This window comes from Vanellus vanellus (genome assembly GCF_965231255.1).
Source record: "Vanellus vanellus genome assembly, chromosome: 19".
Taxonomy (NCBI): domain Eukaryota; kingdom Metazoa; phylum Chordata; class Aves; order Charadriiformes; family Charadriidae; genus Vanellus; species Vanellus vanellus.
Window position 1 is genome coordinate 615015 of NC_138924.1, and position 66606 is coordinate 681620.

Genomic DNA, 66606 nt, shown 5'->3' on the forward strand with positions numbered 1-66606 from the left:
GCACTTTTTCCATTGTGTCATGTCTTTCACCAATGTTTCCGGTGTGCTTCCGTCCTCACTCACTGTCTCCCTCTATAAAGCGGGCCGAACCCAGGGATCCCACATCAGGCACAGTGAGGGACACTCCGCAGCAGACCAGCCAGTCTCCTACAATTTATCTCCGCCCAAAAGAAGCATGAAGACCTCCATAGCTGCCCTTGCTGTACTTTTCGTGGCTGTCCTCTGCTACCAGGTCTCCTCTTCTCCAGGTGAGTCCAAGCTCTTCTCTCCAAGGAGCTCTCTTCTCTTTCTTTCTGTTGTATAAGGTCTAGTAATGCTTGGCAACTCATCCTTCCAAGCATCTGCTGCAGGAAAGGAGAGGCGCATCTTGCTACTCCTTGGCTTCCTGAGGGAAGGATGGCTGTGGTGGGAGCCCGTGGTGGGAGCAGCACCTCCCTCAGTGGGGACCTTCTCATCTTCTGACCCTGCTTCTCCCCACTGACGCTTTTCCCGGTCTTGTTTAATCAGAAAACTTAACTTCTCTTCCAGCTTCTGTCAACTTTTCTGGTCCCTGCTGCATCCGATACAGGACCAAAGCGTTTCCCTTGAGCCACGTGATGATGTATGAGCACACGGGCAGCCACTGCTTCCAGCCAGCCGTGATGTGAGTAGATCTCTTGCCCAAATCCTGGGAGGGGGTGTGGGGTGTGGGAGGTGTGTGCTCCACTGAAGGGTGGCAGAACCAGGAAACCCCACATCACACCCCATCCTGGCAAGGCAAGACAATCGGCTGGGCTCTCCTGTGATAGGAGAAGAGCCTGGAAACCTCTCAGAGGCCAATCCCACATCCCAGGCAGCCAGTTTCTGGAACTCCATAGTAGATTTGAGGCAAAAGAGCTTCTGTGGGTCATTCCCCTCATCCCCAGATAGCAGGACCCAGGCAGGATGGTGTCCCAGCTGAGTAGGCATGCTGGGGCTGAAGTGGCTTAAGCAGCAGAGAGCAGGACACCTGTAACGGTATTAAGCCAACTGCGCACCCCGTATTTCCCTGGGGCTGTTTTGCAGCTATAGAGGTGTCTGGTTTGGTGGGGTTCACCAGTGGCAAGGAGCGGGTGGTCCCTCTCCTCTCCTCTCCTCTCCTCTCCTCTCCTCTCCTCTCCTCTCCTCTCCTCTCCTCTCCTCTCCTCTCCTCTCCTCTCCTCTCCTCTCCTCTCCTCTCCTCTCCTCTCCTCTCCTCTCCTCTCCTCTCCTCTCCTCTCCTCTCCTCTCCTCTCCTCTCCTCTCCTCTCCTCTCCTCTCCTCTCCTCTCCTCTCCTCAACTGAATTTCCTTCTGCAGATTTACCACAGTCAAAAGCAAGATGGTCTGTGGGAAACCTGACGATAAGTGGGTCCAGGACATCTTGAATCACTGGAAGGACAAGGCAGGCAGTGCATGAGCAATGCCCTGCTCCCTCCAAGCATCACCTCGGCAAGGACCTGCTCTCATGGGCACCTCCAAGACACGTCCCTGTTTTCTTATCGACTGTGAATTTGGCAGACTATTTAATATGGTGTTTAACTCTTTTATTTAAGTTTATGCAAAAGCAATTTTAATTTATTTGGCATTTTCAGTGAAACTTTTCATTGTAATTTGTACTGATTTTGTTGATGTTATTTTGTGTAATAAAAAGGAACAAAACCTGCAGCTTCTCCCGCTGGCTCTCAGAGACTGTGGTGGGCAGTGGTGGCTGCCAGGGGCTCTGGCTGACCCCCAGCCCCTGCGTGCTTCCCGTTCCCAGCACAGCAGAGCGTTGCTGGTCCTGCCCGCTGCTGGTGGCTGCCGGTGCCTCCCTCCCCTCTCCTGCGCCCGAGCTCTGCCCCAGTCGATGTCTGAGCTGGCGGCTCTCTGCAGTCGGTGGGTGGGTGGGAGTCACCGGGGACATCTCGGGGTGTGCGGTGGTGTGGCGAGGCGCGGGGATCACCGAGCTCACCCAGCACCTTCAGGCAGTGGGTGGGAAACACCGGGGCTGCCGCCGCAACCGGGGGGTTGCTGGGCTCAGCACACGCCGGAGGCGGCCCCGTCTCCTCTGCCATCCCAGTGCCCGGGGTTGTCTACGGGCCCATGTTGTTTCTGGCACTTCCTAATTTGTCCCGCTCTCCCCGCAGGGTTTTTCTTTCGCTTCTCCCTGCCGGGATGGCGGAAGGCCCAGCCTTCAGGGCTGGCGGCAGCTGTGCTGACTGGTGCCACGCTCCTCCCCCAGCCGGCACGGAGGCTCCCACAGCCGGTGCGGCATGGCGGCGAGGCCGGCTTCTCCTCCGGGCTCTCGTGGGGCTGCCTGCGCTGCCTCGCCGTGAGACCACTTGCGGCTGTGCCTGCCTGCGAGCCCGCCTGTGCTGGTTGACCCCGGGTGGAGGGAAGCGCCCGGCAAAGCTGGCTGGCGGCAGGGGCCACCATGGCGCTGGCGGGTGCCCTGGAGCGGCTGCAGGAGGAGGCCATCTGCCCCATCTGCCTGGAGTACATGAGTGAGCCCGTCAGCATCGACTGCGGGCACAACTTCTGCCGGGGCTGCATCGCCAAGCACTGCCAGGAGAAGGGTCTCTGGGCTGACGGGCCCTTCTCCTGCCCACAGTGCCGGGCCTCCTGCCACCGCAGCAGCTTCCGACCCAACAGGCAGCTGGCCAACATCGTGGAGAGCATCCGGCTGCTGGGGCTGCGGGCCGGCCCGGGGCCGGAGCCGGGGCCGGGCACCCCGCTCTGCCCCCAGCACGACGAGCGCCTCAAGCTCTTCTGCGAGGAGGAGGAGGAGGCCATCTGCGTGGTGTGCCGGGAGTCCCTGCACCACCGCTCGCACACCGTCTACCCCATCGAGGAGGCCGCGCAGGTGTACAAGGTAGGGGAGGTTGGGGTGACAGGGGGTCTCCGTCCTGCCCCGATGGACCCTGGGCACGCCGGTGCTGGGGGAACCGGCCACCAGGACCCCACCGCCCCTCTCCCAACAGCACCGCGGCACCGCCAGGAGTGCAGAGGAGGGGTGGCAGAGACGGTGGTACCCACCCAGCCGCTCTCATCTCAGGGACAAGGCTGGACCCGCTGGCTCCCAGGTTGCAGAGGCACCCAGGCTCAGCCCTGCTGGTCAGGGTCCACGGACCCAGACGGGTCCCTGCCCCTCCGCGACACCCCTGGAGAAGGGGGGTGGGGGAGGTGGGTCCTGCCCTGGGGACATGTCACCTCGGTGGAGGGGTGAGCCCAAACCCCATGTCCCAGCGATGCTCCTAGCAGCAAGCCACCAGCCGCCCCATGCCCCGGCACTGCGGGGAGCAGTCACTTGGTTCTCCAAAACCTAAATAGTGAGAAAAATATGGGGAAAACCCAAGGAGGGCGGAGAGGGTTAACGCTGCGAGCAGAGTGAAGAGCACAGCTGCTGGGTCCGGGTGCCAGGGCTGGCACCGCCTGGCGCGGGGTCACCGTACCCTGGCTGCCGGTGGCAGAGCGGACCCGGACGAACTGCAGCACCGCTGTGGTGAGCTGAGCCCGTTTCTTCTCTTTTCAGGTCAAACTCCAGAAATCCCTGGAGCATCTTTCGAAGGAAGTGGAGGAGGTGAAGAAGCGTGAGTCAGCGGAAAGGATGAAAACCCAGGAATGCAAGGCAGGTGCCTGGCTTAATTCTTAAAGAATGAGCTTCAGAGATATCAGCAATGATGAATTTGTCACAGCCCTCAGAATGGGACATGTCCTCATGTCCTGCTGTTGTGTGGAGGGCTGGTGCTGGAAACCAGCTCTGCCTCTGTGTGTGGCTCTATAAAAAAGATCAAAAAGGTTTGCAAAGAAATGCTTTGCAAAGAGCAACACGCCAGCTCCGCCGAAACCACAGGGGCTTGTGCGCCGGTTAAACGAATAGACACTGGATATTTTTTATTTGCTTTTTGTTTTACAACGTGTGCTTGAGTTACGAGCCAGGCACGAGCCGTGTGGTGAGCTCTGCTTCACAGCAATAGGAACGAGAAGTGTTGTCATTAACAAAAAGAAAAGCTGAATTATTCCACCTCTGCCTGACTCCCGGCAGTCCCGGGGAGATACGACGCCAGCAAAACAGCCCCATTTCATGTCCCTCCAGAGTCGAAGCTGGAAAGTAAAAGTAACTGCAGAAAAGGAAACGAAACTGCTGGACTGAATTACCCAGCCCTGAGCTGGAGTTGATGATTAATCAGCTTTGGCAGGGAAAACAGGTTTCTCCGCACTCCCCTAGTTACTTTTCACCTCCCCTGCCTGCCCACTGCAGCCCGGCCAAGCGGGTGGTGGGTTTTTGGGGTGTCCCTGCGTGCCCGCTGTCCCCCTCGGGCTGGGATGGGGCCGGGGAATGGAGGCTGTGAAAGAGCTGTGTCACTCTCCCCCTCTGCTCGCCTGAGTCAGGGCTCCGGGACCACAGCTCGGCTGCCACCGGCTTCCTCCCGGCCCAGCGGCTGGTTGCGCTTATTCAGTAAAAAGGAAAAAATGTCTCTTCTGAGTGGTGAGGGGGAAGTGGCCATGACCATCCCGGCTTATCAAGCCTTCGTGACTCAGGTCCAAGAAATCATGTGCTTGGACAGAAAAATAAATGCAGTTCAGTTTCCTTTCATTTATCTTCTGCATTTTGAGGTTTCATGGTCCGAGCAAACCGCAGCATGTTTTCCTGGCGCTTCAGGTTTCCAGCAAAGTGCCAATTTTTAGGGGTCAGGCAAAAAACTCTAAAACATTGGCAGACCCTGCCTGTTGCTGGCTGTAGTGAGATCCCTCAGACACCTGGAGAATCCTCCCTGGCTCTCCCTCTCCATCCCTCCCCAGCCCTGGGGTTTCTCCCACCTCTTTCCCATTGCTGTGGGTTTTTCCAAACACGGAGCATTTCCTCTGGGCTGCGTGAGGAAATTCAGGTTGCCCTGAATCTAGCTGGAGGGATGAGTTGTACCACATCTAATAAAAACCTACCCCGACCGACACCTGGTGGCATCTCCTTGCAGCCCAGCAGCCCCCCCCAGTCTATCTATGCACTGAGGCATCATTAGACATCTGAGGTCCAGCTGAGCAGAAATGCCTCGAGCAAAGTCCTACTGCTGGTAAACCGGGGATGTTGAGCGGGAACTCAGGCGGAAGCACATCAGTTAGCCTCTGGCTATTTTTTAAATAAATATGCTTACCAAAAAAATGTAGTGGTTTCCGAGGGCCTGATGCCGGGCGTGGATGCCGGAGCATCCAGCTCCATCTCAGTGGCCTGGCTAACATTGCCTCTCTTCACCCCGTGTATCTTCTTATCGCAAGGAGACGGTGAAGAAAAAGCGGGAGAGGATTGTAAGCGAGTTTGGGAAGCTACATCGGCTGCTGGCCGATGAGGAGAAGCTGTTGCTCCAGAAGCTGGAGGAGGAGGAGAAGCAGATTCTGCTGATGATCAGTGAAAACCTGGCCAAGCTGGTGGAGCAGAAGTCCCTGCTGGAGGAGCTGATCCTGGAGATAAAGGAGAAGACCCAGCAGCCAGCCGACAGGCTGCTCAAGGTCAGGCTACACCACCAGCCCCACTAACTCAGCCCCGATGCCTTTGCTGTCTGGGCGGGTGGCCAGGGCCAGGCTGGCTGGTGGGCACGAGGCTCTGGAGCCCCACACCCAGAATGTTTTTTCTCCTTTCCTTCTAGGACATGAAAAGCATCCTGAGCAGGTAGGTACCCATGCTTGTTCTTCCTACCATCCTGGCTATCTCCAGGCTCCGAGATGTTTATTTCTGTTTGGGGCTGAAACGGAGGGACTGAGACCAGCAGGGGTTAGAGAAGAGACTCCATCCTCTTCTTCCAGGCCCTCAGAGCCAATGTCTTGCCTGGCCTTGTGGTGTGGGAGATGCGTCCCCTCCGAAGGGACATGCTGCCCAGCTGGCCTTGCTCCTTCCTTCCCAGGGAATGGCACTTGCCACTCTCGGCATCGTTTAGCTCTGGTCCCATCAGGCTTGCTGGTAAGCAAGCAGTTATCCCTAGTGCTCTTCACAGCTGAAGAGCTCAAGGGAGGAGATGCATCTGTGCAGCCAACAGGAAGGCATTAAACTCCCCACCACCACCCCCAGCAGGAGACTGGTTGTGACGTGGGCTCCGAATACAGCTCATGGGCATCGCTCTCCTTTCAGGTGCGAGGGGGTAAAGCTCCAGTCCCCCAAGGCTGTGTCTGTGACCCTGAAGGAAAACTACAGTATCCCCGAGCGCTGCCTGGGCATGAGGGACATGCTGAAGAAGTTCAAAGGTAAGGGGGCTGCTTTTGTGCCAGCTCCTGGCACGTTTGGGCTTTGGTCTGCCCCTCCATATCCTGGGGCACGGGGACATTTTTTCAATAAGCTTTGTCCAGCTGGTCCCAGTTTGTGTACTGAGTTCAGGCTGGTTTCAGGGTGGGGAGACTTTCCTCATTCTGGTCTTAGGTGGGTTGTGAGCTGACCTTGAAGCCTAGGAACTCACTCAGGGGTTTCAGGCTCCCTGTTGCCCATGAACCCTTGCTTTTGGTGTTGGCTGTTTCTGAAGCTGTGCCAGGAGCTGTGGAGCCGCCCTCGGTTGGTTCATGCTCTGCAGCCATATGCCAAAGATTTTGATGTGGTTTATGGTTAGCATCATTTTCTCTATTGCACTTCCCCACTGCTGGGCAGGGCTGGGAGCTGTGCAAAACCACGGGCACAAGCATATAAATGTGGGAGGGAGGAAGATCTGGAAGAGCCCAGCATCCAGGTCGCAGGTGCCCACTCATGTCCACGCGTGCAGACCCTTGAAGCCTTGTCTGTCCTCCTACCCTTCTCTCGCTCCAGTGGATGTGACTCTGGACCCCGAGACGGCGCACCCTGAGCTCACCCTGTCTGAGGACCGCAAGAGCGTGTGGCGCGGGAGCAAGAAGCTGATTCTGTCCCTCTTCGACAACCCCAAGAGGTTCGGCACCACTCCGGTGGTGCTGGGCAGTCAGGTCTTCTTCTCTGGCCGCTCCTACTGGGAGGTGCAGGTGGGAGACAAGCCTGAGTGGGGCTTGGGGCTGTGCAGGGAATCTGCCAGCCGGAAGGGCAACGTCCTCTTCTCCCCAAACAATGGCTACTGGGTGCTGCGGCTGCAAAACGGGGGCAACTATGAGGCCCTCACCTCGCCTGCCACCCCTCTGACCCTGAGCGTGAGACCCCGGCGCATTGGGATCTTCCTGGACTACGAGGCAGGAGAAATCTCCTTTTACAACATGAGCGATCGCACCCACATTTACACCTTCACCGACAAGTTTTTGGGGAACCTCCGTCCTCTCTTCTTCCTGGGTGCCTTTTTGGGAGGCAGAAATGCAGATCCCTTGGTGATCTCCTGGGTCAGGGACACGCAGGGGACTGGGTGCATTGTCCTGTGACAGCGGCTGCCCTGGCTTCTCACCGGTGGGCAGAGACCTGAGAGCCCGACCGGCTCCTCCCATGAGCGGGGCAGCACTGGGGAAATAGCTGTGTACCTTGATGAGTGTCGTGGCAGGGTCTCCGCATGCTCCTGGCTGCTGGTGGTGACCCACCAAGTATGACATCCACCCCATGCCGTGCCCATGCTGGGAAGGGCGCTTTGCAGTGGGGACATGCCATAACCCGCTGTACTGCCAATGGGGACAGGGGAGCCCGCTGCCCACCGCTGCCCTGCTGCCCATCTCACAGGCTGCTGGAGAAGGGTGAGCGCCCAGCTTGCTGCGTAGTGCTGATTTTGGTGTGATTCGTACTGGAACAAGGCAATAAAGGGTCTATTTGGGGAGCCTTGTGCGGTTAGCAGTGTGGTTTTGTGGTGCGTCCATCCCTGCTCGTTAGCCCAAGCTAATCCACAACATCTCAGAGGGCAAAGGGTGCTGCGGGACCTGGTCCTCTCTGGCCCAGAGATGTTGCTGTGGCATCAGGGGAACACTGCAGCAAGCTGGGTACATGCCAGGCAGGGACTCGGTAGTTGGCCACGCTTCAGCTTCGCGGTGCTGGGGCCTGGGGACAAGGGGACGTCCGTGTGGGTGTGGGTGCTGCACTGCCTGGTGGCTCCTGGGCTGCTCTCACTGGTCCCCTGGAAGGGAGATCACCTCCAGCTGGGTAGGTCCAGCCCCTCCGCCTCCCCTCACAAGCCCTGTGGGTGGGAAATCTCCAAGCGTGGGAAGCCATGTGTTGCACACCCCAGGACAGGGGCACTTCGGGGGCTGCAAAAGCCAGGGAAAGAAAAATAAGCCAGCCTCTGCTGATGTCTCCAGAGGTCACCTTTGGTGTCTCCATCCCCTGGGACATCTTTTCTCCTCCAGGCTGCACTGCTGCCCCAACCTCTTGCCTCAAGCGGTCTGCCCCTGTGTTGCCAGAGGAAAGGCTCTCCAGTCCTTAAGCTCAGCTGTGGCATCAGTCAGTCCTACCCATCTAAACCAAAGCGCCCTCGGCTCACAGGGCCAGGAGGCAGGAGACACTGCCCTGGGGGTAGATGGGGCGGAGGCGATGCCAGCAGCCATGGACTGCCAGCTGGAGCAGCTGCGGAGCGTGCCCTTCAGACAAAGACAATGAAGGTGCTTAATTTAAAGACCGATTCATTTGAGATTTGATAAAGCATGGTCTTCAGTGCTCAGCACAGTTTCTCTGGGGATGTCCTGAAAGGTGCTTTAGGAGTCTCCTAGTGAAAAACATGCTGGACCTGAGCAGATGTTCCTCAATTCCTCTCGGCTGAGTTTCGTTGCATTTTGGGAAGTCCCACCCTCCTTCCTTCATCCTCCTCCTCTTTTGAAGGCTGTGTGGCAGAGAGAAGAGACCACTAGAAGAGCCCAGTCTCAGCCTTGCCATATCCCAGGAAGGAGAAGGGCAATAGGTCTTGGTGGGCTCTGCAGCTCGTTGACCTCCATGGAGATCTTACAGGAATTTACAGAGACTGAGAAGATAAGAAAGGACATAAACTTTGAGGTATTGACAGAGGGCTGGAAGCAGAGGCAGTTGGGGGGGGGCAGTGATGAAGACAGCCAGGGAAACCTGTTGTGCAGGACAGCATTTGGGAAGGGACCAAGTTAAATGTCACTGAACCAGGGGTGGGAGGAGGTGGTGGGATGGAAACTGTCCAGAGAGCAAGAGCGATCCTACCATGGCAAGGTGACAGCTGAGCGGCACTTGCTGCTGCGCCAGAGGGATGAAGACCGTTTCCAGAAGAGGCAGGAGGAAGTGCAACAGTTCAGAGATCTTGCAAAGAGGGGGAAGAAATGAATGAGCAGGAAGGATGTGAACTCACCCCGATGCAGGATCCAAAGTGTTCCTAGAAATCATTAATCTGCCTCAGCCAGGAAGGAGAGTAAAGGTTTAATGGCATGAGATAGGTCTGAATATGCCATAAAATTTTCCATCTGGTGGACCCACCACCTCACCTGCAACTAAGAAACTGCACAGAGCAGATACCATTCTGCCCTGAGATACCCAGACTGGTTGGCAATGGGCAGCCAGAGAAAAGCCAGGAGCACCGGGACCTGGCTTTTAGAGCTCCCTGCTGACCTAAAGCTAAAGCTGCTCCTAAAGCTATTTGCAACCAGTTTTTCTGTTTAAGTCGTGACAAGTCCAGCTTGCCCCTGTCCTCGGTGGAAATGCATTTATTGCCTGGCTCTAGCCTCCATGCAGATCCTGCCCAGCAAGAACCAGGTCCTCCTCACGCTACCAGCCCCAACCACGAGGGACGCCTGCATGGCACAGCGCAGTCCGGCCTGAGTATCTTCCTGCAAGCATTCCTGCTCCCCAGCTCCAAGAAAGCTGGTGGCCCTCTCACGGCATTATAAGGTTATTTATTACCAAAAAGTTTGACCTGTATGTGCCAGGCTAGTCACAGTCACACCATTTCCATTTGATTTCCATATGCTGAAGGGAGATGGACATATACATATACATATATTTTGCAGAAACATTTTGGGTTGAGACAGTCTCTTGCTGTGGTGGGTCCCAGGACTGATCTGCTCAAGCTGTCTGGTTTTACTGAAAGCAGTAATCCCTCGGGATACCATGTCTGGGAGAACAGCCACGGGTTGGGATTGGGTGACCAGGGAGCTGTTTTTCTGAGCAATCAGTAGGTTAATGTCAAATTTTTTAGGTTTTAGCTTCTGGGGCAGTTTGGTCACCCAGATGCACCGACTGTGTCCCCTGTTAAGATCCTCCACAGCAAAAATTACAGATCTGCAGTTTTAGAAATGTGTTTTCTCAACCAATGTTAACATCTTGCTTTCTCCTCTAGTATAGTGGAAAATGTTTCGTCATCTTACGGGAATGTAAGTAGTCATCTGCATCTTTCTAAGAAGTGAGCAGACATGTTCATTGCTACTTCTGCCTTCTGTTTGCCCTTACAGGGAAGGCGATACCCAGGCACTGTTTCTAGCGGAATACTTCTGTGTCTTCCTCAGCCCTGGAAGCTCTGGGATATATCGCTATTTTAAGCAAGCAATACTTCTGTATGCAGCATGCAAAACCATCCACTTTTTTGGGTGCTGGCCCCCCAGAAGAGACACGCTCCCCCGTCTTGTTGTCTCTGGGAAGAGTGGTTTTGGGTGGAGGACTGAGTGTCCCCTCTCTGTGGCGAGCTGGGCCCTGGGATGGTATAGAAGGCACAGAGTTGGCACTTTGGAGCACACGGGCATTTTGCATTAAGAATGTCTTAATTCCTCTCTGAAAAAGTGGAGATTGTAAAAGCCGCCAGACCATAAACCTTGATGGCCATCAATGCGTGTCACCACCAGCACAGCCCAGCTCCTCCTTCCGTGCAGCGCCAGACTGCAACCTCCAGCTCCCCTGGCAGTCGTTATACCTTAAAATGCCTATGGACACAGCAGGGCGATACACACAACAAATTTATAGAGATGTGCATCTATATTATGATGTTGTTCCTATCACAGTAATGGTTTCGCTTTTGTTCACAGCTAGGCTTTCCCAGGGTTGTCATTAAAAATATTTACATTTATATACATTGCACAAAACATTCAGTAAAGACCACACTCTGGTTTCAGGATGAATCTCTCTTTTAAGTAGTTTACAAATTCTGAAACCCTTGACGCCGTTGCTCTTGTCTTGGTCTGAATCCAGAGGAAACCCCCTGCAAGCCACCCTCCTCTTGGGTCCCAGCCTCCCCTTTCTCTTCATCTGCTGCCTCCAGCTTCGTGCCCTCTGCTTCTTGCCTTCACCTGCCCCGTCTCCACTGCGAGGCTGTTTCTGGGAGGGATGAGTATCATGATTTGCCCCTGAGACCCACGCATGAGCACCAGGGCATCCCAGGGCTCCTCCAAGATCTGCATGGAGTGAGGGTTTTCTAGCATTGCTCAGCTCTAGCAGCAAGGTCAGCTTCAAATAGCTGCATCAATGTTTATCACTGACTCAAAGAAACACAGAATCACAGACTGGCGGGCCTTGGAAGGGACCTTTGGAGATCATCTAGTCCACCCCCCTGCCAGAGCAGGGTCATCTAAGAGCAGGTTGCACAGGAACCCATCCAGGCAGGTTTTGAATCCCTCCAGAGTGGGAGACTCTCCCACCTCTCTGGGCAGCCTGTGCCAGTGCTCGGCCACCCTCACAGGAGAGAATTTTTTCCTCATGTTCAGACAGAATTTCCTGTGTTCCAGATTGTGCCCGTTGCCCCTTGTCCTGTCGCTGGGCGCCACTGGAAAGAGTCTGGCCCCATCCTCTTGCCACCCACCCTGTAGATATTAATCAGCATTGATGAGATCCCCTCTCAGCCTTCTCTTCTCCAGACTGAACAGCCCCGGGGCTCTCAGCCTTTCCTCAGCAGAGAGATGCTCCAGTCCCTTGATCACCTTCGTAGCCTCTGCTGGAAAGGACCCTCTCCAGCAGTTCCCTCTCCTTCTTGACCCGGGGAGCCCAGAACTGGACACAGTGCTCCAGATGTGGCCTCACCAGGGCAGAGCAGAGGGGGAGGATGACCCCCCTCGACCTGCTGGCCACACTGTTCTTAACACACCCCAGGATGCCGTTGGACTTCTTGGCCACCAGGGCACATTGCTGGCTCATGGGCATCCTGTTGTCCACCAGGACTCCCAGGTACCTCTCTGCAGAGCTGCTCTGCAGCAGGTCAACCCCCAACCTGTGCTGGTGCGTGGGGTTATTCCTCCGCAGGTACAGTACCCCACACTTGCCCTTGGTGAACTTCATCAGTTCCTCTCCACCCAACTCTCCAGCCTGTCCAGGTCACGGTGTATGGCGGCACAGTCCTCCGGTGTGTCAGCCACCCCTCCTGGTTTTGTGTCATATGGCAAATATATCCCCTGCTCTGGGCAGGGTATCCCTGGGTGTGGGTTTGTGCTGATGGTGGCACGGGTACTGCTGTCCCTGCTCTGGGCCACCTTCCTGCGCTCCTCCTTTGCAAAACACAGCGGCTTTGAAGATCACCAGGGATGCTTTCTCCATGCACACACTGCTGCTCACGGGCTTTGGAGGCAGCTGTGAGCTGGCTGAAAGCTGCTGGCTGCCTTTGCCTTGCTCGTGCGGGCTTCGTTCACACCTCTGTGCCCGGGGGTGTGGATTAACGAGCGTGCTGTATCCTTCGCATGCACTTTGAGGGCTCCTCTGAGCTGTCACGCGTAGGTGGGTGTAAGATCAAGAAAGACACGAGCAATTCAGGACTCCCCGCAGGCTCCCGGAATAGCGGTGAGGAGTTAGCTGAGGTACCCAGGGTGGGTGTCTGCTGTGGGTGGCATGAATGTGACCCGGGTTGTTAAGGACGTTGGTGCATGGGGTTGTTTGAAATGGGCTAAAACGGTGCATGGGCTGGAAGGTGCTCCCCATATCACCCTGTGCTTTGTGTCCTTTGACAAGAAACCTGCGGGACTGCTCCCAGTGCCACAGGGACAGGCGGGGCGTGTATCCAAGAGGGATTGTGGAGGCTCAAGCCGTTTTGGGATGACCCCGCTGCAGGTGTCCTCCCTCCTGTCCCCTGCTCCTGCTCTTCCCTGGAGTGAGGGCAGCTCTGGGCACTCGGCTTTGTGCCAACCTCAGTCCCCAGGGTGAAGCTACCGGGCTCCAGCACTCCGATACCGGCCTGGCTGGTGCCCAACGGCCAGGGTGTCCTCACCTCCACCTTGGCCACGATGAGCCCTGCTCCCGGAGCTGGCCCTGGGGCACACAGTGCCCAGGGAGTCAGGGCTGTGACCAAAGCCACTGCCCTCACGTGCAGGAGCAGCTCCTTGTCACCAAGGCACAGCCGCCTTCCTGGTGATGTCCACCCGAACCACCCAGCCGTGGGTCCTGCTGGCTGGCACAGCTCTCCGTTTCACTCCCTCTCCTCCTCAGATGCTATTTTAATCTGGGTGCAGTCAGCGCTGTAGCGGGATGACTGATGGGGTGCACGCCGCCCCGTGGGCTGAGGAGCTGGGGGCTGCAATTCCTGAAGTGACGAGGCTCCTGACATACCCCATACGCTTCTTCCTCCCCCAAACACACCCATGTCCCCCTGGTCCCTTCCAGCCCCACCTGAGGCTCTGCTCACTGTGGGGCTGTCACGGTTTGAGAAACCCACAACAATTTTTATCATTTAGACAATTATTCTCTCACCTGATGACCCCTCCCCACTCAGGAAGGGGAATCAGGGAAAAACTAGGAAACACGAAAGTTGAAATAAAAAGATTTAATAGAATAAGACTAAATAATTAACATTAACCATACTGAAGAACCAGTATTGATCCCAATACGAGTATAAAATATACAAGGATTATACTCAGCCCGTTCTATCAGTAGGAAGCTGTGCACTCCCAGCTATGGCTTTGGGAGGAAGGGAAGGGCTCAGGGCTCCGGCACGGGGGCAAGAAGTTCCCAGGACCACAGCTATCACAGAAGGGAGAAAAACTCCTCAGCAAACTTTCTAATTTATATTGAATGTGATGTTCATGGTATGAGATAATCCTGTTGGCCAACTTGGGTCAATGCCCAGATCTCACTCCGCCTCATCCTGCACCTGGTGAGCTCGAAAACATGGAGACCTTGAAACCCACATCCTATAGCTGACTATAAAGTAAATATTTTCACAAAGTCAGACTCTAGAGTCTTCTAAAAATGCAGTCTCCCCAGGCATTAGAAGAGAAATTATTCCTGTGCCGCTCAAACCATGACAGTGGCTCCCACTCAGCCTCTGCTCTCTGTCTTCTCATCTTCACCCCCTCCCCAGGATCACCCTTCCTGCCCTGTGTCTCACTGACATTCGTGTCAGTGCTCCCAGAGTCAGTAAGTAAATGCTGTGTGGGGAGCCGAGTTCCTTACCGGAGCCTTTTCCCGTGGGCTGCCCTATGGGCACCAGAGGTCCAGTCAGGAGGAGCCCAAACCCTTGTTGTTCATCCAACAATGCACGTCCAGAGCTGATCAGAGCAATCTAAATGCCATCAGTGGTGTGGGGCTCCATCTCCTTCAGCTGCGGCAGGAGACCAGCCCCAGGGTTGGGATGGGAGATGTCTCCTTTCAGGGGCAGATCCTGCCTCCGGGCTGGGGTCCGGCAGGGCTATTGTTGGGGGACACTGTGTCTCTGCACAGGCATCTCCAGAGGTGGGCAGGTTTTGGAGGCATAGAGAAAAAACACCTTTTCTCGTAAGAGGGGCACATCTGCTAAGCCTCGTGTCCCAGCTAAATTAGAGTTTAATGATACAGTTCTAAAAATCTCGTAGTGATACATATTTTTTTCCATTCTCAGCTCTGGGAATAGCTGATCCATTTTAGCTGTAGCTCTCAGAAAACCTTCTCCAAAGCAGCCAGCATGTTAAATTCCAACCCCTAAAGGTAACATTTTAATTGACAATAATGGGGCCAGCGATGGAATTTAAGTAGCTGCCAGTAGTCATAATGAGTAGTGATTAAATACTTTATAAAAAGAGTGAGCCAAGCTACTTGAATGTAATCTGTGCCCTTCTCACACCTCCTCTTTCATGGCTTTTCTCTTATTTTGCAAAACAGCACATTCAGATTGGGGAAGCTTGTGGGGGTTTTGACAGTGCAGAAAAGGGAATAAAGAACACGTTACCGCTATTATAATTTCAGCTATTGTCATCGCAAGGAGTAGTAATAGGGGCAAAGTCAGAAAGTTCTTACAAAAATATTTATTTCTCAAAATTTGAATTAAATATTACATCAAAAATACAATTAATTAAATATAGAAAAAAATAACCTAAGCATCAGTCTTCATTTAAAAAAATATATCTATTATGTAACATTCTTATTTGTCTGGAGTGGAGTTATTGCACCTGATCCCTCCCCTATAAAAAATTAAATAGCAAAACACTAAAGTCATATTCTGGAACATTTCGATTTCCTAACTAGCTTTAAATGAGGTTGAAGCCTTTCCAGCAGATCCCACAGCTGGCCGTGGCTCGCTCATCCCGGCAGACGGGGGATGCAGGGCGGGCAGGGTCTGTCCTGGGACCTCAGTTCAGCTCCAGCTCATTCACGTACTGCTGGACCCAGTCCTGCTCGGGGTTGGCGCAGACTTCGCGGCCTTTCTTCGTGATAAACCTGTGGGGTGCAAAGAGGTAAGTTTTCGGTGCAACGCACGGAGGGGAACCTTGCCCCAAACCCAGCCTCTCCCGAGGATCAGCAGAATTTGGGCATGCAGCACATCACACCCATCACATTGGCAGTGGTGGAGCAGGACCGGTGTGAGCCCCGTGTGCGCTGAGCCCGTGAAACATCACCCTGCACCTCTTGGCCCCCCATCCCTCCTGTCCACGGGGCCAGACTCCATGCCCTGTCTTTTCTAAAGGTTTTTTTCCCTCTCTGGACCCTCAGCCCAAAGGGAGAGCCCACCACCGCGTCGGAGGAGAGGACTTACACGACGGCTGGCTGGGAGCACAGGCTGTTGGTCTCATAGTACTCCACCACGAAGCTGCGGGGCAGCTGCCGGGAGGTGTAGGTGAAGCAGCAGGAGGTCGGCGGGTCTGAGCCAACTGTAAAGGGCAAAGATGGTCATCAGCAGGGGTAAGGGGTGGGGACCAGGGGCAGGGAGCTGGGACCGCAGAGCCCCGGATCTGGAAAGTGGGGAGGACATGGAGAAGGAAAAGACAAGGTCTTTCTTCTTCTTCCTTTGATTCTTTCTCTTTTGGATTCACCCTGAGCTGGTGCTGACACAGCCCATGCCGTGCTTTGAGCTGTGTGTGGCAGGAGAGCTCCAATGGTCTTGGAGCACTCACCAGAGGGTGGTCTGACACAGGAAGGGACCCCGGGTGGAAGGGCTGGCAGTAGGGACCCTGCTGCCCAGCAGCAACATCTTTCCTGTCCCCATTTAGAAAGGAAGGAGAGAGCCCAGACTTACTCGGTGCAGCGGAGGTCTGGTAGCAGAAGACGGCGATAAGAATGGCGAGGGCAGCCACAGAAACCTTCATGTCAGCTGAGAAGTGGTGGCTGAAGCTGAAGCAGGCAAGTGGAGCTTGAAAGCCTCTTTTCAGTCTGGTGCTGAGACAGTCATCAACTCCCCAATTTATGGGGTGAGGACATCCGTGCAGTGGCTTGCGTAGGCATGGTGGAATTTCCCCTAGAGAAGAGGCTGCTCATGGTGCAGTCTTGTGGTGGAACAGAGCAGCAGCCCCAGCCCCGGAAGGGCGATGCTCCCCCCTCCATTCAGAGCCTCTCCAGTGATACAGGATATGAAACAGTCACCATTGCTATTTCTGCTTCTTTCATGCATGTCCCTTAGTAAGAAGTTCCCCTGTGGAGGTTCCTGCATTTGTCAACAGGCCCCTCTTACCCAACCTGCCCAAGCAGCTTGGAGGCGAGAGTGCATCCTTCCAAGACCTGTGCAAATGGGCTGAAGACCATGGATGGGATGAAACCAGTTAGGGACAAAGGAGCTGAGGTCTCCTCTACCCTGGGCTGTCTCCCTCCCACATCTGCACAGCCCATGTTGCCCCAGTAGCGGGAGATGGGAACCGTCACCAGTGGGCTCCATGTCCTGTACATGCTTCACTTAGTCTGAAGGGACTGAGGGCATGTCCTGCAGCTGTGAGGGTACTGCAGGCTCCAGCACAGGTAGTGGTGGGTGTGAAATAAGAGTCCCAGAAGCTGAAGCACTTGAGTTTCCTCCTCAGTTTAAGGGAAGGAAGAGCTGAGATGTGGCATTATGCCCTGGAGGTGCCTGCCCCACTCTAGGTCCTATAAGGAGACTCTAAATGACCGATCTAGGTTAGACACTTAAATTTCAGTGGCTACTGATAAGTGAGGACTATCATTGCTGGGTATGGAGATGAAGAGAGACAAAAGAAGTATGGAGACGTTGACTCTGACCCTGAAGATGAGGCAGGAGGGGCTCCAGGAGCAGGGCGAGGAAGAAGACGCTATAGCTGAAGACCAGGAGCAGGATAACTGGAGGACGAGGGCAGAAACTGGGATTTCTGGCAAGAAAAGAGTATCTTGTCTCAGCAGAAAAGATAAAATTGTAATGACCACAGACAATGAGGAATGACTATTTTGTATGGAGAGAGTAAGAGCTCACAGCTCTCTGAGGGCTGGGCAAGGACTGTGACCAGGGATGGCTCACGGGGAAGAAGTCACTAGCCTACATATGGACTGCCACAGAGGTCTACCAAACACAGGAAGTCCTGGCAGGGAGGTGATGGATGCCCTGGGAAGAGCTGAGGGCTGTCCATCCATGACAAGGTGTTCCTAGAAGGACATCTCTTCTCAACAGAGGCGCAGATGCATTTTTGGGAAATGTCTCCATTTCGTTATTTTCAAGCTATCACCAAGTGGTGATGTCTTGGTAGATGCTGCCTGAAAGTCAGTGGAAGGACTATAACATAAAGCGGAGCAACCCAACCGCACCACCAGCACCCCTACCACAGCGCTGAGCACTGACTCACCGTGTTTCTATTAAAGGTTCCCAGATATCGACCCAGGCGCTTTCTGTAAATAACATGGTGTTTTCCAAATATCACTCCGACGCCGCATGGTGTGCATAGCCCTCCACCAGCCGCGGCTGGCAGAAGGGGAGGCAGGGCAGCCCATGGCTGGGCTGGCAGGGCTCTGGGTTGCCCTGCCTCCCCTTCTACCACCCACAGCAGGTTAGCTCCATACAGGTTAACTGCTCTGCTCCGTGCGGGTAGAGAGGGGTCTGGAGGACAACATGGACCTGGACTTGCACAGGAGAAGTCCCAGAGGTGGCCCACTCTCAAGGAGGCTTCTTCTTGGAGCCGTGGTTGTGTTCCTGCCCTATGCCATGGCTGGGGAGGGCAGATCTACCCCATGGAGCAAAGGTGGCACTTGCCAAGCCGAGCATCGCCTCCTTCCTGGCCACACCACAGCCAAGCTGGTCCCCTCACCATCTTTTCCTTTTCCATCTGCGGAGTGGGGCACCCATCAGTTCAGACCCCACTCCCCCCTCCACTTCTCAGCTTGCCTGTCCCCAGATATCCTGGGAGGGTGAGGGGAGAGCCTGCCTCTGCAGGCAGCGCGCCCAGCCAGGCTGGAGGTGGGAACCCAGCATTCAGCCAGACGCCAGCTGGACCAGAAATCATCTCTGAGCTAGCGTCAGCTTCCTTGGCTCCTCTGTCTTGTTGCTCAGGGAATATAACTTGTAGATGTACGTAAGAGCGTGGTTTGCCTCTGAGCTGTTCCCTCTGATTGTACCTTCAAGCATTCATGGGTCATGTCTTGAGATCTGCCACCTACAGCCATCTGGTCCTGTCCTAGTCCCAAGGCACACGATGTGGGTAGGGCAGGCCAGAGAAATGCCATTTATGGTGGAGAAATGTTCTGATAAAAAACAAGTTTCATTAAAACAGAAGAATTAATTGGAAATCCACATCGATTATTCAAATGTTTTCAATGAGACACTTTTCTGTTTCAGGCAGCTGCAAACCTCCCTGCCTTTATACATTTGTTGGCGAGCAGATACCATATTATTTTGGACTGTCGGCGACCATTTTTCAATTAATTAAAAAAAAAAATTCTTTAGTTTAGCTGAGTCAGCTTAAGGTCAGTTTAGCCTAGATAGTGTGTGTTACTGGTGCCAGGCAAAGGCTGAAACTTTTCTACTGCTGAAAGCCCAAAATAACCCCAAAGTCAGGGTGTTTGCTCCCTTGCGGTTCTGTTTTTTTCCTCAGAAATCTGATAAGCTGTAACTCTGCCAGCTCTTTGCAGGCCGGCTAGAGATGGGAGGCTATAGTCATATCAGTGATGCCCTGGGATGTTGCAACATGGTTCTAAAAAACGTTTCCTTACCCACTCGCCCTGCATTCCAGTCATGATGAAATGAGAAAGTAATTTCTTCTAGCTCTTCCCCCTTTTAGAAAGAGAGCATGCTGCATGTCTCAGATGAAGGACCACCTAGCCCGGGAGGTGCTCTGAGATGGAGAGATGGCCACGCAAGAGTGGCCAAAGTGGGCTGGAGCATCTCAGGGGGAATTAGGTCCATAGAACAGCAAAATGGTGGTGTAAGATGGAAGTTTTCCCACTGTGGCTCCAGGTGGTTTCAGGATTCATGACCCAGCCTGTGGTCTACCCTTGCCCCCACCGCCAGCAGGCAGTGCTTGGAGTCAGCAGGACAGGCCGTCTGAGGCAGTCTGGCCAATTTTGTAACAATTTACATAGAGGGATACGATAAAGCTTTTCTGGAAGCCCCCAAAAAATCCCAGGAGAAAGTGCTAAGTAAAACAAATGCCCAAAATAAATTTGGTGATAGCAGAAATATGGAAATTCTCGATTTTGAATGAAAGGGGAACCCTGAAAAGAAACGGTGAGACTGGATGATGTAAGTTGCTATTTATAGGGGGTTCAATGCTGAGGAGTCAGGATTCGCTCAGAAAAGGAAGTACTTAAAAATGTCCTGAGTTCAGAAACTGCCTCTAGGACAAGCTCCGCTTCCACCTACAAGTCTCCATCCTGCCCTGCTCAGAGCTCGAGCACTGGTGACTTCCCATCAGTGTCCAGAAATTTCACCCCCACCATTCTTGACATATCTGGAGAAATGTTGGAATTTTTCAGATGACATCATGTCCTGGAACTGGCTCCAATGGGAACCTGTGTGCGTGGGAGTGACTGGGAACCATCTGTCTCCACCGCTCTGGGTGAAGGGGAGAGCGCGGCCATCCCGGCCGGGCAGCAGGAGCAAGTGCCGGCCACCGCCGGCCGCGCTGCACAAGAGACCCCTTCGTGTTTCCCCAAAATTGTGTCACACCAGAAAGATGTTCATAGCTGATGAAAAAAAAATGTATCTCATTAAAGGTTTAACCTTACTCCGGCAAGGGCATTTTCTGAAAAAAAAATCCCCTGGGGAATACTGTCACTTTCTAATGGCTGATGCCTCAATTTTTTCCTCACGTTTCTTTTGATACAAAACAAAACGAAGAGGATTAAGTGTATGGTATTTCAAAACAAATTAAAGGGGAAAAAAAAGCGCCTCCTTGTTCCACACCCCTCTCCATCCTTGGCATGAAAGGAAGAGAAAGAAACAAGGAAAACTTGAGTTTTACCAACTTTTTGAGCCTTAGGGAAGCAGCTGTGGGGCCATGCAGTTGTGGCAGTCTGAGTGCTCACCCCAACTGCCGGCTCCGGGGGCTGCGGCACCCTCAGCATCCCTCAAGCTCTGCAAATGCCTGGGAGGAGGAGACAAAGTGTCTCCGCTGGGCTGCATCTTCTGCTCTGGAGGACAGCCCACCTCACTCAGATCTTTGGTGAGTCCGGAAAGAGCAAGGAAGAACCCAATGAAAATTCAGAGCCCTGCTAGGATGGAAAACAAAACCAGTTTATGAATGAACCCACTGGGCCTTGTGTGCTCATCATAATCAAGCAAAAAGGAAAGGAAGCAAGCCACACATGGATTGTTTTCATTTTCATTCCTGCCCCTGGAGCCCAGCTCTCCAGGAGGTCTGGGTGGGCTGGCTGCGGGTGGGCTGGCTGCGGGTGGCCTGCGGGACGCCGAGCGGGATGCCGAGCGGCCGGCTGCACCCCGCGGGTGCTCTGGGGACGGCCGAGCACCACGACCCTCCCCTGCCCACCCAGGGGGCTGAGGCCAGGGTTAACCTGCAGACTTGTGTCAGGGCCGTTGCCACAGCTGGGGGACTTCCCTATCGTATGGCCCTCGGACCTCCTGAAGCCCCCGTATCCACCAGCGCTGGTTTTGCGGCGTGCTGGCGGGGATGTGCCTGGTGTCGGTCCCCCTCCCCAGCACTGAGGGGGTAGGAAGCCCCAGGGGAGGTGTGAGCCCCCTCTGCCACAGCGAGGTGTGAGCTTTCCAGCTGCGGCGGTCACGCACGGAGACGGGCAACGGAGCTCGGATGTTTACTACCCTCACGGTTTATTCTGGGCTCGCTGCAAAGCTGCAAACCACTTCCCATGTGTGGGGGCTGTTTGGAGGTTAGGGTGCTCTGCATTGTCTCTCTGAAGCGCAGGGTCCCATCCTGCTCCCCGTCACGCTGAGGCTTTTGCCACCCCAGATGGGCTTGTGCCCTTCAAAAAGGCCATTGTCCGGCTGCCCTGGCCGGCACGGGCTCTGCCTGGCACCCGCATACCCTGGGGGGATGGGGGGGGCTCGGGGAGCTCCAGCACCGCTTGCCGGCGTGCCACGTCCCTGCAGCCTCCCCGTGAGGCCTCTGACATCCTTCGGGGACTGTGCAGAGAGGTGCAGCCACAGGAGGGACTTGCTGAGGACGGTTTGGGAGTGGGAGCAGAGGGGAGCTGGACTTGGTCAAGGATCGCCTTCGCCCCAGGCTGCGAGTGGAGGGACAAGCACCTCCCAGACAGAGCACCCCACACCCAGAGCTCGCCTCCGCTTGTGGGCTTGTGGGCAAGAGGACCACATGGTTAGCAGGAGTGATTGGGACGGGATGTTCAGAGAAGGCTCCGGGGAGACCTTAGAGCCCCTTCCAGTGCCTAAAGGGGCTATAGGAAAACTGGGGAGGGACTCTCGATCAGGGAGGGGTACAATAGGACAAGGGGGAATGGCTTTAAACTGGAAGATTCAGATGAGATATAAGGAAGAAATTTTTCCCTGTGCGGGTGGTGATCCCCTGGCTTGGGTTGCCCAGAGAAGCTGTGGCTGCCCCATCCCTGGAGGTGTTCAAGGCCAGGTTGGACAGGGCTTGGAGCAACCTGGGCTGGTGGGAGGTGTCCCTGCCCAGGGCAGGGGGGTTGGAACTCGATGATCTTCAAGGTCCCTTCCAACCCAAACCGTTCTATGATTCTATGAATACCCCTTTACCTGCTCCAAGGTCCTTCTGGTGGTGCTAAGGTGCCAGGGCTGGGATGGTGCAGCCCCCATGGGTGACCTGTTCCCCCAAGGGAAGGCAGACAAGGCTTCCCCATCACCCTGGGGACAGCCCTCACCACCACCTGCATCGCTATGTCCTGGGGGTACGTGCTTTGTGACCTGTGGCTCTTGGCAAAGGCAGGAGTTTGGGGGGGGGGGGGGCTTGAAGGAGTCCCAAAGCCTCTGGGCTAATCCTTGTTGCCACCCGTACCAGCGGATGAAGACTCAGCACCCACTATAACATCCTTCCCTACAGTCTTCCCCTTTGAATAATTTCAGCTTTCTTTTTCTTCCTGCGCCCAAACAAATCTCATGCCCCAGTCTGGGTGAGGTTAAAATGATAAAAAATGGCTCGTTTCCAGGAATAATAAAGGAAGCTTGAGAGAAGTCAGCTTATAAACACTTGAACTGCAGGAACTGTGAGAGCAGAGGGCTCTGGGATTTGACAGAGAAGCGAAAACCGGTGCACAGAAACAGCAAACCGAAAACAGAAGCTGTCCTTGGAGGCGAGGGAGGGCGAATTGCTGCGGGAGCCGCCTGGCCAGAGCCCGCGGTGGGGCTGCAGGCGGCCACTGGAAGTGGGAGCCCTGCGGGAGAGGGTCAGCGGCGCAGCGCAGCCGCTGGGGAGGGAGGGGAACCCCCAGTTCCAGGAGGCTTCTCGGCCCTCCGTGGGAATTGCCGTCCCAGCTGATAAAGGGCAGGTTTGTAGGCGCTGATCGGTTTGTGCCGATGACACAAGCAAGAGACGGCAGCCGCAGCGGCTCTTTGGAGAGCCTCCTCCTCCTCCAGCCCTGTCAAATTCATTAGGAGCAAATGACGGTTCCTTTCCTTCCACTGACCATCTCGGGCCGTCCAGATAGAGGACAGAGCTTCCAGATGGACAGTCCTTCCAGATGGAGGACAGAGCTGCCTGATGTCACATCACACCCCCATCGCACCTCCCCACCACCCCTGGGTGCCCCGCGCAAGTGAGCGAGGTGGCACCACGTGGTGCTTGCTCCTTGCAGGCAGCAGGCTGGCGAGCAGAAGCTGTGAAGTTGCCATGAGCAAAGCTGTCTTTGGCTGGTGTTAGCCACAAAGCTGTCTTTCTGTAGCCACAACCTTTCTCACCCAGCAATGCAGCGCTGGCAGCGGGCGTTTGTCATTTCCCCGCGCACATGCCAGCATGTGAGTTGCAAGCACAGAGGAACATAAAACTCCCACTGTTGGTTTCTGCATGATTTATTTCCGTGGCAAAAAGCCATAATTTGGTTTTGCTCTGCAGCAATTCATCCGAAAGCTGGAGCCACTTCTTGTTCTGCCACGCACCTCTGCCCAGAGCCGCTCAGACTCACCCAGGGAAAGCAGAGCTGGTCCTGCCGGGGCTTGCTGTGAATCCAGCAAAATCCAACACCTTCCCCGGTACCCGAGTCAGGACTTATAGAGTCTTTGGCCCCAGTAAAAGCGCACCCTTGGCCACACTGGTGATGCCTCTGCCCGGCTGCAGAGCCTGCAGCCTGCCAAGGCCGACAGCACCGGCATCCTGGGTTGTAATGCAGGATACAACCCCGCAGGGAAGCAGGAGTGCAAAAGACATCCTCGCCGGGGGAGTAAGTGTGCGGGGGAGCAGATCGTCACCTCTTGTTCAGGGGCCTCGAACTTTCTTTCTCTCCCTGCCAAGCACAAGCCGATTTGTGAAGGATGGTGTCTCCACTGCCCTCATTTACAGCTCCAGGCCCTGGAACCCACCCACAGGCTGAGCATCCTCTCTGCCGTGGAAGGGGGCTCAGACCGCAGCTGCACCCCCAGGCTGCGGCAGGACATCAGGACATCCCAGGTCCCCCCTGTCTCTGCAGAGCTGCTGCTCTGCCCCCCTCCCCGGTCAGGAGCTGCCCGAGCCACTGTACCACGCTGCCAACCTGCAGAGGCTTGAAATTCTCTCCTGTGCCAAGCAGGTTCTCCACCACCCGTTTCTTACCTTTTTGGCCAGAAAATACATCTTGGACTCAAAGGAGCTTTTGAAGAGTGCTGTTCGAGCTGGCGAAATATCTCCGGTGTGGCAAACCGCCTCTTCCAGCAAAGTCCCCGCTCCCCCGAGGGCTGAGGTTGGGGGTGGCAAAAGGCACTCCTGCCTGCAATGACCCAGTTGGACTAGATGGTCTCTAGAGGTCCCTTCCAACTCTGAAAATTCCATGATTCCGTGATTCCGTGACCCTCCAAAGTAGGGTGAGATCCTGCAATCCAATTGCTTTGAGGAAGCCTGTGGCTGTTAAGGTGACTGTGAGTAACCTGCAAAGATGAGATGGTTGGCTTGGTGCATGAGGTCAGAGCAGGGGATGTTGTTTATTTTGACTCCCATAACATCCTCATAGGCGAGCTGGCAAAGTATGGATTAGATAACTGGCAGTGAGAGGGACTGAGAACTGGCTGAACGGCTGGGCTTGGAGGGTTGTGATCGATGGCACAAAGTCCAGCTGGAGGCAGGTCGCCAGTGGGGAACCCCAGGGATCAATACTGGGGCCAGTGCTGTTTAATGTATTAATGACCTGGATGATGGGACAAAGTGCACCCTCAGCAAGTTTGCAGATGGCACAAAGCTGGGAGGAGTGGCTGACACACAGAAGGACGTGCTGCCGTCCAGGGGGACCTCGTCAGGCTGGAGAAATAGGCTGGCAAAATCCTCATGAAGTTCATCAAAGAGAAGTGTGAAGTCCTGCCCCTGGGGAAGAACACACCCAGTGACCAGTATACGCTGGTGCTGACCAGCTGGAAAGCAGTTTGGCATAAAAGGACCCGATGTCCACTCCTGGTGAACACCAAACTGGATGTGAGTGGCAATGTGCCCTTGCCACAAAGGTGGCCAACAGGCTCCCAGGCTGCATTAGGAGGAGTGTTGCCAGCAGGTTGAGGGAGGCGATCCTTCCCCTCTGCTCAGCACACTCCTGGAGTGCTGGGTCCAGTTCCGGGCTCCCCAGTATGAGAGACATATGCACACACTGGAGAGAGGCCATGAAGTTGCTTAAGGGATAGGACCATCTCTCCTAGGATGAGAGGCTGAGAGAGCTGAGACTGTTCATCCTGGAGAGGAGATGGCTCAGGGGGATCTTGTCAATGTGTGTGTGGGGAGCAAAGTAGGTGGAGCCCAACTTGACTCAGCGGTGGCCAGCGACAGGAGAAGATGCAACGGGAAATTCTATTTAAGAATATTTGTCACCAGACAAAACTTTATTACTGAACACCGAAACAGGTTGCCCAGAGAGGTTGTGGAGTCTCCATCCCTGGAGGTGTTCAAAGACCATCTGGACATGGTCCTGGGCAGCCTTCCCAGCTGACCCTGCTTTGAGCAGGGGCTGGACAGGATGATGTCCAGGGGTGGCTCCAGCCTCAGTTCCTCGCTGGTCCATGTTAAGCCAAGCACTGTGGGACTGGTGTGGGCAGAGCGCTTTGGGTAGCCCAGAGCCCCCAGTCCAGGCACCTCTCAGCTCCCTGTGCTGCAGTTCAGCAACCTTTGATAAGCACCCGACACATCACAGCACGAGCATGGTTTGGAGCCTGCCTGGTTTTGAGGTTTCTTTTTCCAGGGTTGCATAATCTTAGGCAAACATTCTGCCTTTTGCTATGCAGACTCACAGGGAAAATCCCTCCAGTAGTTTAGATAAATAGTTCTCCTCTTTATGGCCGTGCCACTTGGCACATTTTAGTTTCCTTTTGATTTGCTGAAATCGAAAATGAGCACCGAGTCAGAGCTCAACATACTTGGCTCCAATGTGAACTGTATCCCATTCTTTCTGGTGTTTTGTTTTCTTTTTTTTTTTTATTATTCTTTTTTTTTATCTCCCCTAATTCCCTTTGGCTATTTCACTTTCCTGACGTCCTCTGTCATCATTCTGGAATTTCCACTGAGGCTTCTCCTGCTGCCTCCAGGACTCCCTATTAAAAGGGAGCTGAGTCCAGCTGCTGCAGTCTGAGCCGCATCTGCCAGAGCTCCTGGTCCTGCTCCGACTGCCCTCACCCAACGGGAAGATGAAGGTCTCTGCAGCCGTTTTTGCTCTTCTCCTTATTGCAGCCTCTTGCTCCCAAACTTTCTCTGGCCCAGGTGAGTCCTGCTTTTTCTTTTGTGAAGGAAGAACAGATCTGAGCCTTCATTATCTTTTCCCCATTGAGCTCCCCTGGCAGATAACTGGGAATTTTTTCGCATTTGTACCACTCTCCACTCTGCACTGAGATCATGTGGGAAGCCCAGAATTAGAAAATCATCCATCCATCCATCCATCCATCCATCCATCCATCCTTCCATCTATCCATCCATCCATCCATCATCCATCCATCCATCATCCATCCTCCATCCATCCATCCATCATCCATCCATCCATCATCCATCCTCCATCCAGCCATCCTGGGCTCAGAGTACTTATTCCTGGTTATAGGGTGATGAGGCACTGGAACAGGTTGCCCAGAGAGGTTGTTGAGGCCCCATCCCTGGAGGCGTTCAAGGCCAGGCTGGAGGTGGCCTTGGGCAACCTGGACTGGTGGGAGGTGTCCCTGCCTATGGCAAGGGGGTTGGAACTCGATGATCTTCAAGGTCCTTTCCAACCTGAACCATTCTATGATTATAGTTTAGGGACTTCAGTCTCTGCCCTGGGGCTGGGGGAGGTGGAGAAATGAAGCTCTGAGCAACGACTGGATGGGAATCTCCCCCGGTACCTGACAATACTGTTCCTGGCATTGGACCAGATGATTCCCAATGTCCATTTCAAACTTAATTATTCCCTAATTCCTCGCTCCCTTCCCTGCCAGCACGGCTCCGCAAGCTGATGGGCTGGCTGCTCCCAACACACAGCCCAGCACATGCTCACTTTGTCTCTCCTCGCCTCTTCCAGCTGGATCCGACCTCCCAATCTGCTGCTTCTCTTACACACACCACAAGCTCCCGCAGAAGCTCATCCTGCGGTATTACAGCACCAGCACTAGTTGCACCCTGCCGGCCATCGTGTAAGTACCAGCGCTCGCTCCGGGGTGCAGACAGGCTGGGGCAGTGCGGGGACAGGCGCTGTGGGGTGTGTGTGTGTGAGTTACCAGCTCTGCAGGGCGGCTGTGGGCATGGGGGTCTGCAGGAACAGAGCGAGGTGAGGGGAACCCCAAGAGGAAAGGGTTTGCAGAGGGACTGCCGAAGATGCTCTTGTGGGGACGCCCAGGGATGTTCCTGCAGGAGTTGAGGAGGCAGTGTGGGAAAAGGGGTGGGAGTGGGGGAAATCACAGCCAGACGCTGGTTCCAGCATCGTGTTAGGGCACAGGGGACAACATCTTGCAATGCCCCAAAGCTGGGGTCCAGGCTTTCCTGGGATGCAGGTCTGAGCAGAGATCTAATATGCCTCATCCCTGTTCCACAGGTTCATCACAAAGAAAGGCCGCCAGGTCTGTGCCAATCCCAGTAACACCTGGGTTCAAACTTATCTGCAAAACTTGAAGCAGAACTGAGCAAAGCAAGATGGCAAGACAGGATGCTGTTGTCATGCATGAGTTGCGTCATCTTGAGCTCCTGCGATGGAGGAGGACACCGGGGCAACAGGAGCTGCACGAGCCCTGCAGGCAGCTCCAAGGGACTGCTGGAAGGGCACCAGGAGACACCTCGTGTTGGGGTGCTGCTGCTCGTGCTCGGCTTGCACGGACCAGTCTGCAACCTCATCCCTCTGCCCTGACACCCCTGCCCATGACCTGGGAAGGCCCATGGGACTGCACCTCTATTGTTCTTATATTATTTAAATTATTTAAGAAATTATCATATGGGATAGGCAATACTTTTTTGTGTAGATAACAATGCTATTTATGGGAGGGTGGCTCAGAGTTTTGGCGTTGGATGATGGGTGACCCTGGCTTACGCGTGTAAAATCATGATTCTGGAGAATAAAGAATTTGGACAAAACCTCTGTTTTTTTCCCTTTATGTGACTCTGTGTGGTGTTCACCAGCGCAGAGGCAAAACCTCACCCTGAGCCTATCTGCACACTCTATATGGCATGTGATGATGGGAAATGGTTTGGGGCAAAACCATAAAGTTTCCATACTGCAGACATATGAATATCCTCCGACACCTCATTGCCCCACCACATACACCCCCGCCTCCCACATCCTCTACAGAATTAGACATGTTAGATACGGGCCTTTTACATACATGAATATGCTCTCCACACACCCCAGGGACATCCCATGTGCTTGGATTGCTGCTCCCAGCCCCACACGCCGCACCAAGGGCTGGTCCCTGGGTGCACTGGGTGTGCAATGATGGTGTGTGTGGTGATGGGACACGTTGCTGTAGGGGGCAAAATCCTGCCAGAGGGTTTGAAGCGGGGAGCAGGGAGGGTGGCTCACGGTCGGATGGGAGGAAGCAGAGGGCACGGAGCTGCCACGGTGCTGGGGCTGCCCTGGGAGCTCCTGAGCTGCTCCTCCACTCTCGTGCCGAGGGTGCTGCGGTGCAGAGCAGGGCCAGCAGTACCCACCCCTGCTCGCCATTTCTGCCAGCTCGGCAGCAGCGTTTCCCAGCACAGAGCCCACAGGCGCCCACACGCACGCTGTCAGCGGCCCCGCGGCATCTCTCCTGACACGTATCTGTTCCTCAGAGACACCACCGCATCTCTGCCCGCCAGCCCCCATGCGCAGCCGGGTCCTGCTGAAGCCGGCAGTGCTCCCTGGAGAGGGGCAGGGACCCCCCCAGCTTGCTATCTGACCATCCCAATGGGGGTTGCTCCTCACTTTCCCACCTGTAAAACAACAAGAAGGGTTCAGCTATGCTGCAGGGGTAAAACAGCCACCGGCAAACCTGCCGCAGTCGTTCCCCAGGGTCCAGCTTTGCACGGGAACGTGAATGGGAGGGAGCAGGTCCCAAGGGTAAAAGCACAGTGCTGGGCACAGCTTGCCCACTGCAACCGTGCTCAGCACTCCTCTGCTTCTGCACACTGAGAAGAAATGCCCCCAACAGCACGGTCACCCAGAGCCGACCTGGCTTTGCAGCTGTACTGTTCCAGTCGGTATTTCTTCTTCCTAATGCAATAAAGGGCCTCTCTGTTATTGTTTCATTATTTCCTGCAGCTATAGATCAGACTTGGCAGCCCCGAGGCTGGGAAAGCACCTCCGCGGTGCCTCGTGATTTCCCGGCTGCAAAGCTGGCTGCAGGCAGGAAGGTTCACAGGGCACCCAAGGAGCAGCATCCCAGCGAAGGGCAGACCCAGCCCAGGCACCGTGCTGTGTCCCAGGGGATGATGCTGGTGATGGGGGACCAACGCAGAGGGCTCCTCTCCAGCTCCATGGGGATGGCTCCTGACCGCTCTGCTGGGAGAATGATTTGGGAAAGGCACAGGCTCTCCCTGCCCGTGCTCAGCAGGGTCCGAGCAGAGAGGGTCAGGTCCAAGCAGGGCCAAGGTGGGTCAGCATGTTCACAAAAATCTTGTCCCACTCTATGGCCAGGGCTTACCACCAAGGGGGAGAGACAGAAGTCTGCAGAGGAGTGTATCCTGAGCAGGACTCCCCCACTGTGCTGTGAAACATGGGAGCAGAGAGTGGCCACCGCACGGTGGGGTGGAGGGACAGGAGCTGCTGCCCGTGGGCGGACGGGTGAGGAGCCTGGGAAGGGGGTCCTCGGGGTGTCCTCTACCCCCGACCCCCCCACGCCTGCTGCACGGGCAGTCGCCTTTTGTGCTGAGAAGTTGCCTTTGGTGCTGCAGAAGAACAGCAGGAGCCCAGAACAGTCCCTGATGTGGGGCTGCGCATGCTGCAAGGGGACAGAGGACAGACGTCGTGGTGAGATGGAAGGCTGAGGGGGATCTGAGGTTTGCACCAGGCCCGGGGGGCAGGGGACAGGCTGGAGAGGCAGGAGGACTCGGTGCTGCAGCTGGCTCTTCTCCGGACAGTCCCTGGCTGGGAGCCCAGGCACGTGTAGGAATTTCCCTCGCCAGCCTTTCTGGTTTCGTTTTCCTTCCTGAAGCTCCAGGAGCAGCAGTCAAGCAGGGAGAGATACTGCTGAATCCAGGGGATGTGTCAGCTGCTCTTGATGGTCCTGTCTTGAGGCTTGGGGGAGACCCAGCCTTTCTTGCCAGCTGCACAGGTATCTGCAAGAGTTGGCTCAGCCCTGACACCCTTCTCCATGTCAACGCTGACAGCCCAACACTTCCTTTCCTGCAGGTTTCTTTGCTCTGCAAGCAGTTCAGGGACATCTGGGCTGCAAAATGGGGTGTGAGTTGGTATGGGCACCATCATAAGACTGCAGGTATCAAGTCTCGAGACACAAGTCAGGAATCAGCAAGGCCAGATGGTTCACCAGCCACACCTGAGCCAAAGAACTGAGACCCCAGCGGAGAGGCAAGGGAAGAGTTTAGCTCTCCAGTTGCCTGCTGGAAGGTGACCATCACTCAGCCATCAGGCTTCTCATGTGCTTACAGAGGTGGACAAAAGGCAAGGACAGCTGCTCCCATGGGGCCTGGCACTCTGCTGGACCCCACGAACCACAGGCTTTTCCTTCACTGCCTGCTGTGGCAGAAGGCACCCACAAGGTCAGAAGACCCTCATGGTGCCATGGATAAAGCAGCCGATAGCCTGGTTCTCTCTGGTCTTTTTGAGAGCTGTGGCTGTCCCCCTTCTCCCAGTGAAGCTGGGAGAAGCCCTGGGAAGGGAGGTGAGCCACGCAGACCTTCAGACCCACTGCCTGTATTGTCTCCCTGCTGGACCCTGTTCTTAACCCAATTCAGTAGCTGCCCCTCATCAGCCCCTGCGGGGCAGTTCTCACCTCCTCTCCCTCTCAGCCATTCTTCTCAACACAAGGAGTCCAATTATGGTTATTTCCACCCGATGTTGCTGAAGTACCTGCTATATTAAGGGATGGACATCCTGACGCTACCTCATGGCTCAGTGTCTTTGAGTTCTGCCTTTCTAACCTACACTGGCCATGTTCTGGCAGCTTCACATCACTCAAGAGGCCTTTCTCCTTTCTCCATTTGTACGTCCCATCACTGGTGCTTCCTTGTGGTAGTGGTGACTGAAGGGATCAGTACTAAGCACAAACATTGTCTGTATGCCTGCTTAGCTCCTGATGGGAACACGAAGGTCTCTCTGGTTGAACCTTGTTCTGTGTTGCTGCCCTCTGTTCCTAATCTTGCTCTGCTCCAGGTGAATCCACCTCTGTCTTTGGGTTGGTTTTTCCTCTTCTGGAGGAAGAACAGCTCATGATGATGACCTTTAATGCCTGAGGAACAGGCATGATCTGCTCTGACTTGTTGGTCTGGAGCACGGCCTGCTGGGAGTGCTTATTCTCTGCTGGTCGCACACATCCACGTTGTGTCCTCTTCTGGTCATATGGATTCAGTCCTGCACCCCAAATGTCTTCCACCCATCCCTGACACAGCTGTGTGCTGCTTCACACACACTTGACAGAAGCTTTCCAGGAAACATGTGAAGGACTATTTCTACACCACCAGCAAATGCCAGCAGCCAGCTGTTGTGTGGGTACGGGCTTTTGCCCATGCAGGAAGCTTTTGGCTTAGCCCCACAAATCTTTCTCCCTCTTGGGACCAAGAACAGGACTTGTCAGGGTGTTGTCTGGGATTGACCATCACTCAGTCCTGGCAAGGAGAGATGCTTTCCAGTTGCAAGGAGAAGGCTGAGAAGGACCTGCCCACGTTGATGCTGGGAGGAGCCGAGTGGAGTGAGGATGAGAGGTTGTTTCTGGTGTCTTGTGGATGCAGCCGCCCCATCATGGCTGAGAAAGTGCTCCCAGGAGAGGTGTTTGGTGTGCAGCAGAGAAATACCCAGAAGGTGCCTGCCCCAGGAGACATCAACCACATGCTCTGCGGTGGCCACGTGGATCTGTGGTCTGCGGTCCTTCTCCCTGCCTGCAGGAGCCAGCAGCAAGATGAGGCAGAGCCAGAAGTCTGGCCCAGCGACCTTCTCCAGTTTCTCAGCACCTCCCCTTGGCTGGCTGCCCCCACACCAGAGAACGGTCACAAAAAGGACATGGTGTGACTCTGCAGCTCTGCGGTGGTGCATCCCTTCCCCACCACAAAGGTTTTCTGGTCCTGCCCACTTCCCAGCTTCATCACCAGGAAGAAACACCCTGACCCTGTCTGGGTGAACTTTTTGGGGACATACTGCGATGACCACCCCTGCCTGTCCCCCAGTGTTCCAGCTCTGGCCCCTGGCAGCCCAGGGCCAGCCCCAGCTTCTTCCACTCCTCTTGCAAAGGAATGATTTTGGTGTCACGGACCAAAATCATCACAGTCCTGTGGGTAGGGAAGTGGGATCTGTGGCCCCAGCGGTGAGTGCCGGCCCCATCAGCCCACATCACCCAACCTGACTCTGCGAAGGCAAGCTCCTGCCTCAGTTTCCCCATCTGTAAGTGAGGGACAGCAATGCTTAAAAGCTTTCTGTGAAGTGCTCAAGGAGCTGCTGTAGGAAAGCAAACCAACATGAGTACTCTTTGATTATTCTCATGTTCAGGAAGAACTGGCTGATTTTTACACCCCTTCCCTGCTTCCTTCCTCTTCCGGGCTATGTCCCAGGGTCCCCCTGTCTCCTGCCACCACAGGCTGTGCCAGAGCTGCTTTGCGGGGATGCAAACCAGAACTTTGTCCCTCTACCCTCCCACTGAGCTACCCGGCCAGCCTGCAGAGCCTCTGGGCTCCTCTGAGAACTACTCTGGGGCAGCCTTCTTCTACCTTGAGGGAAGGGGCATTTCAGGTGTGCTGTTAATTAGCAATTTTCACCCTTATTCTGTAGACATGGTTTCACTCTGTCTCTTAAAGACATAAAAAGACCTAAAGAATAAAGCCGCCTGCTCATAACGCCTGTCTCCATTACTGAGCTTGGACATTGACGGACCTCCTCCCTGATGCACAGGCTTCCCCTTTCCACCCACCCCCAGCAGACCGGTCCTTTTGAGACCCCACAAACCCTGCTCTCCACAGCCCAGACCCCTGGATGCGCAGGGGAAGATGTGAGCCTGCTGTGAGTCCCAGTTTGGGATGGAGCAGGGCCCTGGCTCCCTGTGGAGCACATTGTCCCCCATCTCCTCCTGCCAGGTCTCTGTTCGCTCTGCAAGGATGCTGTTGGGGTGGGCTGTGGGGCAGCACCCCTGTCCCCCCAGCCCCTCTGCCTGCAAATCCCACTGAGCCAACAGGGCCCTTCCCATCCCAGACCGAAGCGCTGGGATCCCTTCCTCCACTGCATCCTCCCTTTCCATCCTCTGCCCCTGTCCTCTGCTCCCAGCCTCCCAGCTCCCCGCCTCCTTTCTCTCTGCATCTCCTTGATGCCCCGTTGCCCTCTGCACCCCAGGGTGCCCTTCACCCACCCCACGGCACCCAGCTCCGCTCCCATACACCTTTCCTCCCCATCCCCAGGGACAGACACCATCTTCTGCCTGGGGCTGTGCCACCTTGTGCCCCATCACCAAGGATGTGGGGCCCTCTCCATCCCTGAGAGCCCCTCCATCCTTTGGACCACTGGGACCCCCTCCATCCCTGGGACCCTTGGGAAGCCCTCCATCCCTCGGCCCCTTGGGATCCCCTCCATCCCTGAGACCCCCTCCATCCCTCGGCCCCTTGGGACCCCCTCCATCCTTTGGACCCTTGGGACCCCCTCCATACCTGGGACCCTTGAGACCCCCTCCATCCTTCGGACCCTTGGGAACCCCTCCACCCCTGAGACCCCCTCCATCCTTTGGACCCTTGGGACCCCCTCTATCCCTGGGACCCTTGGGAAGCCCTCCAGCCCTTGGACCCTTGGGATCCCCTCCATCCCTGAGACCCCCTCCATCCCTGGGACCCTTGGGAAGCCCTCCATCCCTTGGACCCTTGGGACCCCCTCCAGCCTTCGGACCCTTGGGAACCCCTCCACCCCTGAGACCCCCTCCATCCTTTGGACCCTTGGGACACCCTCTATCCCTGGGACACTTGGGAAGCCCTCCATCCTTTGGACCCTTGGGACCCCCTCCATCCTTTGGACCCTTGGGACCCCCTCTATCCCTGGTACCCTTGGGAACGCCTCCATCCCTGGGACCCTTGGGAAGCCCTCCATCCCTCAGCACCTGGGCAGTAGGCAGGCAGGCACCCTGCCAGGATGCAGGGACAAGGTCAGTTCAGGTTGTGGTACCAGCTCTCAGTGCACAGATATCCCCAGGCTCCCTCCGCTGCCTGCTCTCGCTGGGAGGATGCTCCGACAGGTCAGCCTGACAGAGCAGGGTCCACCAGCGCTGCGAAGGGCCCTTGCTGACCCTGACCTCATGGCTGGGGCAGCCACCTCCTCTCTGGGGACTCCCGTCCTGGGCACTGAGAGCCTCGCCTGCGCCCCTGGGCTCTGCAAGGTTTCTGCACCCACTCCCCGCACTGAGGCAGGGATACTGTGGAGAACCCCAGGAGCAGTGAGTGAGAGCTCTGGCCTCGGCTCCTGCCAGGAATAGAGGCTTTGAGGCAGTTAATAAGGAACTGCAGTAGGAAATGCTGGTTAGTAAACAAGGAGACCTGTGGAGAGGTGGTGGTGAACAAGGGAAGAAGAGAAGACAACCTGAACGTTTGCAGACCACCATGGCACCAATGGGTGTGGGGGTGTTTTACGGACACTATATCTCACACTGGCTTCCTTGCCCCTAATTATGGGGGATCATTTGTTGCTAACAATGAGGGGGGGTGGGGGGTGGGTGGGAGACCTCGGCTGGTCCGAGGGATCAGAATGCAAGTTTAACATTGACCTTGAGCAGATACCCGTGTACCCTTGAAGAGACTGGAGAGTCCTGAGAAGAGCTGAGCAAAAAAGATAAGGGTTGGCAAACATCCTGGCTCTGACCAGAGCTTGAACAGCGCGTGATCAACAATTGTATTGGTTGGCTGGCGTGTGGTGTGAGAGCGGATTGGGCAAAAGTAGAATGGTAGAGTGTATGCATAGATAAGCATCCGGGTAAAGGGATATAAAAAAGCACTGCTTGTAAAATAAAGAATTGGATTGCTTCAACTTGATGTTCAGTGTCCTGTCCATCTCTACGACGACGGGGGGGAATTAATTCCAGGGGTGATGAGTAGCTGATCTCGTGGGGGAAAATGTCCTGGGAGGTGAAGATCTGACATGCACAAGTGGGGATACTCTCGGCCGAGGGGTGATACAAAAGCTTCTGAGCTTTTGCTTCAGACAGCTCTGATGGAGACAGCCCGGAAAGCAAAGGTCCCCATCCCCCACACAGAGCTTCAGTGGCAGTGAGGTCAGACCCGCAGTTTCATTCTCTACCCACAAAGATATCAGCTAGTCTTAAATGCAAACCATAGGCTGATAAAGTGCTTTTGTCAGTTTTACTTGGTGCAAAAGATCTCTTGTGCTTTTTAAACCAAATTCAGGTTTTCTTCCCAAAGCAGCTGAAGATCAGCGGGTAACTGGTGTCTCTTCTTTGCAGTAGGACACTAACGGAGCGTTCCCAGAGCTGAGCACAGCTCAGGCTGCGTCTGTCCCCAGAGGAGCCTGTGCCGGGGACGTGGTCCCGGCTGGCCAGCCCCTGAGCCACCCTCCTTCGAGCTCCCCGCAGAGACGCTGCTGCACACCCACCCGGCGACCGCCGGTGGGTCCAGCTCCACCAGCTCCTGGCTGCTTGGCTGCTGGGGGAGAGGGCTGGCCCCACAGCAGCCCAGAGGCTGGGAGGGAGCAGCCCCGGGAGGTGCTGGGGTTGTGATGGGGCTGCTGCTGCGGTGCCGGGAGCCCGGAGGCGATGCAGAAGGGCAATTTTTTAGGGCTAAGGAGGCTGGGGCATTTCCAGCTGGGAAGTTGGGGTTCTTCCCTTGCCTCTCCCAAAATGGATTTAGTGGTTTGGTTTTGTTTTTGTTTTTGTTTTTTTTTTTCTAGGCAGGAGGGGAACAACCTCTTGCAGAGCTGACACAGAGAGAAAAAATCTTTATTCTTTGGCACCAGCAAGAGACAGAGTTTTGCAAACAAGGCTGAACAATGTGGTTCCACAATAAGCATCCTGTAAATAACCAGCGTACCGCTCCCTCCGCTAAGGAGACAGATCTTACTCACAGCATCTACCGTACCATGGCAAAATTCACCCAGTTGACTTGGAAGTCAGCTTGGGTTTACATGACAGAGTTCATACCTATTTTTGACACACCACTTCCCACAAATAGCTCTGGGGATAAAACCCCCCTCCCATTCTAGCAGCAGAGGCAGAAGGAGGGGACAGCAGGCTTCGCCAAGACGGGTCTGCAACACCAGAAGGTCCCCAGCATCACAGCTGCCAGTAAGGGTGGATAAATTATCATGGATAAATGACACCTTTGCAAGACAAAAGGAACTTCAGGGGTCCCAAGGTGGCTCAGCAGGTCCTAGTGCTCAGCAGCAGGATTTCTAGGTCTGTGCCAAGACTCTGCTGGATGGTCTTGCAGGACTTCTCCAGGGCAGAGATCTCTCAGCTCCCAGCGCTCACTGCAGCTCCAGGCTGTTCACGTATTCCTTCACCCACCTGGCATCAGGGTTAGCACAGACCTCCCGGTCCTTCCTGGTGATGAACCTGTCAAGTCATGCAGGGAGGTGTTACAGCCCCGAAAGGGGAAAGGGACGTGAGGGCCCTGGGTCACCTCCTGAGCACAAGCTGACCTGCCCTGTGATTAGGGAAAGCTCCCAAGGGGACAATCTCCCCTCCAGACTCCCATCCTACAAACTCCCAAGCATCAGGGGGCTGCAGGAGCCTGCTAAAACCCAGAGGCCAAGGGAGAGATCAGGGTCCCCTGGGAGAACCCTCCATGCTCAGATGTTCTTGGCCGTGTTCAGTGTGGAGGTGAGTCTGGTGCAGAGCGTGGGGGGGGGGTGGCATATCAGGTGCAAGTCTTGCAGGTGGCACATTATGTGCATTGGGCTCATCGCCACTGGGAGGCCCTGCTGGCTCCACAGGGACCTCCTTCACACACCTTATTCCCAGCACCGGGATGGTTCAAGGAGACCAAGGAGACCACTTATTTCTCAGCTGAGGAGGATTAGTGCTCATGTGCTACACATGGGACCCATGGAGGCTGCCCCCTTCCCTTACTCCAGCTGTGGAACCTCACACCACCATGCTCTTGGCCCCATTGGATGTGAAGCAGAGAGCCCAAAGGCTGGCAGAGCCTTTCCTCAGAGCCCAGAGCAGGAGCTGGTACTTACACAACTGCTGGCTGTGAACACTTGCTGCTGGTGTAGAAATAATCCTTCACATGACTCTGGGGCAGCTTTCGTAAGGTGTAGCTGAAGCAGCACACAGTTGTGTCAGCCCCAACTGGAAGAGAACAGGAAAGCCGGAATGAGTCTATCACTCAACAAATTGCCCATTCCCCAGACGAGAGTGTGGGCAACCATCCCCTTAATCAGCTGTGGAGCCCTCTTGTCTTCCTGTTTCCCCAGAAAGTCAGCAAGAAATTGCTGTGGACACCAAAGATTCATTGAAGTCATTGCTAGGATTGCTTGTTAAATGTTTTACACTCGATTCCAATGATAAAAATCCCTTCAGCCACCCTAGGACCACTCCTAAAGCTCAACAACAAAATCAGGGGTGATGAAACCTGAAAACTTTGATACTTATCAGTAAAATTCATCCCTAAGATAAAAGGATGCTAGAAAGGAAGACCAGTCCCAAGAAAGCTGGAGAAGCTATTCACACAGGTTTCTAACCTTTGCAGCTAACTTTTCCCAGTTCTGCTCCAAAATGACTGCTAGTCAGAGTAAAAATCCACCCCGAGAGAGCAGAGAGAGATGCTGTACTCACATGGAGCAGGAGAGGCCTGAGAAAAGAGGGCAGCAACGAGGATGACGGAGAGGCACACTGTGGAGACGTTCATTATGGACAGAGATGAGTTGCGAGGGCAGAGGCAGGACCAGGGCAGATTCCTCCTGTGTCTGATGTGAGGTGCTGGCTCAGTCCTTGCTTTTTATGGGGATGGTGGCCAACCCCGTCAGTCAGATTTCAAGGCAAACTCTTGGAGTTTCCGAAGTGTAACGGAGCTGATGTCACGGCACCTTTGCCTCAGAAATGCTGAAAATAGAGGAAGCAACTGGTCCAGGAACTACCAGAATAGCCTCTGTGCGAGGTGAGATAAGTCTGAGCAAACCGGCACCCACACGAGGGCTATACTGACCAAGACAGGATATGAAACCACCCTTGAGCAGCAGGTTCACACTTAGATTCACCAACACAACAGCAGTACTCGGCAAACTCATCTTAGCATCCTCCCCAGAGGACCAGGAGGACCTCAACTCAGTCTCCTTTTCAAGGACCCAGGCCTTGAGCATAAAGGTGCTCAGACCCTCAAAAAGGCTTGGGGACAGTGCAGGTCCAGCCAGGGGGTCCCTACTTCCGTGGTGGGTCTGGGACAGGCACCAGGTGGATGCAGAGGGGCAGTGGGGGCAGCATGGGCAGCAGGCACGCTCTCAGCTCTGCTGCCTGTGCAGGCAGCAAGGATGGCTGGCACCTTGGAGACTGGTTGTAGGTCTGGGCTGGCACCATAAAACACTAAATCCTTGATGCTGCGCTTCCAGTATGGAGCTCAGGACCTCCAAACTCCTCCTAACACACCTCAGCATCAGCCAGGAAGGGGAGTGCTTGCCTGGGAAGCCCAACTCGGAGGTCTGACTCTACAAATACTGTTGTCTCCCAAAGTGGGATGCAGAAGGAGGAGCAGGGCGTTCCCCTGCCTGGGGAGTGGAGAGGGACCAGCTCGTGTACAAATGCGTACCCTCATCCCCTTGTGCACACTCACAGGCACAGGGCTGCCCAGAGCCCCCCGGCACTGCCCTTGCCACAAGATGATGGGCTCCCCGGGGTGCCCCAGGGACCATTTCCCCTTTTTCCACCTCTGTCTTCTCTGCAACAGGCACCAAATTTGCCAGCTCACAGCCTGTGGTTTCTCTGGGTATTTTCACACTCAGCTCCCAGTGACAACTGCCATTCACGAGGCACCACGAGCTCATCTCCCCGGGATTTCCTCGCTTCCCTGTGCACCCAGTAACGCAGCGGGGACCGCAGGGCAGTGCTGCTCTGCTCCCACTCTCCTTCTCCCCCACCACATTGCATGGGTCTGCGTGGGGCCCTTGGAGACCTCCTTGTGTCTGGGGGTATTTGGGCTGCCTCCCCACAGCGTCCCTTTCACCCCAATGTCACCACGGGTGGGGACCAGTGCTGCAGGAGGGTCCCCATGGGCTGTGCCAGGGACCCCGCTGGGATGGGTAAGAGTCCATAGCTTTCCCAACTCATCCTCCCAGGAGCCATCCTCATGGGCCCGGGGGTGGTGGTGTTCTGGAGACCCCAAGGACCCCTGCCTTCAAAAGCACGTGAAGGACCTGGAGCTGAACCAAGTGACTGACATCATGTGGTTGTCAAACACACAGTGGTGGCATCTTGGGGCAGCACAGCAACATGCTAGCAGGTATTCAGGCTTTGCAAGGGACAAAAATCTCAACTGGAATTTGCCAAAGGATATCCCACTCTCGGAGATGGGGAGAAGGATTATTTATTAGAGCTCCCATATTGCATGTGTTCCAGTATTCCAACTATCCCATTGTTCTGGCTAATTTATGTATGTGCTGCTCATGCCCAGACCCACATAAGGGTTCACAACGCGGCACTGTGTCTCAGCCTCATTTGCTACAACAGCAATTGCGTTCTGTACGGAGGCTTGACCTGTCCGTGCTGCCCCAAGGCAGATCCTGGGGCTGGGACTTCTCTTTCAAAGGAGTAGTGCCTGTCGAAAGTAAGTTTTTACATCCCCACTGCCTGCCTCACCACATGGCCCCGCACGCTGCTGGGCTCCACCATGCAGCTCCTGGGCTGCATCGCTTCCTTGTGGCATCTGGTGGGGTGGCAGTCACCCACCTCCCCTTCCTCTGCCATCACCGATGGAGACTGTCCTGCTATGGGACATGCAGGTGAACCTGGTTTGGTGTGCCCAGATCTGCTGGCAGAAGAAGGAACTGTTACTGTCTATGACAAAATATCTGACGGGTCCTGATAAAGATCTAAGAAACCACAGAGTGATACTGACGTTCCCCCAACCGCAAGGCTGCCAGAGCTCACGCTCTGTTAGAGCTTGTAGAAGCAACCGAAACCATGACATCTGCATATCTTTCTGGAAGAGCAGGGTGGCTGTGCCTCAGCCCAGCACAGCTGCCTCTTCCCCCCCTGACATGCCCAAGGGATGGCATAATCCCGTGTGACCATTGCACAGCCCAGACTTGTCCCTCACTCGGCACGGGGTGGGGGGGTTGCCTTATGCAGGTTTTTGGAGGTGTATTCTGCAGCCCTGACCATCACAGCAGAGCTGCCAGAGTGTTCTAGAATCATAGAATGCTTTAGGTTGGAAGGGACCTTGAAGATCATCTAGCTCCAACCCCCCTGCCACGGGCAGGGACACCTCACTCTAGAAAGGTGTTGGAATGATGCTGGGCCATTCATGGTGGCTCCATCCTTGCTCCAGGTCAGCTCTTGCAAAGGGTGACACTCCTCCCTGTCCTAGTCTGCACTCCTCCAAAACCATCCTCTGCCTCCCTCTGCCCTCTCCAGCTCACTGCAGTGCAGCTCCTCGAGGAAAGGTGGTGGCAAAGGCAGCGCCGGGATCCACCAGGTATTGCGGAGAAACACGGGTAGAAATTGGGGCACTGTGGGGACAGGGGACCTGCATGCCGCATGTCCCACTGTCACCCCAGAGCATGTCACGGAAAGAGCTGCAAGGGGGGAGAACATGGGGACCATGCAGGGGTTTGGTCTCAGATGGAGCGGGGAGCTGCACTGGCCATTTTAGGGAGCTGCATGGGACAAGGCAAGCCACGAGGAGGTTTCCCCACTCCCCCCGCAAGCCAGAGAGATTTTCTCTCTGTCCATTCGCTTCCCCTTCCCAACCACACGTGAGCATCCAAGAAGCACCGGGCCCTCTGCTGTCTTCTGCGGGAAATGTTCCTGGAGCCCTTTCATTCATCTCCACCTCACTCAGGTCCATCTGCGGAGAAAGCCCTGCACTGCTGCCTCCTGCCCAAGTGCACGGGTGGGGGTCTTCCTCCCCGCACACAGCCGGGGGCAGGCAGGGCTCCTGGGCACCCCCACGGGTGTCATCCTCTGTGTCAGCGCTCGTTCCCCTGGGGTCTGCACCCCACCGTGCTGGGGGCTGCGGGGACAGTACAACTGTCACCTCGAGCCCTGGGCTCTCCCCTGTTGTCCTGCTCATGCTGGTAGCAACCACCTGGGGAGTGGGAGGCCCATTTCAAGCCCGTCCCCATCTTCCTATTCAACAGAAAGCCTCTTTTCTAGGAGGGGAGTGCAGGTGGTGGGGGAGAAGTCTGCTTTTATCTTTGCCCCAACTTGGCTTAGCCTCTTCTTTAAATTTTGTTTTTTCTTAAATGAATCCCAGAATCCCAGATTGGTGAGGGTTGGAAGGGCCCTCTGGAGCTCCCCCTGTCCCACCCCCTGCCAGAGCCAGGGGCACCTCCAGCAGTGGCACAGGACACGTCCAGGCAGGTTTGGAATGGCTCCGGAGGGGGAGACTCCCCCCTCTCCTCTCTGGGCAGCTGTGCCAGTGCTCTGCCGCCCACACAGGAGAGAAGTCCCTCCTCAGGTTGAGAAGGGATTTCCCGTGTTCCAGATTGTGCCTGTTGCCCCTTGTCCTGTCGCTGGGCGCCACTGAAAAGAGTCAAATTGTACTCTTAAGACTTATTTTCTTTAACGAAATGCATGGGTCCAAGGAAGCAGGCTACGTGTGGTACGCAGGACAAGGCTGGGGCATCACAAGCACCGCTGCTGCAGGACGCCTGGGCAATACCAGCATGTTGCTGCTGCCCGTGACTCCCACCTATCCCCCCCCCGGCAGCACAGCTCCCCCAGCACGCTGGCTAACGAGGGACCGCTTCCTTCTGAGGGGTAAACGAGGGCAAAAGTCTCTGCTCCCTCAGAAGGACCCTGTGGAAACGGGGATCACCTCCTCTTTGCAGCTCCAGATGAAGTCTCAAAAGATGGCCCCAACTGGCTGTTTTCCCCTAGAAAAACGAGATGCAAATGTTACTGTAAAACCAGTAGGAATGGGGACTCCAGACACATGCCCTCTGCCAGCGCAAGGGATCAGACCCCTGCGTCCCCCAAACAGGGAAGGCTCTGCTGACAACCACCAGCCTGCACCTACACTGTTCTGCTTCTCCCGAGGTGACTACGGGGAAACCCTGAGGTTCTGCACCGGGAGTCGGGGTTGTTGTGTCCGTGAAGCCGGGTCGCCTGTGCCCGGTGTGGCGTGTGTCACACAAGCCTTGCAATGTATAGCAGCACAAATGGTGTCCGTGCTCCGTCATCAGCAGGACTGAACCTCCCTGGTGAAACCCCAGGGAACTGCTAAGTCTTTTGTTGAACCATTGGCCATCATTGCTTTCCCTAAACCTGCCCTCGGTGGTCATCAGAGGCCACCTCCTGCTTCTCAGGCTTGGCAGAGATGGGGTCCTCTAGCACAGAGGGTCTTCCCAATGCCATAGCTCTCAGAGAGGAGCAGGCACGCCTGCAGTCCCCCAGAAAGGCTGTGGCATCCATCCCATCTGGTCCTCTCCTTGGGCTGTGGGGCCCAAGTGTCCCTGTCCCTTCAGGGCTTGGTTGGTGGCCACCAACAGGTCCACCAACATCACCACCTCATCCCTGGTGGTCTAGTGGTCAGGATTCGGCACTCTCACTGCCGCGGCCTGGGTTCGATTCCCAGCCAGGGAAGGGGGTTCCTGCAGCCACCGCAGGTCCCAGCCTTTTCCTGGGTGGCTGCACTGCTCTTGAACAGCTTCTGGGGTTCAGCACGGGGTTCGGGAGCTCCCACACCCAGTGCACGGGGCTGGGCCAGGGTTGGATGAATTTTGGCAGGTGGCAGCAACCTCCTGTCCCCCCACTGCCATCAGGCTGCGCCCTCCCAGCACAAAAATACCCCAGGTGGAGGGTGGCCACGAGCCTGTGATGGGCTGTAGGGAGCAGGGTGACATGGCTGTAGGGAGCAGGGTGACATGGCTGCGTGGGGTGGAGATACTATTGCAGGATTTCTTCTGGTGATAAGGAGACGTGCAGGGCTGCTCCCCTGAACATCATCTTGGCCACCTCCTAAAGGTAAGGGGTCCCTGGGAGACCAGGGGCAGGGCCAGGGTGGGGATGCGGGGTCCCTTAATGAGGGATGACAGGTCTGCGTCTGTCTGTCCCTCCTGGGGACAGGAGAGCAGGGGCTGCAAGTAAAAGCTCCCGCTGTGAGCAGGATTTGAACCTGCGCGGGTATACCCCATTGGATTTCAAGTCCAACGCCTTCACCGCTCGGCCATCACAGCAGCTTGCACAGATGGTCTCCACAGGAGCCCACGGCTGTCACCCTGTCCCAGGGGCCACAACAGGACCCAGTCCCACCTTGGACGTGGGTTCTGCCATCCTGGCCCCCACCGCACACCTAGCACTACTGTTACTGCTGCCACCTGCCCTGCGCAGAGCTAGGGCTGATGCGGAAATCGGCGCCCCAGCAGTGCTGGGAAAGGGAACTGGGCACCACTCACAACATCAGTGGTGCTGACATAGGAGACAGACATGGTGGGAGGTCTATGTCCCATCTTGTCTCCTTGCACCAAACAGGAAACTTGTCCCTGGACGACCATCCCCAACCTCCATTCCTAGTTTGGGAACATCCCAGCGTCCTCCATCCCCCTCTCCCCCGGCTATACATACGTTTGCCTCTGTGAGAAGGGGTCCAGACTTCGCTAACGGAGGCCGTGTGACACGGAGTCCGGGCAGCGCTTTGCCCTATAGCTGGCAGGATGCTGTTGCAGACTTGTGTGGTTTTCAGCAGGTTGCTGCCCCTCTTTGGCTTTTGGAAGCGCTTGCCTATCCCTGGTTTGGGTGGGAGCTGGCTCTGGGAACCCATCCTGAGATATCCAAAGCCCTCTCTGGGTTCCCAGGGTTATGCCCCAGAGCTGCGCAAGCTCTTCGCTATGTCGCTGCCACCCCACGCCTCTCCCATGGGGATTTATCAGCAGGGAGCAGTTTGGATGGAAGCCTCACCATGTAGGAAGGGCTCCTCCATGCTCATCTCCCAGCCCAAAGGAGGGTCTGTCTGCACTGCCGCCCTCCCTGGCCTCTGCCTCACTGGGTGCTTTGGTTTCCCTCCTCCACTGGCCGGGGAGGAGCATAGTCCTGAAAATGAGCCAGGGGTGGCACAGTCCCACGGGCATGGATGGATGCCCGGGCATGGGTGGCCACCTGCTCGGATGCATCGATGCATTGGAAACCAGGTGCTCAAACCAGCTCCGTCACTGGACACATGAGAGAGTGAGTAGAGCAAGGCCAGCAAACGTGATAGAGCTAAAGAGAGGGGTGAGTGGGGGGAACGCTGTCTTTGGGCAATTAGGAGAGACTCAGGAGAAAGGTTAAGCTTAAACTCATCCTTTTCAGTTATCCAGGTTTCCTTCCCCCTCTTCTAGGTGCCATGTTCATGTTCAGAGCTGGGAGATACATTCCCTGAATCTCCTGAAGTGCCTGTGGGGTTCAGGTTAGGGTACGGCACAAGAGTGAAGAGCCTTCAGAGCCAGAAAGCCACTAACGTCCTGATGGGCACAGTTAGCAAAGATGAGGTCTATGATCTGGAATGAGCTATTTCTCCTTAATCCTGTTGAGGACAAAGTACTGGTATCCAAATCTGGTATCCAAAGAGGTCTGTTGAGGTGAGTTTTCATTTCAGGGTAAGGGTTCAAACATCCTTCAGGTGGCAAGTGGAGGAACCTGGAGGAACCAGACCAGAGCACATAGACCTGCACATTACTGGAGCCTTAAAGGAGGGGTCTGGAGGGGTTCACAGTGCATATGGAAAGGACGGGGGTGGTCCAGACCCCAATGGAGGGACCTGGAGAGAACCAGTGGCAGAGCAGAGGGGCCTGGAGAGCAGTGGTACCCTGACGGAGCAGCTTGGAGGGGACCAGAGCTTGAAAGAGAGGTCTGAAGGGGTTAAGGAGGGCAAAAGGTGTGGTCTGGAGAGCTCCAGAGCCCAGACAGAAGGGTCTGGAGGAGACTCTATTCCCCAACTTGTTCTTGCAGCCTGGCTGAACTCAGACTTTCATTGCACTGGCCAGAATTCCCACAATATTTCCTGTAGTTAGGGTTTTCTTTGTTTGTTTGTTGACTTTTTTCCTTATCTAATCTTGTGTCATCGGCAGTGGACACCTATTTTCATCTACAGTTCTTGTGATATTTACAGACAAAACAATCTCGCCTAGTAGAAAGAACAGGATGTGTTTATAGAAAAGTCTGTGTTCAACAGAGAATTGACAGCTCTTCTCTTGTAATAAATGACACTTTTCAGTATTATGCAATATAGAAAACCACAAGGTCTGTCATGAGACAGAGCTTTTTCTTCTTCAGAGAAACATTCAGGCTCCACTTCTACTTGCAAGTTTTCACCCTTTGATCTTCCAAGTTTCAGGAAACAGCGACCGCCTTGCTCGACTGCTGGCTTTGCCGGACCCAGCGCACAGTGGTCACCATTCACTGCTGTGTCCCATTACCTGATGCAATGTTAACACACGTTGTCCTGACCATAAACCAGTGCTTAAGCACCTCACTGGTTGTAATGCAATGGCGTGTGATGTTCAAGAGGAGACTACTAGTTGTGCATTGTGAATACTAACGAACCACAGCAACCTCTGTCCATGCAGACGTTCCTTCACACGGTTAAGTGTTGAATCAAACCCCAACATTTGTGCTAATTTTTTACACCTACTTATGTAATCAGCCTCTCTAGAAATGAAGCTGTAGTCCAGGGAAAAGCGTCCACTGCAGCGAAAGACTCCCATGTCTCCCAGCTGGTACGGCAAGATGAAAACTACTATGAGTATCTAAAACTTCTTCCACTCTCTCTTTGTTTAAATAAATCCCTGGAGCTTTTGAAGCCCAGTGGCTTTCTAGGGGCCTGACAACTGCTTTGTGTATGGCTGTGTCCCAGATTCCTGGATAACACGGGAGTGGGTTTCAGAGCAGGAAGGTAGTGTAAACTGGAAAAATGGAGAAACTGTCCTCCTGCCTGGCATAAGGGGCAGCTGAGGTCTCCTTCCAGACCTGACAACCCCATCTCCAGGGAAGTCATCTCCCACTTTGAGCATGGGGTCACAGTCTGAAAGAAAAGTGGGAGGGATGGAAGGGGGCTTTTACTAAAAGATGGGGCAGGAAGAAGTTTTGTTCCTGAGGAGGAGCTGAAGATTTTATCCATGGAGAAGAGAGGGAGCTTGGTCCATGGGAAGGGGGAGGAAGGGACCATCCCCTGGGGAAGGAGAGGTGCTCACAAGGAATAAGTGCGCTAGCTGCTGGTCAGGACAGGAGTCATGTTTGAGCCTTGCACGCTGAGGTCTTTCCATGAAGAGATGTGCAGTAGCTTGTCCTGGCGGGTGTGGTGGGTCCTACCGCTGTGCTAGAAAGTCACAGGTGGCCTTCCATGGCTTTCCTGCCCTGGGAACTGTGCCTACTGCTCAGGGCTGAATGCCCTACCCTGCTGATTCAGGCTGAGGTGGCATAGCCCCCACCACCACCAGGGCCACTGCAGGCCACAGGGGCAGCAAGACTGCATGGACTGTCCCACAGTACCGCCTGAGAAAGCCATGGATGGTCATCCCATGGGTATCTTTTCTGGAAAGAGGCACCAAGCAGTCTGTACTCACTGATGGCACTGCCCAGTCTGGTGGGCGTACCTATTTCTGCATGGCTGGCCAAGCCACTGTGCGCTTGCTCGGAGTACCTCATTGTGGCTATGGAGTAGTCTCTGTGGCTGATGGAGGGCTGCACTAAGAAGGCTTCATAGCCTTGGGCATTGATGAGTGGTGAGCCTTTAAAGGAGGGCTTCAAAGAGAGGTAACAATCTCACTGGTGGGTGTCATTCAGCTGGAGAAACCCCTGAAGATGTCAGTGATGCCAGAAAGGCCTGTGGTGCCACCTCCTGAGCATCCCTTGCTGTTGCTATCACTCCCACACCAACACTCTGAAAGCTCCCGCTGAGAGGAGTCAGGAGTGAGCTGACCATGCCATGGACATGGGACCCTCAAGCACATGCGTGGCTACTGCTAGATGGGTGCCAGCTCCTGCTGGGGGACTGAGGGGTTTTTCTCAGCAAACCTCACCAGTTACCATCTCAGGCTGGAGAGTGAGACCCTCCTGGTGTTCCGGTTCCCCTCCTCCAGAGCTGCTGGCTGACGGGGGTAGATTGGTCAAACCTTGGCTAGAAGGAAAGTGCTCTGGCTGGGAGAGCTACGGTTCTCTAGTATGATGAAGTAGAGAGGAGACAATCCTATAGCCCACTGCTTCTCAGAGTTTCATTTTCTTTCAGCGTACATTGCTGCTCTGGGGTTGACCCCTTACATATTCCCCAGAAAGCGTCCAATGGCGAGCATGTATCCAGGTCCTGGACGTACCTTTGAGCCCATAAGAGCTATTGCAGGAAGATGAGCTGTGAGCTGTGCAGAGTATTCTCATCACCAGCTTTCCCCTGTGCACCATCTGCTGAAACCCCTCTGCTGTCCAGAGGCTGTATTTGGCCTTGTGGGTAGAACCAGATGGCTTCCTCCATAAAGAGTTAAAGTTACTTTTTACTGCTGAAGCTTTTATATTTTTAAAGGTGGACAAACTGGTTTAATTTAAATGTCACGCCTGAACTTCTGGGAACTTTTCCTCCTCTACTTGCCCTACAATTTCTGTGCTGCTAAACTACCACTTCTTGTTTTTTTTTTCTGTTTTATCCTGCTTGCTCCATCCCTGTACAAGCTCTGATGTTCATCTGTTGGAGCAGAAGATGCTCTGGATGTGGTTTTGTAAGCCTGTAGTGGTTCTTTTATGCCACTGTGCCCTGGACAAGGACAGACTTGGCTTCTATGGGTTTTTGGCTCTCAGTAGTATGTAAATAAATCCACTATTTGAAATATAGGAAAAATATGCCATTGGCAGGTGAAGAAGGATGTTCATATGTTTGAAGTTGTACCTAAATTAAGTCCTTAACTGCTGTTAACCTTGAGACATTGTGGTTCATGCCTGGGTTTCACTAGCATAAATGTGTCTATGTCATGAAAATGGGCACTGAAAGAGCTTGCAGGAAAATGCGAGGTGTGTCGAACGGGGAAGGGGACGATGTTGCTTTTTGCTTTTAGGACAGGAAATAAGGATTGTATTAATGAGCTCTTTCTATTTTGTGTAGCTTAAGTTTAATGATCTTGTTGCTACAGCTAATGCTTAGTCACATATTTAGCAAACACCATCGGTGGTCACGTAGCTATAGGTTGCCAGATTTACACTAGGACTCACAGGTGGAGATCTGTGGCCTGAGTAGTAATACCAAGAAGTAATATTACTAATACCAAGAGCCTGAAAGAGAAGAAATATGCAGCTTCTAAACACTCAAGACAGAGAGGAGATCTGATGGAGAAACCTTCTGCTTGGTCGGCTAATTAATGGAAAATTAATGCCCCGGCTGCCCAGATGTCTTGTCCGCTTTGCTGAAAGAACATCAGCCTTGGGTTCCTTGGTTCCTCTTGAAGCTCAGAACATTGCATCAAGACGCCATAAATCCTAGTCGGAAGTGACGTAGGTCAGCTTGCCCGTGGACACGTGAAAGCCCTGGGTACTGCACTTACACCCAGGCTCGGGTAATTGCGGGGACACATGTAAGGTTAATGCAGCACTTGCATGGACGTGACTGCAGTCGTGGGAGCAGGCAGCGGGCCACCGGCAAATGCTGGCACACTCCCTGCAAGGCAGACGGTGTCCCTCTACCAAGGGCAACCGGGGGTTCCCAGGCTGTCACTGAGGCACTAATGCAATTGCAATGATACGTGTCAAAATACAAAGGAAATAGCAAACCCACCCTTCAGGTACCTGGGCTTCTGCTTACATAGGTTTTGCAGGCAGAAAGCTGGATGGACAGGTTAGAGTGCCTGCCAGGGTGATCAGAGTCCCTCTGATACGAGGGGCCAGCTTCTGCTTTTAATTTTGAATTTCTCTTTAGGGGAGAAATGTTGACAGCTTCTGAAAAACTGACCTGCACAAATTCTTTTTTCTTTCTTTCTTTTTTTTTTTTTTTCAGATTTAAAATAATACATGTTTGTTAGCAGTTTCCTTTTTCATATTTTCTTTTTATTTGTTTTGGCTTAATGAGAACTGCGAAAATATTTAAACAGCAGGAAGGATTGGCTACCTAATCTTGTGAGATTTACATGGCTGATAGTCAGTGAGAATTCAACATTGTCTTTTGTGATCAGACTGCCTGATGTTCACAGAAATTAATTGGTTTTGCTGCCTTCCTGTTTGTCCACTGAAGTACAGCCCTTTTTCCTACCGTATAGCTTCTGTAATCCACTTTGAAGCGCTCAGCTGGCCCACGACTTTGTTCCTTTCTAGACATTTGAGGATGGAATCTCCCATTTTGCACCTCTGGCCTGTTCTTATTTGCATAGATATAACTTTGTGATTGTCCGTATTACTACGGATATGATTTTAGTGGATACAGCTCAAGCTTGCTCTGTGCAACTGCCTTGTTCTTTGTCCAGTCTATGTCATCCACAATGATCAGCAGTTATTTTATATGCATTTCCAAATCACTGATGATCTGACTACTATTTAGTTATACATACCATCTCACTAAGCAATGTAAAATGGGACAGAACTTTGGTTTTCCTGGATACAAATGTTGGCAGGTCCACCATTCAGACACGTTGTATTTAGACCTTGGTATACTCCACAAATGCACGTTGGCAAAACGACCCATTTCTGGCTTCCCAAACCGTCAGAGCTGTCAACCAAGAGGGAAAAGCAAACCAAATTCCACCATCATCTTTTACCACCATAAAATTAAGCTGATCTCTTTCACCTGCAGAAAAGAAACACGTGCCTTTATTCTTTTTCCCTTTTTACTGATTTTTCAAAAAGGAAGGCAAGATTTACTCAGAAGGAATGGAGAATTGTGCACCTTTCTGCTTAATCCGGGAAAGCAAACCGGCAGATATTTCCTCTTGGCTCAATCTGGTCCCAGTTTCTCCCTTTTTGGCCACACCCAGGTCAGACCTGGCTAATTCCTACTCTGGCGCAGGTGCTATAAAGGACTGGCTTGCTTCCCAGTTCCTACCAGCTCGGCAGAGATGGCAGGTAAGATCAGTGCTTTTTAATTTTATATCTGTATTTGACTGATTTGGTATTTCTGGCGTGGGTATTGGTGCGTACCGTGGGTGAGCCCAGGGACATGAGGAGACAGAGAAGAGCGTTAGGAGCTGGTGGTCCTTCATACTTACTTCTCCCCTCATCTGTGAAATACATTTATTTTGAGAAGCAAGAAAAGAAAGCTTTCCTGCCTCATATAGCAACATAAGATTGCAAGGAATAAGCAGCCTTCCATCCCCGTGAAGATATTTGAAGAATTTCCACAGATTGTAAATGTAAGATAACCTGTCCCACTGTGAGAAGTTCGTTAGCCCTTCCAAATTTTGTCTGACTTTCCTGTTCTAAACAGCTAAAACTCGGACTAAATTACTTAAAGTTTATTGAATTGTAACCTTTTGGCTAAAGATCTGCTTTCAGGGGAGGCACTGTGCCGTTGTATATAATATTGGTGAGAACAGATGATACACATTTCTAATGCTAATGTGAAAAAGGAATAGAGACAAATTTTAGGGAGCATCAAGAAGTCTAATAGAGATGATTGAGGGCTGAAGGAGAGGACCGGTGCTCGACGTAGCAGCTTGTTTTGCTGAGTAACAAGTCAGAGAGTGTGGAAAGGGATGTGTGAGGTCTCACCTCCTTTACACCGGCCACCTGAGAAGGACCCTCCTGAAGGCAGGATGCCAGGAACCTGCCCTCTTCCAGCGCACCTTCCCAATAGTCTCCATCACCGAATCCTGGACTGTTCCTGGCTGTCTCCTCCTTGGCTGTTACTCAGCCCGGTTTGATGAATGTCCCACACCGCAGGGATGTCCCTGGGTCCTGCCGACACCTACAGCTCCAGCCCTTGCCGGTCCCACTTACGGTCCTGATCTGAGGGGTGCTGTATTTTGTTGCTGGACCCTGAAATAAATATTCAAACCAAACCTGTAAGTCTCTTCTGATGCTTCAGCGAAGCCCTGCTCATTCTGAAGATTTATGTTGCATTTCTTTCTAGGCATAAACCCAAGAATTACTCTCTTAGGATCCATCATCACTCTCTGCTTCATCGGAGCAATGGAATCATTAAATAGTAAGTTTTCGTTTCTCCTTCAGCCACTACCGTGCTTGAAAGGGTGTGAGTCAACACTGTCTGAATTCCTACTTAGATACTGCTCTAATATAAATTCAAAATATCCTGTAGATTGACTAACAATGAAGTCAGTACCTAAGAAACTTGTCTAAGGAAATTGCCTGTTTAACCAACAGGTCTTCCAAACACATGTTCATCGTTTTATGATGAGGAAACTGGGTCAGGCGTCATATATTTGATGCCTTCTATGCATTTCCCTTCTCACAGGGAAGAATAGCTTCAAAAATAAGGGTGAAAAATAACTCCCTGAAAGCATCCCAAAGCCATCAGAGCCAGTTCTGTGAAATGGGTAATAAGCTGCCACTTTACACTTGTCCTATGACTTTCAGGACCTCAGCAATGGGGTGAAGCAGATGAGCAAGAGAAGCACAGATAAAGGTGTCCAGGCAGCACTAAGCACACAGTGGGAACTGTGTGTAAAGCGAATCAGTGCACCTCAGCACCCAGAGATGGGGTGTTATGTGTAGCTCCCGGTGTACGTTACAAAGTACCCTCAATTTCTGTGCTTTCTTTTTTTTTTTTTTTTGGTAGAGGACCCAGAGGTGCTATCAGACTCATCTCTTCTGAGCAGCATTAGTGAAGCCAAGCAGCTGGTAGACACAGCGTATTTACTTGCCCGAAAAAGGTGAGTACTTTTTGCATGAGGACCTCTGCATTATAAGGAAATAAGAGAAAATATGTGTGTTTCTTCTGTTTTCCAATGCGTATTTATTATGGAGACACCTTTGTTCAAGGACTCTCCCTGTCATGGTTGGAGAGATTGCTCAGTTTGGCTGGATTCTGGCGTCCTGTCTCAGTCCCAGGGCCACCCTTCATCACCCAAAGCTATTGCCTCCTCACCCACACTGCCATATGGGCAACTCTCAGTAGCTCATAGTGGTATGGGCTCACTGGGCACATCTTGAGTCCTCTCCTGGCTGCTGAGGTTCTGCCTCTCTCTGGAAGGACCACAGTCATGAGACAGCTGTGCAGATGAGCACCCCATCACAAACAAGTCTCTGTGGAAGACGAACCCCAGGTGTCCCTCCGTGTGTTGTCCCAAAAGGCTGGTTCCAGGCAGCACGACACTCTGGGGAGGAGTCTCTCTCCATCCACCCTACAGAAGGTTTCTCATTGTGCAAGGGTCGTAGGACTGGGAAGAGATACAACAGGACCAAGGTTGTGTCTCTGTTCAAAGAATATATCTTGTGACAAACTAAATGTAAAAGTTTATCCAGTCTCTGAATCACTGTTTTCCACCGATCTAGCTTTCCACACAATATAACAAAATTGATTGTGACGAGGAAGGAATGCAAACTTGAAGTAGGGGATCACAATGATTTGTTTGCCAAAATCTGTCTGAGATAATGTGCAGAGCTGACGAGCAGCCAGCCTGCCCTAGGTGCGCAGAGCCTGCCGGGGATCCAGCAGTGCTGTCACGTCGAAGTGCACCCAGCCCAGCGTGACAGAGGAGGTCTGACTTCAGAGAAGGCGCTTCATGGGACCCTTTTTTATGTTCAGCTTAAAGAGAAAACTAGAGGAAAACGTTGTCAACCCCATGGATTTCCTGAAGCACTTGAAGGACCCAGTAGGAAGGACCAGATCTGCAGTCCGCGCTGCTGATTACTTGGAAACTACGTTGAAACTCCTCAAAAGAAAGCTGCACCTCTCTGGGAAACGGAGATTCAATGTTACAGGTAACACGGTTTAGACCAGAATGGCTTACAAACAGCTAAGAACAGAAAATCTACCACAGCAGGAGTGTCAGAGAGCAGCTCTGTCATGACCCAAATAGCTGGTGATAAACCTTTTCCCCTTGAAGCATGCTCAGAGGCAGATCAGACCGCCCGGTGTTTTAATCACCATTATTTGGCAGTGCCCGTCTCACCTCTTTGATCATAAAAACAGCCTAACAATAAGTGTGACAAACCTGGGGCAAAATGTGCTGAATGGCAGGAGACTCCGACCCCTGAGAACAGAAGCCCATCTTCCACTTCTGGTCCTCACACCCACCTCCCTGGGCTGGACCACTCTGCATGTTCGTGATTTTGTTCCCAGTCTAGGGTTGCTGGTGGTGATGCTTCCCATATTTACCTGGAAAGTTGTTCCATGCCAACCCAGTCTCCCTAGCCCGGAGGTGATCCACAAAAGGGTTGAGGTGCCAAATTAACAATTCGATTCCAGATGTTTTATATCCACAGCTCTGACTCAGCTGACTCAAACATTGACCTAGAATACCGAGAAGCTAAATAAAAAGGAGTAAGAGCAGATGTTATTTTGCATGGTTTCTTTTGTAGACCTACTAGACAGAAAACAGAAGGAGGTGATTTCCAAAGAAACCGGCTGTGCCTATCAAATTCGTTCCATTAAATGCCCAAAGCATGACGTTTACCGAACCATTACTGGAGAATGCAACAACAGGTAGGATTTGTGTGGGGGCAAGGAGAGTCCCCACTCTGTACTTTGACCCAGGACAGATGGCTTAAGGTCAGTTGTGTAAGTACCTTTCAACAGGGCAAGAAGAATGAAACGCTCCTTTTAGTAGTGCCTAGAACAGATGTTTCATTTCTACCTGCGCCTGGCAGGAAAAGATGTCATTTCTTGAAAATTTCAGGTATGAGCCCATGTCCCTCCACATGCTGCTTTGTATGAAGGAAAGGACTTCTTGATGGAGGAAGGTGAAAGGTTGAGGAAAGCAGAATTTGGGGCTGTGACGGCCAGCCTCCCGCTCAGCTTGAGGCTCCAGGAAATCACCCCTCCTCTCCTCTGTGGCATGGATCGTGTTCATTTCTCTGGGCTTAGGGATACGCCGTGCTTTGAATGTGATGAGGGCATTGACTGTCAAATTTCAGACTTCTGTTGTCGTGGACTGACTACACAAGCAAGGCTTTTAAAAACATAGGTTTCACGGGTGCTGTGAACATATATAGGATACGTTCACTTTATCCGACTCAGCGTTATGGCACAGAAGATTAGATTTGGTGCCCAGTTCATATAAAAATATACAGCTCTCAACATATCCGTGCAGCTACCCAAATACACACTGTGTTTTGATGCATGAGGAAGGGAAGTAAATAAGAGTTTAATTCTTGGCTCCTCGATGTGTATCCCTAATGTGAAAAAAATGAGTTCTTCATCTTTTTGTGCATTGAACCCTCCTGGTTCAAACCTGGGATCATACGCTTATTTATTTCCTTGCCAGCTTTATTTTTGACGAGAAGATGGCAAAATTTCTAGCCTACTACTTGGAAGTCAGGGCTCGCTGTCCTGTCCTGCCACGGAGTTGCTGCCTGGCGTGCGAACTCCAGCCCCCCGAGTCCGAGCGGGGCTTGCATCTGATGTGCATCTAGCGTGAAGCAGATGTGCCAGATGTGAGGAAATAACAACACAACTCCACACCGCACGCGCAGGGAGCTCACACTCACCGTGTTTGTGTTACAGCCAGTCTGTACCTTTACCCACGGGCACCAGAGCCTTCAGCTCCCCGAGGACAGCAGCGTCCACGCTGACTTCTAGACTCAGGGCAGGGTTGTCCTTGGGCTTCCTGATCAAGTGGGCTGCCAGTGGGATAATGAGGCGCTCGGAAGCAAGGGGACTCTGTGGTATGTTAACATTTGTCCAAGGATCTTGCTCAGCTTCAGACGCGCACCGTGAGATAGCACTTCAATATTTGGCAAAATTCTGCCCGCGTAGGATGGTAATAGCGATTAAAACAATAGCTGTGGTGGTACTGGGCTCTTAATGTTTGATGGAATTGCTTCAGCTATGGTGTGGCAATTGTTCTAGGGCATGCTCTTACTTCACAGCACACTGCTGTAAATTCTGGGTATAACGCTCCTTTTTTGGTATAGGTAGGTATTACCCAAGTTTTATGGATTTAAGAGCTTAAATATAGGAAGGTGCTGTGCGCCAGCTGATATTCTATAACTCAAAATCACCTGCGTTTCTCTGTCCCTAGGGCCACAGATAATTGGCTCAACCAGCTTTATTGTTCTTCTGAACAAGTGTTGCTGAATTTACCCATTCAAATTCTTCCGAGTAGCATGAGACGATACAACAAGTGGCCACGGCTGCGGATTGCAGCTTGAGAGGTTCTGTGTTGGATGTGGGGGAAAAACTTCCTGAAGGTGTAGCCTTGGCACAGGTCCCCGCAGAGGTGGAGTGTCTTCATCCTTGGAACCTTCCATCCCTCAGCTGGAGAAAGGCATGCCCCCCCCCCCCACCCCCCGATCACTGGTGATGGCCCCGCTGTGGGACTGATTTTCTGTGGAGCAGCAGTGGAAACGGAGGTGCTACAGAAATTTAAATGCCAAACAAAATTAATATAATGGTATAAGGAGTCTTTTCTTAATGTCAAAAAAGGTTCATTTCTCTCTGCGGTAATAATCTTGGTATTATTTACTTCTCAGTGTTTTCTGGCTATATCACCTCTGTTACCCGAGTAACCTGACACGGATTAAGGGGCTGCGAAACATTGGTCTCTACAAGCCTGTTCGTTTCTGAAATAATACTGGTGTTTGCTTTTCTTCTTGTGATGCTCCAGAAAGCGTTCTTATCTGGGGTCCTCGAACCGCGCGTTTGCTCGCTGGCTCCCAGCGGCGTATGAAGATGGAGTGTCTGTTCCCAGAGGAGCAAGTGAAGGGCAGCTGTACAATGGATTTCCACTCCCGCTGGTGAGAACTGTTATTCTTGTCCAGGTAACATTAGTGGGCACTGCCCTCCCTGCAGCCATCACAAACAGTGGCAACATCTGGAGTGCAAATTGCTTGATCGTTTCCTGTCATCTCAGGTGCTAATTTGAGGGTTGTTTTCTACAACTGAGCTATGGCTTGGGGTGATATTTTTTGTTGGAGACAGAGGTGAGCGAAAGGGTTGTGAATACTTCACTAAGCAAAGCGTGGACAACATCACGTTTTCAGAAGTGTGCATCCCAAGGTGTGATGCGGGCAGCACCACAGCATGCTCAGATACACCAGGAAGTTTATACAAACCATAAGGCTTGGGTGTTCCTCAGCGGTCTTCCTGACTTTCTGGATGTGTGCACATGCATTCCTTTCAGCCTTAAAAGGCTTTCCATGAAGCTGAGCTTGGCTGAGCGACTGTGCAGTCAAGAGGGTGCTACTTATTACGTCTCTTTTGATAGAGCTGGGGCATGGCAGGGGTCTGTTTAATACCATAATTAACTCTTATGAACTCATCTAAGATCATCTTATGCATGGTCTCATAGTAGGTGTTATGTTGAGAGGTGGAGATAGCCATATACATTTTCATTTTGGTTTTCTTCAGGTTCGAAAGGTGTCAAACGAAATTGCTCGCACAGGCAACGAGAACATCACTCAAGATCAAGAGCTCTCTCTTGTCTTCATGCAGTGGGGCCAGTGGGTCAACCATGACATAGACTTAGCCCCTTCCAGCGGAGCAGGAGTGAGCCCGGAGCTTCACTGCGGTTGTGCCTTCGAGCCCCCTTGCTTCCCAATTAAGGTACCCCAACTTTCATTCCATCCCACGCAATCTTAAGACAGTAAGAACAAAACCACATGACTTTGCGGCATTGCTTATGTTTGTCTGCTTTAGTTTCCCCCCGATGACCCACGGATGCCGAGGTCGAACTCTTGCATGCCGTTCATCCAGTCGGCGTCCGTCTGCAATCCCAGGACACTTACTCGCGAGCAGATCAATGCTGTCAGCTCCTTCATCGATGCCAGCACGGTGTACGGCAGCGAAGACTCCGTTGCAAAGAGTATTAGAAATGAGACAAACCAGCTGGGTTTGATGGCTGTGAACCAGAATTTTACTGATGCCGGGTTGGAATTATTGCCCTTTGAGAACAAAACAAAAAGTGTTTGTGTTCTCACCAACAAGAGCATGAACATCCCCTGCTTTAAAGCAGGTAAGGTGCATCTGTGGAGGAGTTTTCAGTGGCCCATAAACTCAAAAGAGATCATTATGGTTGGGCGTCTGATGTCTCTTTACATTTGTATGAGGTGTTGCAAGACATGATTATGTAAGGTGAAAGACAGGGGACTCTCCCCCAAATTAAAAAACCAAAATACTAATTGAACAATAACTGTTTAATTAAACACAAAAATTATTTTGTTTTAATTTCCCAGAAGAATTACAGCAAATCATCCTCCCTTAAAAAAAGTCTCTTCAAAGTTAGGAGAAATTTTCAATAGAATAACTGCCAGTGTTTAAAACTTCTCAGTGACTTTTTTATCCCCTCCTACCTAGAATTCACCATCCAGTTTTCAACTCAGTCGTTACTAACAATTAAACGGCCTTAATCAATTTAATTAACTCTCCCTGGTACCACATTCTAAATTGCTAATATCTCAAATATCCCAACCTCTGTCAGAAGAGAAGTCTAGAGGTTTGTCTGAAACTTAAACACGCTGATGACTCAAAATGCGGAACTTTTTCAAATGGGAAGTGATCCGTCATAGGCACGACATTAAAAAGAAATAAATTATAAATGTGAAGCTTGCAAAGTCAATCAGAAGTTGTTCTGAGCTTGCAAAGTCAATCAGAGTGTTCCCGTTGCACATTATTTTCTCATTCCCTGCACATGGGAAGAGCTCCTGGCTGAGTGAGGAGATACTCAGTACTTCTTCCATCAGCTGTCGGAGGGTCTTCACCGCCTCCCCTCCAGTTTCCTCTCAGCTGAAAGCACATTCACAGACCGCTCGGTGGTGTTTACAACTTGGGTGAACTGAGACAAATTTTCAAAACTAAACATTCGCAGTACTGATATAAAAGAAGATTGCATCCTTGAGGTACAAAAGGAAGGCAGACATTAGATTTTCACACAACAAGATGTTCACAGCTGGTTCACAAAGGTGTGCAATATAGTTTAAACTGCCCGAAGCCTCTTCTCTGATGGTTTTGGCGAAATGGTTTGGGCAGAGAATGGTTTGTCTGTGTTGGAAAGAAATGCCTGATGTGAATGGTGACTGCTAGGAAGCTTAACCATAAGCATTCCTGCCAGTAACATTGACTATCAGTTGTTACTCATCTGTCCTAACACGGAAAGCTGCCGCTGAGATAAAAAGCAGTTTACAAATTTCCTACAATATTTTCATTTGTAGGTGACAAGCGGGTAACCGAAAACCTGGGACTTTCTGCACTGCACACTGTCTTTCTACGAGAGCACAACCGCCTGGTTACAGAGCTGAGGAAATTAAATCCTCACTGGGATGGAGAAAAGCTTTACCAAGAGAGTCGAAAGATTGTCATTGCCATAAACCAGGTACTGGTCACTGCTCACTGTTTATCATCTACATGCTTGGGAATGGTTTTTCCTCTAGGAAAAGGAGGAAAACCATGCTTTGCAGATCTAGTGGAGTTATTTGTGAGAGTCAAAAATCGTGAGTAAGGACGGTCCATCTGAGACAGCACAGGTACTCAGAGCCTTTTTTATCCATCACTTTACCAATTTATCAATAATTTATTATATTAAATAATTTTAATATATTATGCCAAGTTCGTGCCATTGCTGCAGCTCTTTTTTCTGAAGATCTTGTGAACTCACTGCCACTGAACGGAGAGTCCAGGTTCATGCTCTGCACTTGACTTTGATGGCATTTCTGCTACACCTGCTGACAACTTGCTCTGCTTTTGTGCTTTTCAGATAATAACATACAGAGATTACCTCCCACTTCTGCTTGCGGAGGAGACCAGAAAATGGATCCCTCTGTACCGTGGCTATGATGAGAAAGTGGATCCCACAGTCTCAAATGTTTTTTCCCTGGCTTTCCGATTCGGCCACACGTTGGTACGGCCTTTTGTATCCCGTTTGGATGACAGTTTTCAGCCTTTGGGTCCATTCTCCCACGTCCCTCTTCATTTGACCTTTTGCGCTACATGGAGAATTATAATGGAAGGTAAGATCGTGGGGCAGCCAGCGGTCCTGGTCTGGTCCTGAAGTAGACACTCAGGTGAAGGTCAGCTGGTAAGACACATGAGCCTAGACTCCAAGAACTGCTTTAGCTCCATTTATTTAACTGGCCTCGCACAAATTACAGTGCCGTTCAGCTCGGAAGGTGTTCATGACATGTCTACCCAAGGGGCTGCAATTCAGTGGTCTGCCAAATGTGGGGCAGCAGGACAGTCCTGCAGAATTGCCACCAAGCCTAGCCTAACGCTGGTTCTGCATTGTACCCAGACAAAGAACCTCTGCCAAAAATTATATGCTGTTATACTCCAATCATTGAACCTTATCAAGACCAGCTCCTGCAGAAGCAGCCACGTTGGAGCAGGATTTTGCATCAGAACATATAGTTCTGTAGCTTTTTTTGCACAGTTTTTCAGTATTGTCTTCCTCAGTTCATTGCATGATAATTGTATTCGTATTCTGAACATGTCAGTAAATAACCAGAATACGAAACAGATTAAACCTCCTTCTCAGGTTGCCATACATCTCCCAGCGCAGCGAGACCCAACAGTGTGAGCATTGCACGTTCACCCAAATAGGGCAACTGCTCATGCTGTTCCAGGAGACGTGACGCTCATGGAGACAAATGTCAGTCAGCCAAAATTTAGGTCAATCTAATCTAAGCTATTATAACCCCCTGTAGGTGTTGCCATAGGGTGATGCTTCCAGTCTAACTGAGCCAAGACAGCATAATTTCTTCCTAGTGGTGGTTATCTCTCTTCATGACTCTAAAGGGAGTTATGAGATCCTGCACTTACATAGCCAATATCTGCAGGCAAGAGTCTTTCCAAGGAGGACAAATGTCTCTTCCAAAATGAGTTATCTAACTAATTACAGAAAACATACCAAAATACACAAGTGCAGCCAATTTTGCTGGGTTATACTAACACTAGGCAAGCAGACATGGATTGATTCTGTCATTGTATTTAATGTTTTCATAAATATTTTGCAGTTACTAGCTGATCATAAACAAAATCTATTGCAAAACCTAAACCTTGGACAGAACCCCATGTATCATTACATGCTGGGGACCGACAGGCTAAGGAGTCGTTCTGCAGAAAGTGACCTGGAGATCCAAGTGGGCAACAAGTGGATTTAGGGCTGCGGAAGGGAGGTTGAGGGATGGAGATGGGGAGGGGTGGGGAGTCTAGTTACCAAAGGGAGACCTCACCTACTGGCATATAGAGGTATGTACATACGTAGTAGTATATGTTGAAATGGAATTACGGAGCTAGGTGAACCCCACACAGCCCAGAGTAGAAAAGACATCTAATGCTGCACTGTTTCAGCTGCACAAAAGGGATCATCAAAGCTGGAACTTGGTACAAAAAGCCTTTTCTTGGTTTGCAATGAATGCAGGTGGTATTGACCCACTGATACGGGGCATGGTGGTCGATCACGCAAAACTGACGAAACAGAATCAACTGCTTGTTGAGGAGCTCCAGAACCACCTTTTTGAACAGACAGAGGTAATGGGTCTGGATCTAGCAGCCCTGAACATGCAACGGGGAAGAGACCATGGCCTTCCAGGTAAGGAGACACAACTCCACACATCCTGTGAACAGTACTCTTTTTTCTTCTGCTGTTTATAGTAGTTCACAAATGCACTAAGCTTTTTCCATACCAATGGGAAGAAACGTTACCTTGATTTGAGGGCAAAGGATGGATAGACAGTCAAGCTCAGGGAAGAAAAGGTCTCTGTATTATAAAGGCCTTTTTTCTGATGGATTTAAGACAAGGACAATAATAATAATAATAATAATAATAATGTAATAAGGAGGGGTAGAAACAATGGTGTATTGCAAAGCGAGAGCATGTGGGGTACAGAAGGCACAGACTCAAGCAACCAGGTTCAGCTTTGACGTGGACTAGACAGACCATCTGTGTTTTGTTCTTTGCCCATCAATGCCTACTTTGTGCCTTCAGACAACTCAGAGCTCTGAGCAGAAGTGGCTTGCACCCACAGGTATGATTGCCCACCGGCGCTTGAGAAGAACGGGTGCGCTTGGGTTAAGCACAACCAAATGTTGCTCTTTCATAGGACTTTTACTGCAGAAATTTTGCCTCCCAAAACTGCAAAGACTCGTGTGTTCACTCTCAGCACTAGGTAGCTCTAACTGACAGGATGAGATGAACCTGTAGTCGCGTATGAAGACAACTCAAGTTGTTAGTTTAGTGTGTGCATAAAAAGTGAACTTTGACAACATGGCATTTGTTGTGACTGTCTAGGCAATAACGTCTTCCAAATCCTTTAATGCCATGAGACGAAGTAGACATTCGTCATGGGCCAAGGGGTCTGTTTAGCTGCTGAACTTAGGCAGATGCTGGGGAGTCATGGGTCCTGATCAGCTGCTGCTCCTGTTTTTGCAGGTTACAATGCCTGGAGGCGCTTCTGTGGGCTCTCCCAGCCTCAAAACTTGGACGAATTCTCTGAAGTGCTAGGCAATTCCAAACTGGCCAAGAAGTTCATGGATTTGTATGGGACACCGGACAATATTGACCTCTGGATTGGGGCAATCGCAGAACCCTTTGTTCCCCAGGGCAGAGTTGGACCCCTCCTGGCCTGCATCATTGGCACCCAGTTCAGGAACCTGCGTGATGGGGACAGGTTGGTAGCTCTGAGAGCACACCTTCCCTGTGGCATTTATTATGGGAAAAAATGCTGATATTTTATGCAGCACACTGATCCAGCCCATCTCCAACATGCCCAATGGCTCACAGCTTTCTTTTAGGCGGGTTGCCAAAGGGCTCTTTTTTCGCAGCTGTTTCTACAGACCCACACTGGAGACATCTCTTTCCAAAGGGGTGTGCTTGCTGCCTGATGAATCAAGGTGGATCTAAGCAGAGACTCACCTTGGTCAGATTCCCATCTGGGTAAGTAAATGAACTCTAAGCTGCTTCTGAAAATATCGTTGCAGATTCTGGTGGGAGAAACCGGGAGTTTTCACTCCACAGCAGTTGCATGCGCTAAGCAAAATCTCACTGTCGATGGTGATCTGTGACAATACTCGTATCAAAAAGATACCCAGGGATGTGTTCAAGTTCAACAGTTATCCTGAGAACTTCATTGACTGCGGTGAGATCGACAGGCTTGACCTCTCACCCTGGAAAGATGAGCCCGAGAGTGACACAAAAGGTACGCAGTTGCCTGAGGTCTCCCCAAAATAATAAATACCTTACATGGTCAGACTCTTCCATGCCTAAAAAACAAAATAATTAAGGTCATCACAGCGACTCTACCCTAAAAAGGCCTTGCCCGCCCATTCAGCCCTACGCAGACACCACAGGAGGCAGAGGTGCTGTTAGTCTAAGTATCCTTGCAATCCATCACCTTCATCATTCCCCACTAGCCTGCTTCTTCCTCTTCAGCTAGGAGAGAAACCCCTGAAAATCCAGTCTGTTCTGGTCCTTGTGAACATGTCCTTCTCTGAGCACCTTATTCCAGGACAACTGGAGTCTTCCTTCACGGGAAGAGTGTCCATGAAGAAATCAATCAGAATTAGCCAACCTGCTCCAAATTCTTACTTCGCTGCTCCAAGCCCCTGCTCTCCTCTTGCCTTCCCTTAAGCTTTAAGGCATCTTAAGGTATATCTGGCATTGTTTTGACACTGTATGACCTGACACACCAGTAGTTTAACACACATAATCAGAGATTATGATGTGCCACATCCTGAAAGACAGCAGAACAGTGTCTTCATACAAGAGGTGTGGACACTAGCTGTGTCCTCCTACTTGTATGCTTTTGGCTGGAGCTCTTTCAGTTGAAAATGATGCAGGGAGAACAGAGACTTGCAGAAGACAGGTATGACCTGAGGAGAATGGACTGGATTGAAATTTTCCTTCTGGCAACCCATTTATAGATGATCACAATACCTGGGGATCACCTACTCTGTCCTTCTTCAAGGCACAGACCACAAAGCATCTCCATGCAGTTCCTGTATTGAGTTTGATAAACTATTTGAGACAAATCCTACCATTTAAGAAACAATTTGCACTTGATATAAAGGCTAAATTATGGTGACTTCACCCCATTCTTTAGGAACCAAGCCCAGCTGATCTTCCCTTCTCTATAAACATTAAAGGCTTCCTGATTTCTTTTATTACCTTAGTCTTATGGTCACTAAAAATCGCTGAGCTGCTTCCTGTGGCTTTTTTATCACCAGGCTGGGAGGAAGCTGAACTGTGTTTGCATAACCCAGAGATGGTGAAATCCCAGGGTGTTAAAAAGCAACTGCTAAAAGTTTAACCTTTTCAAGTGCCAAGAAATTGCCCCAAAAGCACTCGTCCAAAGGGCTGTCTGGTGTTAGGTCACCACAGGTGCCTTTTGACAAGGCTGGAGGCACCACAGTGTCTCAGGGGTACAAGGATACAGGGGTGACCTTGTACGCAGTTACCCATTCATCAGTGACTATTTTAAGCTATAGAGTAAAAAAAAAAATGTGGGGAGAAATATCATGTCCCGGAAAGGAGTAAAATAAAAATGTGGGGAGAAATATTGTGTCCCGGAAAGACTTTCTGCCTCTCAGTAGCTTTTTCTGCTTCGCTGACAGTTTCTAATCCTGCTCGTCAGACCAGAGTTGGAAATTCCTAACGGTGGCACTGAGCTGCTCTTGGGAAACTGCTGCCTGTACATCATGCTCAGCTGACTGCTGTCCACTGAACCTCGGCACGTGATTTCCCAGAGAGGAGCTTAAGACTGTCTCTACTCTTTTATTTGCTGAATGGTGATTTTTGTTTCATTCATTTGTAAAAGCCCCCAATAATGTAACATTTCAGACAGAAGGGTGGTGACATTTTATTGTCTGTTGCCCTAAAAAAACGTTCAGAGATGTGCGAGGCTTGGTTAGGTGCTGGATGCTGTATGACTCTCTAAAGGCACAATCAAGACAAATTTTTTACTTCCCGTCCTGAATGGGTGTTAAATGTGGAGGTTGGTGTGCTTGCATTTCAAATTCAAATTCCTTATCCTTTGTACCTGCTCAGAAATTAGCAAGCTCATGTAATCTTTATCAAAACTTTTCTGATCTTGTTGTTTTGCACAAGAGCATAAACTGTTCACTGTTTCTAATTAGCAGTGAGATTTCAGCCTTTGAAGACACTGTAGAATGGCAGCTGCATCTTGAAGCTTGGAGACATATTTTATTCCTATAGTTCCTATAGTGAACATGTGCGTGTTTGGGTGTGCTGGGCAGTAATAAAATGCATTATGTGCACATCTGGCATCAATTCTGGTATGTCAAGCATGTGTCCAAAACATTCTTTGGCTATGGTTCATAGCTAAATGTATCAGCATAGAAAAGCAACCCAAAAGCTGGCTGATATGTAAACCACAAGCATTAGGGCCAAAAAGTAATCGTCTGGCTGGGATGATCACTCCCGGGAATCATCATCATGCATCAAAAGAAGTGCGGCCAGCAGGCAAGGGAGGTGATTCTGCCACTCTACTCCACTCTCATGAGACCCCACCTGGAACTTTGCCTCCAGCTCTGGAGCCCTCAACATCAGAAGGACATGGACCTGTTGGAGTGGGTCCAGAGGAGGCCATGGAGGAGATCCAAGGGCTGGAGCCCCTCTGCTGGGAGGACAAGCTGAGAGAGTTGGGGGAGTTCAGCCTGGAGAAGAGAAGGCTCCGTGGAGACCTTATCACAGCCTTCCAGTATCTGAAGAGCACCTACAGGAAAGTTGGAGAGGAACTTTTTACAAGGGCATGTAGTGATAGGATGAAGGGTAATGGCTTCAAACTGGAAGAGGGGGGATTTAGAATAGATATTAGGAAGAAATTTTTCACTTTGAGGGTGGTGAGACACTGGAACAAATTGCCCAGAGAAGTGGTGGCTGTCCCATCCCTGGAGGTGTTCAAGGCCAGGTTGGACGGGGCTTGGAGCAACCTGGGCTGGTGGGAGGTGTCCCTGCCCATGGCAGGGGGGTTGGAACTCGATGATCTTCGAGGTCCCTTCCAAACTAAATGATTCTATGACTCTTTTAAGACTGTATTAAGTCAATAAATACCAAACATTTAAAAATCATATCAAGTTACCATCTCTCCTTGGCACAACTGGGAGGGAAGGAGGGGACTGGGAGCAAGAAGGGAGAGTCATGAGTAAAGCTCCTGGGTGGAGTAGGTGCCTCTCTGATGAGGGAATGAAGGAGATGCCTGGTAAAAATCCTACAACTACAGTATTGGATGCATGCTTTGCCATGGGAGGGTGTGCTGGGAGCCCAGTGCCCCGTGCTGCCCACCCACTGCCCAGGGAGTCCTCGGGAGACCCACAGGGCTTCCAGGGCCCCAGGTGAGTGATGCAGCATGGGGACAGTGCTGATCCATGAGCCCCCAGCATGTGGGGAGCGGGGAAAGGCTGTGGTGACCCTGGGCAGAGGAAGGCAAGACATCGTCCTCTGACACACGGATGACAGGGCAAAACCAGGCAATATTCAAAAATCGGGAGCTGTGGCTCCCAGGGTGTATTTGCACTGAAACATATATAGGTTGTGCTAAAACTCATGAGATTATTGGGGCATGGCAAGGATGTTAAGCCACACGTTTTCGCTGTTGGCCTCTGGTTTCCGAGTCCTCAGGCATGTTCCCCTCACGCTCTCAAAATCTGCCAAACCACTGAAAGTGAAATCTTGCTTTGCTTAAAAGGAAGGCTAAGAAAAACAAAGAAACCACCAGCCCCTGGAGACACATGTAAGGTCTTTAATTGCCCTTTTGTGGCAGAAGTACCCGCCAAGTCCACCCCATGGAAGGAGGCAGGAGACGGTCCCTTCTCTCGAGTGTGCTTCCAGAGGAACATGGCAGCCCTCAAACCCCAGGACAGCCACTTCCCCAGGCAGGACGACCACGGGATCAGGGATAAATGCCTCCACCTTGTTGGTTTGTAATAGGAAAAGTTGGTTATAAGATGCTCACAGGAAGGCTCCAGCTTTGCCTGGGATCCAGCTGGAGAGAAGTTCTCAGGGTTACGGTTACAAAGAAATGTGTTTGTCCACACAGGTGGCACAGTCCTCTGGAAGGAACATGGCAACCATTTCACCACCTCCACTTACAAGCTCTTCTCCTCTGTGGATGTTTTTCCTGTCTCTGGTGTGTCAGGGTTGCAATCCATGGTTGTCTCTGCTTCCAGATCTTGTGGTTGCCATGCCCCTCCCCCCCCTCAGCTGCTACACACACAGCTGGAGCTGGAAGACAGGATCACTAATGGGAAGCCCCATTCGTCATTCCTGATATTGCCTGATAGGTAGTGAGCATGGAGTCACGGACTTGCTCGGTGA

At 52.4% G+C, this 66606-nt stretch overlaps 6 protein-coding genes and 1 long non-coding RNA gene across 7 annotated transcripts in view; 4 read left to right on the forward strand and 3 right to left on the reverse strand.

Moving 5' to 3' along the window:
* The first annotated feature begins 229 nt into the window (after window positions 1-229).
* LOC309679525 lies at window positions 230-1662 on the forward strand. Its single transcript, XR_014269835.1, has 3 exons — window positions 230-248; window positions 529-643; window positions 1317-1662. It is a non-coding gene; the product is annotated as an uncharacterized lncRNA (long non-coding RNA).
* Window positions 1663-2236: 574 nt separating this feature from the next.
* LOC309679605 (E3 ubiquitin-protein ligase TRIM39-like) lies at window positions 2237-7711 on the forward strand. Its single transcript, XM_082492959.1, has 6 exons — window positions 2237-2850; window positions 3511-3606; window positions 5253-5483; window positions 5621-5643; window positions 6100-6212; window positions 6763-7711. The coding sequence occupies exons 1-6, from the start codon at window positions 2413-2415 to the stop codon at window positions 7332-7334; spliced, it is 1473 nt and encodes a 490-aa protein (XP_082349085.1). The 5' UTR covers window positions 2237-2412; the 3' UTR covers window positions 7335-7711.
* A 7645-nt stretch (window positions 7712-15356) lies between these two features.
* Window positions 15357-16310, reverse strand: LOC309679659 (C-C motif chemokine 4 homolog; the record flags this gene model as incomplete). The annotated part of the gene is made up of 3 exons (XM_082493034.1): window positions 15357-15444; window positions 15761-15875; window positions 16241-16310. The coding sequence occupies 3 exons, from the start codon at window positions 16308-16310 to the stop codon at window positions 15357-15359; spliced, it is 273 nt and encodes a 90-aa protein (XP_082349160.1).
* Window positions 16311-26170: 9860 nt separating this feature from the next.
* Window positions 26171-27723, forward strand: LOC309679677 (C-C motif chemokine 4-like; the record flags this gene model as incomplete). The annotated part of the gene is made up of 3 exons (XM_082493052.1): window positions 26171-26243; window positions 27028-27139; window positions 27538-27723. The coding sequence occupies 3 exons, from the start codon at window positions 26171-26173 to the stop codon at window positions 27623-27625; spliced, it is 273 nt and encodes a 90-aa protein (XP_082349178.1). The 3' UTR covers window positions 27626-27723.
* Window positions 27724-36585: 8862 nt separating this feature from the next.
* Window positions 36586-37973, reverse strand: LOC309679751 (C-C motif chemokine 5-like; the record flags this gene model as incomplete). The annotated part of the gene is made up of 3 exons (XM_082493138.1): window positions 36586-36673; window positions 37303-37414; window positions 37901-37973. The coding sequence occupies 3 exons, from the start codon at window positions 37971-37973 to the stop codon at window positions 36586-36588; spliced, it is 273 nt and encodes a 90-aa protein (XP_082349264.1).
* A 12304-nt stretch (window positions 37974-50277) lies between these two features.
* On the forward strand, window positions 50278-62707 carry LOC309679553 (myeloperoxidase-like; the record flags this gene model as incomplete). Its single annotated transcript, XM_082492901.1, has 13 exons — window positions 50278-50284; window positions 51957-52050; window positions 52926-53101; window positions 53702-53825; window positions 55948-56077; window positions 56691-56885; window positions 56979-57294; window positions 58490-58650; window positions 59032-59284; window positions 60694-60864; window positions 61705-61942; window positions 62253-62470; window positions 62685-62707. The coding sequence occupies 13 exons, from the start codon at window positions 50278-50280 to the stop codon at window positions 62705-62707; spliced, it is 2106 nt and encodes a 701-aa protein (XP_082349027.1).
* Window positions 62708-66529: 3822 nt separating this feature from the next.
* LOC309679801 (1-acyl-sn-glycerol-3-phosphate acyltransferase alpha-like) overlaps window positions 66530-66606 on the reverse strand; it is a gene marked incomplete at its 3' end in the record, with an annotated part of 5858 nt that continues 5781 nt past the window's right edge. The window contains exon 6 of the mRNA XM_082493209.1: window positions 66530-66606. This exon is cut by the window's right edge and continues 69 nt beyond it. Coding sequence (XP_082349335.1) covers window positions 66530-66606 — 77 coding nt within the window.

Bases quoted from the DNA above. Each gene is read 5' to 3' on its own strand.
- LOC309679605 (XM_082492959.1), top strand. From the start codon at position 2,413: ATGGCGCTGGCGGGTGCCCTGGAGCGGCTGCAGGAGGAGGCCATCTGC. The intron at 3,607-5,252 runs GCAGGTGCCTGG...TCTTATCGCAAG, and splicing joins TGAAAACCCAGGAATGCAAG to GAGACGGTGAAGAAAAAGCG. The intron at 5,644-6,099 runs GTAGGTACCCAT...CTCTCCTTTCAG, and splicing joins ATGAAAAGCATCCTGAGCAG to GTGCGAGGGGGTAAAGCTCC.